This window comes from Tachysurus fulvidraco, chromosome 13 (genome assembly GCF_022655615.1).
Source record: "Tachysurus fulvidraco isolate hzauxx_2018 chromosome 13, HZAU_PFXX_2.0, whole genome shotgun sequence".
NCBI classification, from domain to species: domain Eukaryota; kingdom Metazoa; phylum Chordata; class Actinopteri; order Siluriformes; family Bagridae; genus Tachysurus; species Tachysurus fulvidraco.
Window position 1 is genome coordinate 2,456,079 of NC_062530.1, and position 72,089 is coordinate 2,528,167.

Consider the following 72,089-nt stretch of genomic DNA (forward strand, 5'->3'; position numbering starts at 1 on the left):
TGTTTTGTTCATGATAAGTTTGGGTGTGTAAACCTGAGCTATGTTTTAGTCCAGGAGAAAAAAACCCTGAAGATTATAATTTTATTTTATTATTTACGACCTAGGGTTAGGGTTTTGACTCCGCCCACCTGTGTGATGATTGGCCGGAGCTGTTTTGTATACATAAAAAGTGAGTGTTGTAGCTTTTGTCTCACACTATAGCTGTTGGTTCTCAAAGAAACTCCACAGCCACATTAATATAAATTTATGGAATCAAATCAAATGCCTGCAAGATTTTTGGACCGATAGGAACTTTTTTCTCTTCCCCAGACAGAACATATCATGTCCGAGTAGACTTTGGTGCTTCGGCCACTAAACATCATAACTTTTAATGATGTCAGCTAAAAAAAACTCCATTATCTCCCAAACCATATGACTAATTCTACCTTCAAATATCAGCAAAATAAAAAATCATTATCTGTGTGTGTGTGTGTGTGTGTGTGTGTGTCTGTGTGTGTGTGTGTGTGTGTGATTGTATGATCTTACAGCATACAGTGGTAGTATAAGCTCTGGACACACACACACACACACACACACTCATAAATCGATAGCATCACACCTGACGTCTCCCTCTGCACCAGCTGCTCCTTGGGCTCAGATGTAGGTTGCTAGGATACGGGCAGGTGGGAAAAGGAGAAACGAGGCTGCGTTGGATGGGCGTGAAAATCTCACGGCGTGATGAAGATGGACTGCACGGACCTTTGCCGAGCAAGCACTCGAAAAGCGAGAGTGTGGAAAAAAGCAGCCTGACAAAAATAAACACACGCGCACACACACACATACACACACACATACACGCACACGTGCGCGTCGAGATCACAGAGCATATGGTTAGGGTGGTAATGTGTGGAGGAGGTGATAAAGGAAGTGAGCTACGTTACGACACTGTCTCTCCTCAGGCAATCTGCTGCTTACGAGGAACCTGTGTGTGTGTGTGTGTGTGTGTGTGTGTGTGTGTGTGTGTGTGTGTGTGTGTGTGTGTGTATACGTGTTTTTTTACACATCAACTTTAAGTCAGATTTCTTTAGCATGACACAAACTCATATTTTTCTTAGTACGTCCGTGTAAAACGAATCTGGGGCGGAGCTAAGTCTGTTAAATTAGATACCTACGGAGCTGTGAAAAAGTATTTGCCCCTTTCCTGATTTCCCAATCGTTTCAAATCTGTATAATAGAATGTAATACGAGACAATGAAACGATATCCAACACCAACAGGCCCTACGTGCAAAAGTAATCACCCTCTTGGTAACGCAACCAACCAATTAAGCAAATTTAATTGATAATTGGTTCAATTAGACTAGACACACCCTGGCTCGATTACTGCCAGCCGTATCGAATCCAAATATAAATATAATCTTATCAGGAATAAGAGTTATAAGGCTTCCGGAAATTTCCGGAAGCGATTGGACAGAATGTTACTGAAGCGTATCAGTCTGGAAGGAGATCCTGAAACTCCTGAAACTTTCTAGATGTGGCCAGACCACAGAATTACACACGGAACCCGTCGATGATGCGTCCAGGAAGTCAACAACGATCTCAGACAAACATCTAAGGTACTGAAGGTCTTGGTCGTTGTAAGGGGGGCAAATACTTACAGCTGTACCTCTGACTAACGCTAGAGACTCCTTCCATAAATGTTAATGTTAAGTAAGCACCTCCGTAGAAAAAAAAAGTTAGTGATTATGAATATTTTTAATTCATCGATGTGGAGCGTCTACAGTAAGACTGGGCTGTTACCATAGAAACCCAATGTGAAACACTTTTTGACCAATCAGCATTGAGTAATTAAAAGCTCTGCGGTGTGAAATGAGAACATATACTGTTCTTGTGTGTGTGTGTGTGTGTGTGTGTGTGTGTGTGTGTGTGTGTGTGTGTGTGTGTGTGTGTGTGTGTGTGTGTGTGTGTTGAAGGATTGACCAGAAGGGGGCAGTATTTGTCTCATATTGCTTTGTGAAATTTGGAGGCTGCAGTCTACAAACAAAATTACAAGATTTTGGTATTTTAGGCCTGAAATATTGTGTGTGTGTGTGTGTATGTATGTGTGTGTGTGTGTGTGTGTGTGCGCGTGTTTTTGTGTGTGTGTGTGGTTGCCTGTCTGTCTCCAGATTAACAGCCCTCACCTATAGCACACGCCTAACACTGCTTCTATATGAGGAATGAAGCAAGCCTGAGATAAAGTCTTACAACAGACCTGCTATTAAAACACTGTCTTTGTGTGTGTGTGTGTGTGTGTGTGTGTGTGTGTGTGTGTGTGTGTGTGTGTGTGTGTGTGTGTGTGTGTGTGTGTCAGACAGTACAGCTGTGTTTATTCTATCTTTGTTGCGTTTATTGTTGCTCTGGCAAGGAGACGTAGTGAGAGACGCAGACGTAACGGCTGTGTGTCTGTGTGTGTGTGTGTGTGTGTATGTGTGTGTGTGTGTGTGTGTGTGTGTATGTGTGTGTGTGTGTGTGTGTGTGTGTATGTGTGTGTGTGTGTGTGTGTGTGTGTGTGTGTGTGTGTGTGTGTGTGTGTGTGTAAGATGGCTGACAATTAAAACGTCAGTGACAAGGAGTTCAAAATTCCAGCTTGTCCACAGCTGCCAATGACACACACACACACACACACACACACACACACACACACACACACACACACACACACACACACACACACAAACCATCCCTCTTTTTAATTTGATTCGCTTTTCTGTTAGTGTTTACAATATATTTTAGCATTAATTAGCATATTTGTACGATTCTTTTTGCCTAGCTTTCCTGTATTAGTATGTTTACAAACAGTTTTCGCATATGTAATTAGCTGGTATTTATTAACTGGTAATAATATGTATAATATGTAGCAATCTTTTTAGCATAATTATCATTTTAACTTATTAGCATGCGTTCAGGGCTTTTTAGCATAGCGCAATTAGCTTTAATGTACATGTATTTACTTCTTACTGAAAAGAACGTAAGCAAATATTTCTAACTGTTCATTAATGTATATTAGCTTTAAATTCATTAAAAGCCAGATCTCGGGCTCCGATCATAGAACTGTTAACCTGTTTGTTTGAGTGAGATTCACACACACACACACACACACACACACACACACACACACACACACACACACACACACACACACACACACACTGAGGAAACCTGTGTCTTTATTCCTCTTGTTCTCTTTATTTCACTTTCTCAGCAGGATGTTAAGACCTGTGGTGATGAAAGCAGTGCCTGGACAGAGATAAGATTGGTGCTGTAATACATTCCAAACCCCCAGTGAAGAGACCAGACACACACACACACACACACACACACACACACACACGCACACACACTGCAGTAACTCTGTTGTTTCACCGTCAGCAATCAGCAGCATTGTATATTCCTCTGAGGTCAGGTTTAAACATCTTGTGTAGACTTCAAGTAATCTCCACACACACACACACACACACACACACACACACACACACACAGACAGACCATGCAGTCTCTACAAATCTTGGCCTGCCACTGCTCCCTATTGTTTGTCTGTGAGTGTTTTCACACAGCGTGACTCCCAACAGATGGTCAGCAGTGAGCTGTGTGTGTGTGTGTGTGTGTGTGTGTGTGTGTGTGTGTGTGTGTGTGTGTGTGTGTGTGTGGTGGCCTTGCCTGAGGCCCCCACTCACAGGGGACCATTGGGCTCTTATCTCGCTCGAAACATATGCAGCATGTATGGCCATGGTCACCAAGCAGCTTACGGAGGGGGAAGGAGAGGGGGGTGTAGTGTGAAAGAAAAGGTCTGTCTCCTCTCTTTAGTCAAAAGGAAAAATAGCTCCATGCCTCCTTTCTGGAGTTATGTGACACAGAGAATGCTCTGTCAGAGCTATTTCAAGTTACACACACCGTCCGGTTTATTAGGAACACTCGAGCATTAGGAGCATTTTGTCTAGTCAGGACAGTCAGGTGGCAGCGATGCGATACAAATCAATCGTCATGCAGATACACGTCAAGAGCTTCGAGCAAAATGAAGAAAGAGTGTGAGGACATCTAGGACATTGATCGTGGCATGGATGCTGGTACCAGATGGAAATTGCTGACCTCCGGAAACATTTCTTTACACACAGTTTACACAGAATGATTTGAAAGACAAAAACATCCTGTTCCCTCAGTGGGACAACGTCTCGAAGAAGACGTCTCGAAGAAGACCAAAGAACACGTTTTAATGAGTTCTCGGTCCATTAAAGAGGACCTACTCTGGAGCAAGAACTAAAAAAGTTCCTGGATCGATTTCTGAGGAACTAAAAAAAAAAAACAACCACCTGAAACTTTGTTCACAAGTTTCTCTAAGTCTGAAAAAAGTTCTCGGTGGAAATCGAACACCTTGGCCTTCGTGACTGACTTCACATGAGTGGGTGAAGTTCCATCGGTTACTCCGGAGGTCAGTAGACAGGACCGGATTGGACTAAGTTACTCTGCACCGTAAACAGCATCCGGAAGAGGAGTTCAGCATTAAATATTACAGTTTTCATCTTGCCATCCTCCCATCAAGTCGTGGCAACACTCTTCATCTCTCTGCTCAACTCTCTATTGTTTTTTTCTTCTCTCGTTCAATCTCTCTATCCTTCTTTTGCTCTCTTCCTGCGCAGGAAGGATAAAAAGGAAGTGGCTCGGGGGGGGCAGCCGCCACTGTTTCCACATGACCCTCTTCTAAAAAAAAACACAGCGGCTCTTTGTCAAAGTCTCTTCTGTCCTCCGTGTGTGTGTGTAAACCACTTACCGCTACCCCCAGCTTGAGCTCAGACCAACGGTGAGCACTCGACCGAGAACCAGCCGAGGATTAGCGATGGTTGTGAGAGGATTAACACACACACACACACACACACACACACACACACACACACACACACACACACACACACACACACACAGTGGAGACAGTGGAGGCTTTCTTTAATGCATACTTACATACAGATCTCTGCTACTGTAATTTGCATAGACATCCTGAAGTACAGGAATTAATGAGATACAGTACAGCTTACTGGGATGTTTGTTGAGATCACACTTTGTGTGTGTGTGTGTGTGTGTGTTGGTGTATAGGCTGACGTGTAGACATAACTATATCACCACCTGTCATACCCCTCATCCCCCCCCAGTCCCCTCTTTGCCTCCCTCCTCTCTTTTTTTCACCATCTAACTAGTTCAATCAATAACTCTGTGAGCATGCAAAGGCCTCTCCTGGTCTGTATCCTCTATAGAACCGTGCTGTTGCTGAGAGCGAGAGGAAAAAAAAGAAGGGGAAGTTGAAGCAAAGGAAAATGAGCAGACAGACAGTCTCTATTGACTGCACCCAGTGCAAGGCTCTTTACAGGATCCGTTTATCAGCCAAGACAAGCACAACAGTGGAGCGCAGTGTGAATACATCAGCCCCGAGCAAGGTTCATACAACACGCTATCACATGAGACAAAATGTTTTTCTGTGTCTCTTTGTTATGCACACATACGCAGTCTCCTGTGAGGGAGCAAGGCATCCATTACTTAGTTAACCCCTGGCTTGCAGAGCTGTAACCCCTGTTGAGTGTGTTACATGCCTGGGACTAATTACATGCTTTTTTTCCTCACATTCTTCTGCGTCTGGCAATGCTCCACACATTCTGTGCCATAACCCAGGCTCTGAGTTACACTTCACCCTGCACGTGATATAACCAAACCCCTGTCCCCAGCAGCGCACTCACTACACGTCATATCCAAGCTTCTGAAACATACTGCAGCAAATGCTAATCAATTCCCAGGAACTAGACTACCAGATCTCAGCTTCTGTGTAAAAGACTTTCCAATGCCATCTAAATATAGATTCTGTATCTAATACCAGACTCACTAGTCTCTATATATTCATTATCTACTGTACCGCTTATCCGAACGTCTCGGGTCACGGGGAGCCTGTGCCTATCTCAGGCGTCATCGAGGCAGGATACACCCTGAACGGAGTGCCAACCCATCACACGGCACACACACACACACTACAGACAATTTTCCAGAGATGCCAATCGACCTACCATGCATGTCTTTGGACCGGGGGAGGAAACCGGAGTACCCAGAGGAAACCCCCGAGGCACGGGGAGAACATGCAAACTCCATACACACAAGGCGGAGGTGGGAATCGAACCCCCGACCCTGGAGGTGTGAGGCGAACGTACTAACCACTAGGCCACCGTGCCCCGCCTCTATTTATATCAGTTTCTCTATCTCATACCCCATCAAGATATAGTCTCTATAAACGATACTACCCTAACAACCCTCCAAAATCCAAGAGTTTTATCCAGTCCAGATTTATTTCCTATCGTAGTCTCATTACTCATTTTAAATGCCAGCTTTGGTAAACCAGTTCTACACCACCCACCGTCTTTGTACCCGGGATTTATACAAGATTCCACACCCAAACACTGATAACTATTACCATACCTACTATCTTTCAAAATCTCACCAAAATCCAGTCATTGAACCATACTGCCCCAAATCCCATATAAGTTAACCAATAATGTACTCAACTTCCATTTAGAAATCAAGACCCATCCCAGTTTCCGTGACCATCAGTATACCCACTAGACATCAACTTCTAGGCTTTGAATTCAGTGCTCCTTTAAGACGGCATGTCAAAAATACAGTCACTTATAGCATCATGCATTGTGATGGGACAAATCCAGTCTTTCTGCCTGATTCCCAGCCGTTATGTTAACCCCCCCTCAACACACACACACACACACACACACACGCACACACACCATTTCCCAACACACGATCTCTAGACCCGAAACCCTCCAACAATTCTAACACACTGTAGACTTACATTTCTTTTCCTTCCACGTCTCATTACCCAGCCTCTATACCACCACCCCGACCGCTGCCCATTAAAATTCGAGCGTATCTTCACAACACTCATCAATACAACAGGTCCTGTACTCCATCATTTCTGCCATCCTGCACTCTATACACCCTTTTCCCATTGGCCAGACCACAATGTGCTGTAACACATTACCACTACATTAAACATTTTCATTCTCTTCTCCGCACCCTGACCTGCCTCACCCTTCACTGAAGGACTGAATGCATTATTACATCTCTTTCCCTTGTACTGAAATATCAGTGTATATTTCAGTCAGTCTGTCTCTGCCCTCTGGTCTCTGCTGGCTTATTACATATGTCAGAGTATAGAGAGAGAGAGAGAGGAAGAGAGGAAGAGAGTGGCCTGCAGGTTTGATTATTAGAGGCCAGCTTGTCTATGTGAGGCTAGTCAGGCTGAAGCCATTGTAAGCCAGTGTCTCGCCGCACGCTGAGAGGCTTTCTGCATTACATTTACTTTTATGAATAACTAATGGCCGAAGCTCTCTTATGATCTCTGTAAATTAATGCAGCTGGGGAATTAATGCTCGAACGAGAACGAATATATTATTGGTCTAAGGTGCTAGGGTGTTGGTCAAATTATAAACAGGACATAGAGAGAGAGAGAGAGAGAGAGAGAGAGAGAGAGAGAGAGAGAGAGAGAGCTAAGAGGGATAGATCACCTAGAGCAGTATCTAGCTATCACGTTCCCCTCCTCTTCTCTCATCCCTCTCTCTCTCTCTGTCACTTCTCTCTCCATCTCCTTTCCTCTCTCTTCTATCATCCCCCATCTTCTGGCTCTTCTTTCTCTCCCCTCTCTCTCTATAACTCTTCTCCACTACCCTCATCTCTCACCCCCAATATAGTTATCTCTCATCCATAACCCAAATCCCAAAACGCCGACGTATATCTCAACTGTCATTATCATTTATGAACGTACACTATATACATAACTACCATGATATATTAATACCAATATATATATAAATCCATATGCCAACACATAATACATATATATTATCTATATAAACATCCTAGATCACATTTAAAATATATTATATATATAATATTATATATCAATAACCTCTATTAATTTATATATTGTCTCTCTCACATATATATTATCTCTATATACATATAGATATATACATATAGCATTTATATTATATACATAATATACATATATATATAATAATAGTAACATACCCGTATCTCCTCACTCTCACTTCTCTCTCTCTCTCTCTCTCTCTCTTTCTATCTCTCTCCCTCTCCCCGCCCCCGCTCGCCCTCTCATGTTTCTCGCCCTCGCTACCCCCTCTATTCAACATCCTGCATACATCACGAGCTGAACGCCCTGACACCCCGACGCCCCTCTAGGAGAGAGCGAGAGCACCGCCGCATAGCACGTTAATCTCTGCTATATATGGTCTCTCTCACTCCATCGATGCCTCGTCTCTATCACATAGATCGGATCTATCCCTCGCTATGTCTCTCTATATATCATATATATATATATATATTAATAAATGATATACATACATATATGTATAAACATATATATATAAATATAACATTGACCATAACAAAAAGCATAGTATATATAAAAATACCGATATAAACTATATATATATAAATACACATACCGTATACCTATATTAATACAATATATTATGTATCTCTACACTACCCCTTCTCCAATCATACACAACCTCTCTCTAACGTAGAGAGAGTTAAAAAAAAAAGAATCTGCCTTCCTAAGACAGCATTTCTTTTATGCGAAAGGTTACAACACAGATGGAATAAAAAGTCTATCTAGTCGTGTGTGAGTGCGTGAAGAAGATGCTGCAGAGGTCTCCGATTTCTAGCCTTTGTGTGCATCCTGTTGTAATGTTTCTCTCTCTCACTCTCTCTCTCTCTCTCTCTCTCTCTCTCTGTCTCTCTCTCTCTGTCTGTCTCTCTCTCTCTCTCGGCTCTTGATTGCGCTGTGACTTGCTGGTGTGTGACGGCGCACTGCTGGGTCAGGGGTATCGATCAGGCAGGCTGGGTGCTGAAGGTACACCGATTTTGCATTTTATATGCTTAGATCTGCCTGCGTGGCTCTCGCTGACCTCACACAGGCTCGGCTGGGCTGATTTACTGCCCCAACACAAAGTCAACCGCTCCAACAGTTTCACTCGAGCGCTTTCACCCACACTGTTAGCGTTTTCACAAGAAATAACCCCAGGACATTATCGCCGGGCTTCAGCCAGAAATCTTGGTTTTTCATTTGGATTTTAAAGCAGTTAAATATGTCTTATCTTTACTTCCATCACATTTAGTAACAATCTGATCTGGAACATTATCCTCTTTCCTAATATGTATTAGCTCCTGTTCACACACAAGCCGTCCTGGGAATTTCCCAGGACGGCTTGTGTGTGAACAGGAGCCGTCCTGTGAATTTCCCAGAACTGTCCTAGGTATCAGTACTATGTACGGTTTCCTAACAAGGTGGCTTAGTGGTTAGCACGTTCACCTCACACCTCCAGGGTCAGGGGTTCGATTCCCGCCTCCACCTTGTGTGTGTGGAGTGTGTGCATGTTCTCCCCGTGCCTCGGGGGTTTCCTCCGGGTACTCCGGCTTCCTCCCTCGGTCTAAAGACATGCGTGGTAGGTTGATTGGCATCTCTGGAAAATTGTCCGTAGTGTGTGAGTGTGTGAGTGAATGAGAGTGTGTGTGTGCCCTGTGATGGGTTAGCACTCCGTCCAGGGTGTATCCTGCCTCGATGCCCGATGACACCTGAGATAGGCACAGGCTCCCCGTGACCCGAGAAGTTCGGATAAGCGGTAGAGAATGAATGAATGAATAAAAAATATGTTAAAAAAAGTTACAGTTTAAAAATATTAATAGAAAAATGATCATTTAATCTGGTGTGTTGTTACAGTTGATCACAGCCTCACTTGTTATTTAGAGTCAGGTGCTAACAATGAGGCACAAACACACCGTAGCTTTTTTCTGAATGATATAAAATGTTTATACTATCAGTTCCATATCATGCTTTGTCACTCGTTCTGGGATTGAGTTGGGATTTTGGCTTGCAATGTGTGTGTGTGTGTGTGTGTGTGTGTGTGTGTGTGTGTGTGTGTGTGTGTGTGTGTCAACCTGTCAAACCTTTGTCCTTGCTTCTACACTAGTATATTTGCCCTGACTACAGTATTTAACTTCCTGTTAGGAGCCTGTTACACTGATAACACACATTGCACTCTCACTCGCACTCTCTCCGAGTGTGAGAGCAAGTGAGATGTGATACGCAGTGTGAAAATGTGTGTGTGTGTGTGTGTGTGTGCACTTGTTTTTAAGTGCTGGTCATTTCTGGGAAAGTGTGAACTGCTCTTTTTGTACCGTTTTTTTTTTTTTTTAACCAGCATTTAATCAAAGCGAGCTCTCTGTGTTTTTCCTGAAATGACACAATTGAACAGCTCTTTAAATTGAGTAATTGCTCTGTTTTTGCACGGCGAACGTGTCTGTTTCCCACCTTGAAAAGATCCTTTTATGTCTGTTGAATTGGCGATGAAATGAAGGGGGTGGTAGAGGAGCTGTATACTTAGCCACCCGTTTGTTCTCCGTCTCCTCCGAGCGTCTGTGATCCTGCGGCGGAACGCGAACGTGATTGCTGAGCTGAGAAGGCTTTTCCATCCTCCCCCATCCTAAACCCTCTGTTTCCTGGGAAGCTTTATTATTGTTGAAACTTGTTATTGTTACTGCTGTAATTTTAAATGCCAGTGTAGACGTATTCACAAGTCTAATGTGCAGATGCCCCTGGCAGAATGTCACTAAGATACAGATAACAAAACAGGAACCTTCACGTGTATGAAGTACGACCAGAAAATGTCACAATTAGGAAAAGGGAAAGAGTGTTTTGACTTCAGATCCTGCCTCCAGTTAGCTCGTATCGTTCGAGTCCCGATGGTCTTTCTACCTTACAGCTTTCTCTATGAACAGAACATCATACTATAACGATTCGTGGATGATAAAGCACATTCTGTCCCGGCTAATGTGATCCTTTGCTGTGCACGCTAAAAGATGTGCTCTTATTTTAGGCCTCCGGATAAGTGTCTGGTTTGTTTTGTTTGTTTTCTCCACGCAGTTCTGCTACCGGCCAGCAGAGGGCGCGTGGAGTCTGTATAAGAATGAGAAACAAACAAGGCATGAAAAGCAGCGAGGATAAAGGAAATGTTATGGTTTTCAGCTGCCTGTCTGCTTGTCACTCCTGTAGGACAGGAAACATGTTTTGACCCAGTGTTTTATTGATTCATCTACAGTAACCTCTTTATCCGGCTTGCGGTCATGGTGGATCCAGAGCCTGCCTCAGGAAAAAACGGGGTGTGAGGCCAGAATACACCATACCACACTCACACACTCATTCAGACTTAAGGGTAATTTGAAGTTTCCTCCTACCTCATAAACACACAGGTGGATCGGTCGATCCACCTGTGTGTTTTATGAGGTAGGAGGAACCTGGAGAACACAAAGGACACCCACACAGACACAAGAAGATACTGTACGGACGATAACACGAGGATCCATCTCCAGCCCTCAGAGCTGTGAGATGCTCCTCGCTACGTACATTATAGTCTTTATACTGTATACATCTACAATTTATTACATTTGAACATACTCTCTCTGTGGAGCTTCACATGTTCTCACCAAGTCTGCATGGGCTTCCTCCATGTTCTCCAGTTTCCTCCCACTGCCCCAGGGTGCGAATGAGTGCTAACGTCTGTGTGCAGGGTTTACCCCCAGCTTGCACTGTGAGTTCTTGGCAATGGTTCCTATGGATGATTATTTGATGACGGTTCTAAGTTGGTTCCTGCTTTGACTTTGACAGCTTTACAAAAAAATCTGTTTCATAATAACAAATCTGTTCATTCAGGATTTTTTTTTTATTCAGGAAAAATAGCCAAATTTAGCATCTTGGATTTATGCTAAGGGGGCACGGTGGCTTAGCGGTTAGCACGTTCGCCTCACACCTCCAGGGTCGGAGTTCGATTCCTGCCTCTGCCTTGTGTGTGTGTGGAGTTTGTATGTTATCCCCGTGCCTCGGGGGTTTCCTCCGGGTACTCCGGTTTCCTCCCCCGGTACAAAGACATGCATGGTAGGTTGATTGGCATCTCTGGAAAATTGTCCGTAGTGTGTGAGTATGTGAGTGAATGAGAGTGTGTGTGCCCTGTGATGGGTTGGCACTCCGTCCAGGGTGTATCCTGCCTCGATGCCGCCTGAGATAGGCACAGACTCCCCGTGACTCGAGAAGTTCGGATAAGTGGTAGTGAATGAGTGAGTGGATTTATGCTAGTCGTTGTGCATACATCAATTTAAGCTAGCTAACCTGGTCTAGCCTCAGTGGACAGACAGGTTCTAATTCTCAGGAAACATTAGAATCATTTCAAAATGCTAAAGCTAAACGTATACAAATTGCGGACGTGCTCACATTTGAAGTGGTCCGGTTTCTCTAGTAGTTCTGCTGAAACACGGCTGATTAAGCAGTGACTTTACGGGAATTAGTACTGATACGATACTATCGAGCGATAGGTCACAGTTTCTCTTCACAGAAGAACATTATGAAAGCCATTACAGTAATAGTTTAGTGCACAGGTTCTCTAAACACCATCCTGGATTTGAAAACACTTTCCCTGCTTTAACACACCTCATTCAACTAATCACCTAATAACCAGCTCTTCCTGAGTCGAATGAGGTCGTGCAGGAAAAACTACCCAGTGTGTAATGTTCTGGAAACCTGTGGTTTAACGGTTAGTCATGGTGTTTTGTGTTTGAGTAGATTTCACAGCACCAAAGCTCCCAGTGTGAAGTAGAAGCGATGATAGATTTTTTTTTTGTTCATTTCTATATTTATTGGTGTTCTCTGATCGTGATCATGTGGTTCGAGTAATGACGAACCTAATAGACTTTCATCTGCTACGATGCAGTATGAGAACGAGAAATTGCTCATAGACGGCACCCTGAGCTCATATCCAGGTTCGGATTAATCCTTTTTAGCAGCACGCTGGTATTCCATTGTATCAGAGGAATGGAAACGGATTCACGGGACGTTTTTATTCAGTGTAAACAATCGTCTGAGTCTGATCTAAAATGAATCAGGACTCTGTCGTTCTTCCGGTGTGTTTTAGACGTGTGTTTTTCCCTCTGTTGATGATCTTACACTGGATTTTAGTGTTGAAGAGAAATCTGAGCTGCTTTTTAGATGAACAAACACTCGGAGCTTCTCGGAGAGCAGAAATGGGTTCCATATCAACGTTTACTCTGAAGATACAAACATCGTTTCTATGAATCTATCACCTCTAGTAAAAACACAAATAGTGATAAAACATGACAAATTCTTAACATCTGTAGAAAGTGTCTACTTTCATATAAGCTTCATATAAGAGGTCTTCGACCCGAGGTCCGACCCGAGACACGAGCGGGTTCGGGTCTAAAAGTTTCACGTGTACCTCGGACACGGGTCGGGTATAATAATAATAATTGCGACGTCGGGTCTCGGGTAATTTAAAACGAATGTGTTTTTCCCGAACGGACCCGAGAAGACCCGAACTACTGAATCTCGTGTGTGTGTGCCTCGACTCGAGTCCTTTATCCGACCTCTCCTCTGTTTGCCAAGACCGCTTGCGACTTGTGGCTGGTGACGTGAGGCTGGCGGTAAACTAATTTTCCTTGAAACAGACCTGTCAATCAATCAATTTTGAATCCACGCTGTAGCGGTTACTTTAGTGTAGAGCTACGGGTCCAGTCGGGTTAAAAAAAAATTGCCGTCGGGTCGGGTCGGACTCGGGTCTAATTTTTTCGGGTTTGTCTCGGGGCGGGTCTTTCTTAAAAAAAAAATAAATAAAATATGCACATCGGGTTCGGGTAAAAAGTGATTCGGGTCACTTCGGGCCGGGTAGATCTCTTTAGACCCGAGAAGACCTCTACTTCATATTAACAGCACTGTGGAGTAAGACACTGATCAACATGGACACGACATAAACAATAAGTTATAAGGGAGTTATTTCGGTATCGACGCATCGATATCAATGTGTTACTAGGGCGTTGTGTCAGTTCTTGACAATATACATCCTCTACGTCTATATGTCCGCATATTACATGTTCTTGTCCTTCACATCTTCTGTTCAGCTTCATTAATCGAAGTGGCCTGTTGTGATGGTTTTGCATAATACCTCAATTACCCTAGCGCCCTGTCTAGCAGAATAGTGGTGTGTGTGTGTGTGTGTGTGTGTGGGTGGTATGTAGTGCCTCGCCTTCGCCTCGCAGGGCTTTTATTAGAAACGACATGACCATTACAGTGAGCCCCTGTGCACAGGTTCCTAACGAGACCCCGAATGGAGCGGCCATTAGATTGTGTACTGAGAGAATCGATGCAGAGCAGTGCAGAGGAGGGTTTAGTCGCTGAGGGTTTGCTGGATTTATTGCTGTATTAGTGAAAAGGAAGCTCATGTGTGGGATGTACGCTACAGGATTTGTAGCCCAATTTTATTTCTGACTTGCCCTTTGGAAAGGGCAAGCGTAGAGTGTGAGAGAGGGTAAACGATTCGTCTCAGGGCTTTCCCGGTCTGGCTCATTTGATTTTGATCTCACACATTTGATTTGTTTGACTGAAAACTTGTAAACGACGGTGAAATGGAGGACGAGCTTTTACAACCGTGTGACCGTCCACACTTTCAGTTTTATTTTACTCTTCTGTAAACAGAAAAAATACAAGTTCAGAAATATGTCCACCTACATCTTTTTTTGTGTGTCAGGATTTGATGATTTTTCCCGTTTAGCAGTTTGTTTGGCTGCCAAACTACATTGTACAGTCTGATGATCGAAGCTTTAAATTTGGTTTAAAATCTATCTTTAATATGCCGGAATAATCAGTGAATTTATGTGGAGCTTACTGAATTGACAGCACAGTGAGAGGCGGGGCTTACTGGATTGACAGGACAGTGAGAGGCGGGGATTTTTGGATTGACAGGATAGAGAGAGGCGGGGCTTGCTGGATTGAAAGGATAGTGAGAGGTGGGGCTTGCTGGATTGACAGGATAGTGAGAGGTGGGGCTTGTTGGATTGACAGGATAGTGAGAGGTGGGGCTTGTTGGATTGACAGGATAGTGAGAGGTGGGGCTTGTTGACAGGACAGTGAGAGGGAGATTTTTGGATTGAAAGGATAGTGGGAGGTGGGGCTTGCTGTATTGACAGGATAGTGGGAGGCGGGGCTTGTTGGATTGACAGGATAGTGAGAGGCGGGGTTTGCTGCATTGACAGGATAGTGAGAGGCAGGGAGTTCTGGATTGACAGTACAGTGAGAGGCGGGGCTTACTGGATTGACAGGACAGTGATAGACGGGGCTTACTGGATTGACAGGATAGTGAGACGCGGGGCTTACTGGATTGACAGGATAGTGAGACGCGGGGCTTACCGGATTGACAGGATTGTGAGAGGTGGGGATTTCTGTATTGGCAGGAAAGTGAGAGGCGGGGCTTACAGGATTGACCTTACAGTGAGAGGCGGGGCTTACTGGATTGACATTACAGTGAGAGGCGGGGCTTACTGGACTGACAGGACTGTGAGAGGCGGGGCTTACTGGACTGACAGGACTGTGAGAGGCGGGGCTTACTGGACTGACAGGACTGTGAGAGGCGGGGCTTACTGATCTTATTCTGCTACAGCTTTTTTATCTTTTTATTTTTTTCTCTTTTTTAATTGCTCAGGATGTTATTTGTCATGACGTGTTTGCCAAGTTTAGTTCTGTGGTTTTGAAGATTGGGGCGTTGGTTGTGAACTTGCCAACAGTCGGTATGCTTCACCAGTTAAACACACCCTTTTATGCAAACGCAAAACTTTTTATTTTTTTCAGAACAAACATTCATGGTTTGTGTCACATAACAGACACCTGAGCGCATGTCAGCGTGTGGGTTTATGATAAGATCTTAACGGCTGTAGAGGCAAACAATGCCTTTACTTCCCTTTATAACATTGACATGGCTCCTCTATGCTTCCTACTTGGCTCTGGTCTGACACACACACACACACACACACACACACACACACACACACACACACACACACACACAGTGGTCAGCTGAGGTCAGGGCCGTGCTGGGAGGCAGACAGTTAAGCAGTCAGCTTCACCCCACTGTGAATGCCCAGCCAGGCAGGAAGTGCAAATCGATTGCACTTACCCTTTTCCTGTTCCTACATCCCCGTGGTCAAAGGCTGCAAAGCATCGCAGGCCACAACAGGGGAATAAAATAAAAGAACAGGAACAGAAATCAGCATCCCAGATCTCTTAACAGCTTGTTCTTACAAACGTGTTAAGAGACTCGTCAATCCCTTACTTTATCTTAAGATTTATCTGGTCTTTAAATAAAAGCATACAGCGCTCATGGCTCACAGGCGTGCTACTAGTGTGAAGACTCTCACACGCTCGTGCAGATGCTTTTGGAGATAAGGCTTCTGAGGTCAACGCTGAAGGAAGTGCAACCAGAGTTTTTTTTTTTTTCAAAGTGCGACTGGCGTCAAACATCGTTCAGATGTGTGAAACATCGCATGCTTTAATATTAGAAAGACAGAAAGAAGGCAAAGATGTCACACACACACACACACACACACACTACACTTGTCATTATGGTAATATCCGCATTCCGTGTCCGATATCGTTCCTTTTATGTATAAATAAAAACGTTACTGATTAAAATTCATATCACGTCACGTTACATTCAAATTATTTAGTTTCTCATTCCCTTTCAGCACCAGCGTTCATTAAAAAAGGTTTAGGATCCGATCTAACGTATCAGACACCCTGATATTAAACAATAATCAGAAATGAACCACCCCCCACCCCACCCCACCCCCCCTCCGCATGGTATAAATCTACTTCATTTAAATATTTTTTTTCAGATCCAATCGCAACAAAACTCCAGCATTATCACGTCCTCGTGCTAAAGGTCGCTTCCTCGGGTTCCCAGTCACGTCCTGCGACTCATCTCTGTCTCTATCTGCAGTGAAACCTGAAGTCAGCAGTCTCTCGTTAAACAACGCTGCAGAAACGGTGACCCTAGCGAAACGATCCCGATCTCCATGCGCTCTGTGCTCAGGTGGTTCTTCGTCTACTGCACGCGCTCGCACCAGAAACTCCGTGCTAGAACCCGACTCGTTCAGTTAGGGTCAAAATGTTCAAGCTAAAGATAGAGAAAAAAAATTTTTCCTGCAGGAAATTGTTGCAAAAGTATTTGCTTAAAGTCGCTGTATTCTAATTAATTAATTAATTCTCTCTCTCACTCTCACTCATTTTCTACCGCTTTTTATCCGAACTACCTCGGGTCACGGGGAGCCTGTGCCTATAATTAATTAATTAATTAATTAATAAATTAACCGATTAATCAATTAATTAATCGACTAGTCGATTAATTAGCCGATCAATCAATCAAATAATCAATTAGTTAATAAATTAATTAATTATAAACTGCGATGCAGAGCTGCTATTTATTCTGGTCTTAGACTGAAATATCAAAGAAACAATATTTTTAATATCAGTCCCTGTCACATGACCATAAGCTTAATTACTTTTCTCACTCTGAAGATGATTCTTTTCCTATAACAACACACCCTGAAGTGTTTTATTCCTCTTAGCTTGCACGTCATGAACAAAACGGCTCATGCATAAGTTTATATCAGATATAAATACAAAAACTACATAGCATTTCATGTTCCAGAGAAACCAGAAACCGTTGCTGCGCTACGCCCTTAAAACTGAACTTCCAGGGAAACGATCCTGCAAGGTTCCTGAAAATGGTGTCAGATCATCATTTGTGCTGTAGGTTTCCGTTTAAAATCAGACTGTGCAAATATTAAACAGGGGTAATTTAATATTTTTAATGATTGTCCACTCAATTGTGAACGGCTCGTCAAATCCTCGTGATTCATGCACTTGTGAGTCAAATAAGTTCTTCAGTTTTACTGTTCAGTGTTCAAATGAGTCAAGTGACTGAGTCAAGTTAAACGATTGTCTGCGAGTCAAATGACATTAATGCTTATGGAATGTCAAATGAGTTGTTTTTATTTCACGGATTGCTGATGGGTTTTATTGTGTAATGTTTACCGAGGTTGTGATCACACACATCTCAAGCCACGTTCCACTAAATCCACCTCGTGCACGTCTCATCCAAGCGACTCGCCACTGGAGATGTCATGCTCTTTGGCCTGCTGACACTCGCGCTGTTCTCCTGCGGTGTTCGGCTGTCAGAAAATTGATTCCTGCAGCTTTCTCCTGAATCATCACTTTTATCCTGCGACGTCACATTTTATAATCGCTGTCGTTCTGAGGAGAGAATAGAGCACTGAGCTCTGTAAATGGAAAACGTCAACGAGACGTATCCATTTTAGTTAAAAAACTGACTTTGGTAAATTAAGGGGGCAGTCGTGGCCTAATGGTTAGCGAGTCTGTCTCTTAACCCTAAGGTTGTGGGTTCTCGGGCCGGCCACGACTGAGGTGTCCTTGAGCAAGGCACCGAACCCCCCAACTGCTCCCCGGGCGCCACAGAATAAATGGCTGCCCACTGCTCCGGGTGTGTGTTCACGGTGTGTGTGTTCACTGCTGTGTGTGCGCAGTTTGGATGGGTCAAATGCAGAGAACAAATTCTGAGTATGGGTCACCGTACTTAGCCATATGTCACGTCACTATTGACTTAACGGCATTTGGCAGACGCCATTTTCCAGAGCGACTTGCCCTGATTTTATTTAAACAACTGAGTGCTTGAGGGTTTAGGGTCGTAGGATCAGGCTTTCATTCCAACCAAGCAGAAGCCACACATCAGCCAAGATTAAACTGCTGGAATCAGATGTGGCTCCTGCTTAGTTGGTATCTTCTGGGATTTGAACTCATTTAGAATAGATTAGATGCCTTTATTTTGTCACATATACATTACAGCACAGTAAAATTCTTTCTTCACATATCGGTTAAAGTCAGAATACAGGGTCAGCCATGACACGGCACCACTGGAGCGGAGAAGGTTTAGGGGCCTTGATCAAGGGCCCAACAGTGGCAGATTGGCAGTGCTGGGGCTTCAACCACGATCCTCTGATCAACAACCCAGAGCCTTAACCGCTTGAGCCTTTCTGCATCGGTTTCTTTAAATGCTGTCAGGGATCTGTTTTAACAGGCTGCATAAAAATAGTCAGATAAATTCACTCGCATGACTCAAATGAGTCAAATGTCTGAGTCAAGTTAGACTATTGTCTCGGAGTTAGTTTTTTTTTGTTTTGTTTTGTTTTGTTTTTTATAGATTGCTAAAGTTTTATTCAATTATTGTAGTTAATAATTGAAAATATTTTAAATTGGCTGCGTAAAAATGAGCGCAAACAATCCAAGAGCAAATGTACTTCTAATTTGAGTCAAATATCTGAGTCAAATGAGCCACATTTGATGTCAGATATGAGTTACAATGACTAGCTTGTGTTGTGCAGCGACAGCCGTCATTTTAGATCCGGATTTTACGAAGGAAAAAAAAAATCAGGACTGGACACTTTAGAGACGAGACAAAAAAATAAAAATTGAAGACAGCTAATTAATTTGGCTGCTAAAGTGTGTGATTGTTAAAGGATGCTAATGCAAGATATTTTGATGCAATCCTGCAGTGTGTGTGTGTGTGTGTGCGCACACGTGTGTGTGTGTGTGTGTGTGTGTGTGTACGTACCCTCCGCTCCTTTCAGGTACTTTATGGCTCTATTTGAAAGTCAAAAGCTACTTTGAACACTTTACTGCCTGCTAAATACACACAAGGCTGCTTTGTCGCTGGAATTGAGAGTGTGCAAATTTGCTCACACTGGAGGTGAGGCTTAGTTTCCCTTCATGAATTACAGAATTACCGCCAAAGACTCGGGCCGGGAGGGTAGGATGAGGGGAACTTACAATGCAGAAAAAGAAATGAGAAGAAACATAACTCTGTGGAGGGGAATTTCTCTCTCTTTTTTTTTTTTCTCACCTCTTTTACTTTTTTTTTTTTTTTTAACTATGTGGTTGTTGTAAATTTCTTCTCAATGTGCTTATACACAGGCAGAGCTTTCCTTCTCCCAGGAAGGTATTTGGTTACTTGGTATTCCCATATTCCTAATGAACCTCATCTATCCTTATTGCTTACTATCTTTAATTATTCTTGTTCTATGGCATTTTATTCATTATAGGTCAGATTAGATTAGATTAGATTAAATGACTGGATATTCAGTATATCCCGTTGTTTAACATCTTAGTGCATTTTTGTTTTTCATATGCACACTAACCTTCTGTTTCAACATAAAGATTGAGAATCAATAATGAGAATCACGTAGCTGCATAAAATGCTGATAAAAATATATTTACTAATTTAAAGATGATTTAAAAAAAAGGTTGAGTTAAAAAACACTAACATGGGTTGGTTGTTTGAATGGTTAAATTGTTGAATGGTTAAATTGTTGATTGGTTGTTTGAAAGGTTAAATGGTTGGTTGGTTGATTTATTTATTTATTTATTTTTTTGGACTCTTTTTTTCCTTTCATGGCACAATCCCAAATGACTCCTTCAAAGAAGAGCCTCACATTCAAATGTGTGTTCTGCCTGAGAATGAGAACCGTGACTCGACACTGAACTTGGATCCAAGGAATTCTCACGTAATGTTTTTTTTCCCTTCACCAACTGCCAGCATCAGTTTTGCATGGCAGTGCACAGTTGTCCAAAAAACACTCCCAAGGTGGCCACTCCTTAAACAACAATGCACTTGGCCACCCTATGTTACCACCCAGTGTAGGGTTGGGCTGTACAGAGTTACAGCTCGGGATTCAGTTATTCGGTTTGTTGTTTTTTGCATTTGTTTGTTGGTTTTGTTTTCTTGGTTTTGTGAGGGGGTCTTGGTGTTTTTTGTGGTTGTTTGTGTATTGGGTTGTACAGAACCAACTAAACCCCACCACCCCACCCCATCACCCAACCAACTCCCCCACACAGCCGCCAAACCCGCTAACTCCCCCCCTCCTACCCCCCCCCCCTCAGCCCCCCCGACCCACCCTCCATCCGCCCCACCCCGCACAATACCGCCCCCCACCCCCCCCCCCCACCAACCCCGCCCCCAGCCAGCAACCCCACCACCCGCCCTCCCCCCCCCCCCCCCCCCCACCCCCCCCAGCCCTCCCCCCCCCACCCACCCCCCCCCCCCCCCCCACCCCACAACCCCTGCCCACCCCCCACCCCCCCACCCCCCCCCACACACCCCCCCACCACCCCCCCCACCCCCCCCCCCCCCCCCACCACCCCCCACCCCCCCCCCACCCCCCACCACACCCCCCCGACCCCCGCCCGCACCCCCGCCACACCCCCCCCCCCCCCCCCCCCCCTACCCCCCCCCCCGCCCGGCCCACCCAACCCCCACCCCACCCCACCCCCCCCCCCCCAACCGCCCCGACCCGCCCACCGCCCCAACCCCCCGCCCCCCCCCCCGCCACACCCACCCCACCCCACCCCGCACACGCCCCACCCACACGACCACCCCCCCTCCCCCGCCTCACACCCCCCCCCACACGCCCAACGGCCCCCGCCCGCCCCACCTCCCCCCCCCCCCCCACGCCCCCCCCACCCCACAACCGCCCCCACACCCACCCTCCCCCCCCCCCCCACCCCCCCCGGAACCACCCCACCCCCGCTCCCGCCGCCGCCCAAACCCGCCCCCGCAGCACCCACACGCCCCCCCCCCCCCCCCGCCCCCCCCCCCCCCACCCACCTACCCCCACCCTCCCCCCCCGCACCCCCCACCCCCCCTTTCCCCCCCCCGCCACAACCCCCCACCCCCCCCCCCCCCCACCACTCCTCCCGCCACCCCCACCCCCCCCACAGACCCGCCAACCGCACCGACCCCCCCGCTGAAGGCTCATCAGCTTTGGCAGCACAGGCCTGACAGTTTAATTGCCGTTTTGGCAATGTCACGGGATATAGCCGGCTATTTACAGCAGCGAGGCCGCCTCAGACAATTCACATAAATTCACTTGAGCGATCGTTGGGTGTTTGGCGGACGCCATGTCACCGGCGTGCTCTCCTCTTCCCTGCACGTTCTCTCGGTCACATTAAACGCTGCTGAGCTTTTATTTATAACCCGCTGCCATTGCATTTACGACAGACACTCGCTCTCCTGTCCCCTCCCTCCTTCTTCCCCTTCAACTCTCATTTAGCTTTACGACTCGCTCTAAAACCGAGGGCCGCATCGTTCACGCCGCCGTTTTACATCCTGGATATCGATACCGGCTGTAAGTCACGCCTGACCGGGCGGGATCTGAGAGACGGGCCTGTCGGAGCGGATGATGATGGCTGCTGATGTGATGTGAGGATAGAGGTAGATGTTGGGAGGTGAGATGCGAGAGGGAAGAAGAGTTCTTTAAGGGTTCTTTAAAAACAGGATCCCGGATCGGGATCGACCGTGTGTGAAGTGTGAAGGGGGAAAGAAAGCGAGGCGATGGGTCTAATCTCTCTCAAAACGAGCCAATCACAAGGATCTGTGAGCTCATGTACAGTATGTAGAACAGCAAAGATCTCAAAGTGTGAGTGTGTTGTTGGTTGCTGTTTGTTTCTATTCTGGAAATACAACTAATTAAACAGGGGGGCCACGGTGGCTTAGTGGTTAGCACGTTCGCCTTACACCTCCAGGGTCGGGGTTCGATTCCCGTCTCCACCTTGTGTGTGTGGAGTTTGCATGTTCTCCCCGTGCCTCGGGGGTTTCCTCCGGGTACTCCGATTTCCTCCCCCGGTCCAAAGACATGCATGGTAGGTTGATTGGCATCTCTGGAAAATTGTCCGTAGTGTGTGAGTGAATGAGAGTGTGTGTGTGCAATGTGATGGGTTGGCACTCCGTCCAGGGTGTATCCTGCCTCGATGACGCCTCAGATAGGCACAGGCTCCCCGTGACCCGAGAAGTTCAGATAAGCGGTAGAAAATGAATGAATGAACTAATTAAACTCACTAGAACATGTTTACATTAAAGGCATTAGGCAGATGCTTTTATCCAGAGCAACTTACATTTATCTCACTAAAGTTCCTAGCAGCTTTTGGAGGTCCTGGAATTCAAACTCACAACCCACAAATCATTTAAAATGTAAAAGCAACATATGAAACAAGATCTCAGCTCCTCGGGGTCCGAGGACTCGCTTCAGACTTTGTGCTTTTCACATCAAACTTCAGATGTAGACTGTAAAAATGTCCCGAGCTTCTTTACATAAACTTTAAATCGATCCAATTGAATCTTGAAGAACTCTTTAAAAAAGGGTTATTACAGTAATGTGTGTGTGTGTGTGTGTGTGTGTGTGTGTGTGTGTGTGTGTGTGTGTGTGTGTGTGTGTGTGCGTGCGTGTGTGTTTTAAATCAGAAGCAAGCTGTGAATTCATTTATAGATTGTCTGGATTTTATATGAACAGTTTTACTGCAGCTGATTTTATTCACATGATCAACAGCAGTACGAACATCAGCTCTATCGAAAAATAAATAAATAAATAAATAAATAAGTGAATGAATATTTAGCGAGTAGACTCGATATTAAAGGATAGAGTACAGATATTTTTTTCATATAATTTTTTTTTAGATATGCATTATTTTTATCTAAAATTCCATTGAATGTTTAGTGATTTTTAAAATTTAGTTAATTCAATTATTATTATAATTCATATTATTATTCATTCATTCATTCATTTTCTACCGCTTTATCCGAATTTCTCGGGTTAATATTATTATAATAATAATAACTATTATTATTGATACAAATAATAATAATAATAATAATAATAATAATAATAATAATAATAATAATTTTAGATTGTTGTTAATAATATAAAAATATGGATTTATTTATGTATGTATTTATTCATGTGTGTGTTTCTTTGTTTACAAATAATAATAATAATAATAATAATAATAATAATAATAATAATAATAATAATAATGCTGGAAAAAAGATAAAAAATTGTAAAAACTTTTTTTCATCTTATTTATTTCTACATGTATAATATATTTTTTTAGTTTTATTTTCTGTTTTTTTTTTTCTTTCCTTTTTTTATTCCTTTTTTTTATTGTAGGACCTATGAGCAGGTCCAGATATCCTTTTCCTTTCTCCTTTAATTTGACATTTTTCTGATTCATTTCCAGTCAGTCAGTCAGTCAGTCAGTCAGTCAGTCAGTCAGTCAGTCAGTCAGTCAGTCAGTCAGTCAGTCAGTCAGTCAGTCTGAGATGAATAAGAGGATAAAGCTCTGTGTGCTTAAACACTTAATTGCTTTTCTAATTGGATTATTTTCTATTCACAAGAGATAGATATTCATTCTATAGTGTTCTGTAATGCAGTATGTAATTTACTGTGTGTGTATGTGTGTGTGTGTGTGTGTGTGTGTGTGTGTGTGTGTGTGTGTGTGTGTGTGTGTGTGTGTGTGTGTGTGTGTGTGTGTGTGTGTGGGCGTGCCTGATAGCACTAATCTATCACAGTCATTATGAACCATCTGCCACAGGCGCGATGACAGAGGGTGGCAGTGCCATAGCAGAGGAGGATAACAACACCTGTAACTCGTTAGGGCATGTTGATGCACTGCTGTGGGGTGTGAACACGGCATGCAGAGTGACACGCACACACACACACACACACACACATACACACAAAACCCTCACACCTGCTCATTTCAGTAGTCTATCTCCTTTCAGCCCCATTGTATATCTCTCTCTCTCTCTCTCTCTCTTTCTCTCTCTCTCTTTCTGTGTGTGTGTGTGTGTGTGTGTGTGTGTGTGTGTGTGTGTGTGTGTGTGTGTGTGTGTGTGTGTGAGAGAGAGAGAGAGAGAGAGAGAGAGAGAGAGAGAGAGAGAGAGAGAGAGATATCATGATATGACCTGTACACAAGGTAGTGCTCTGTATCACCATGGAGATCTGAGCATTATTTCAGGACTGATCTGATTACACACACACACACACACACACACACACACACACACACACACAAGCAACCCCGATGTTACACAAAAAGAAATTCACTGTGAAGCCGACATACAGTCTGGACCAGCCTGAAAACAGAAGCCCGGAAGCGTAGTATGAAAACGTTCAGGTTGAAATTAAAGTGCTGTTATTACATTACAATGGCTTCAGCAGAATTAGCCCAAGTGAAATCTCTGGCACTTTTAGACACTGCAGCAGTGACTGACGCGAGAGCGCCGATCGTACACAAAGCTACAGGAAAAAATGGAAGGAAAAGGAGAGCAAAAACGTCGGCGGGGACGGATTCCTGAAAAGCACCGTGTATTTAAAATGCTAAAATGGTAGCGCGAGCGTCACGTTAACGTCTCGGTCTCAGGAGGTTTATTAGGAAACAACACAACTGATACTGAAGTGTGTGTTCAGACAGGACACAAAGGACAGGAAGAGAACATTAAAAACATGAATAATCCAGAAAATACTACACACCAGAGAGAGCATCGAAATAACCTGGAAAAATCTGATATTCAGGAAAAAAAAATGGAGAAAATTGAATCCTGTTCCAGATGGTGCATTTGTTCATAAATTGGAAAAGCTTCCACATGCAGAGACTCTTTTCTTTTCTTGAGATTGATCTTAATATATTTTTATCGTATGTGTTTTTGTTAATCGATTTCTGTTGATGCGGGGGAGCAGGGTGGCTTAGTGGTTAGTACGTTCGCCTCACACCTCCAGGGTCGGGGTTCGATTCCCACCTCCGCCTTGTGTGTGTGGAGTTTGCATGTTCTCCCCGTGCCTCGGGGGTTTCCTCCGGGTACTCCGGTTTCCTCCCCCGGTCCAAAGACATGCATGGTAGGTTGATTGGCATCTCTGGGAAAATTGTCCGTAGTGTGTGTGTGAGTGAGAGTGTGTGTGCCCTGTGATGGGTTGGCACTCCGTCCAGGGTGTATCCTGCCTCGATGCCCGATGACGCCTGAGATAGGTACAGGCTCCCCGTGACCCGAGAAGTTCGGATAAGCGGTAGAAAATGAATGAATGAATGAATGAATGAATTTTTGTTGATCCTCAGGTACCAGAAAAGAAACCGTACTAAATCCAGAGGAAAAAACATTATTTTCCACCTGTTTTATCCTGAACGTCTTCCTCACGTCTCGCTCCACGGTGGTGTTAATATGAAGCTCGTATGTAAGTAGACACGCAGGACTTTAAGAACGTGTAGAGTTTCATCACTATTTCTGTTTTTCTCTACAATACTAGAAGTGATAGATTCATAGAAAACATTAATTTTCTCCACACAGACGTTTGTATCTTCAGAGTAAACGTTGATATCGAACCCATTTCTGCTCTCTGAGAAGCTCCGAGCGTTCGTTCGTCTAAAAAGCAGCTCAGATTTCTCTTTGACACTAAAATCCAGTGTAAGATCATCAACAGAGGGAAAAACACACGTCTAAAACACGCCGATTGATTAAAAACCTCCCATGAGTTTATTTACATCATGCTATACTGTTGTTATTGTCTGTCGTAATCACACACTTTTTACGGATTCTCTGTATAAAAGTCGTGAAACACGGTGGCATCCCTTTGACTTGTGTCAGAGCGCATTATTAAATGATTTCTGCCCCTTTTTGATGATCTCTCACCAGTGGTTGGTGTAACTGGGTCACTCCTCGTGCCCCCTCGTGCCCCAGACCACGTGTCACCCTGACGACCGACATCGTTAGCGATCACTCCTGTCTATTATTTCCATCTGAAAAAGTAAAAGTGCCACATTCACTCCTCTTCCCTCTCATGCTCTCATCATCATCATCATCATCATCATCTTGCCCTCGGTGTATTAAATGCTCTTACAGCGCTGAAGTAAATAATTTATCTGAGGACTCAGACATTTTCCCTTTAAAGGGTTAAGTGCTTGGTTTTTGTAGAGCAACAATTTACTTCCTGCTCATGAATAAAAGATGGAGGTTTGCAACTGGGGACGAAGCTGTCCAGAGCTTATTATACCTACTTGAGTGTGTGTGTGTGTGTGTGTGTGTGTGTGTGTGTGTGTGTGTGTGTGTGTGTGTGTGTGTGTGTGTGTGTTTGTTTAACTTACATCACAGTTACACTTTCCCTTGTAGACAGTCCATGATGAAGCAGTGTTCTGAGCCTCCTTCATCATCTCCTGCCAAAACATGGACACATATCACAGCTTTTTGTCCTCCATCTCTCATGAAAACACCATCTTAAGCCCTATTCGGACGGGATTAGTTTTACGTGGGGACGTGGAGTAATGCAATTTTACCTCAGGACGTCTGTAGTATTAATTGGCCAATTCGTACGGGACAAGACATCTCAGTAAAGCCAGCAGAAGTGGGAGGGGTAACTCGCTTTACGCACCACAGTAACCTCCTCGTCGTCACGTGCGTATGACGTTGCTTCCTGTTATCACGTGCGCAAACAGACAGCTTTGCACCTCCATGCTTGAAAAACGTGCCAAAAACTACTTTTAAACAGGAAATGACGGAATTTTACCGTACATATTTACAGCGGGTCGATTCGGACGGGATCAGTATTACCTGAGGTAATTTTTCCGGTCCTTTTTACAGAAGGTAAAAGTCGCCGTAATCTTTACTGACATTGTCCATAATGATTACCGAGATGGCACATTCGGACGGGACTAAAATCACAGAGAAGCTCTGGTAATAATTACTTTACCCCCACGTCCCCACGTAGAACTGATCCCGTCCGAATAGGGCTTTAGCCTTTCCTTTAAAGAAAGACTAGAGCGTAAACATAGAGCTGTGAGCTACAGTATGACGCCATGCTGGACGATGCCACTCTACCTTATTTACCTCATAAAGTTTTAGCATAAATTAAAAGAAAACTCTCTTGAACAGCGCTGCCACTGGAGACTCCTTCCCTAATTGGTAAATAAATGTAACCTCACAAAAAAAAAACAAAAAAAAACAATATACATAGCCACACAATCAAATATTATGATACTCTATAATAAGAGACTGTAGCAGTGAGGAAAAGACATGAGGCAGAGATGGAGGTAGTAGAGATGAGGATGTTGTGGTTATATTTAGGAGTGACGAGGATGGACAGGATTAGGGACGAGCACATCAGACGGACAGCTCAGGTTGTCTGTGTTGGGGACAAGGACAGAGAGACTAGATTGAGATGGTTGGGACATGTACAGAGGAGGGAGATGGTTATATTAGTAGAAGGATGTTGGAGATGGAGCTGCAGGTAAGAGGTCAAGGACAGAAGGACAGAGAGGAGATATGCAGTATGGACGTGTTAAATGAGGACATGAAGGTAATTGGTGTGAGAGTCGAGGATGACGAGGATAGAGTTAGGTGGAAAGGTAAATTTGCTTAGCGACAATGTCCATTGTTTTAAAAAACACACTTCGATGCAAGCTTAAGGACAAAGTGCACAGTCGTGGCTGTGAAATGCTGAAGCAGGGCTGTCGGGTGTCACGCATTGAGAGTGACTGTCTCGCGTTTCGGTCTTTTCTAACGTTCTCCCGCCACACGTCGTATTTCTCACGCAGAAAAACTTTTTGACTATTTATCATATATTTGATAAGCCGCAGCACCCAGAACGTATCAGTCCGCACCGCTGTCTCTATGGAACCGGGCAGGAATCGAGCGCGTCTCAGTTCTTAGTCGAGCCTGACACTTATCAGCCAATCAAAACAAAGAGGCTACACAACAGCCAATCAGAAAATAGCACTATTGTATATGGGTAAGATTTAACGCAACAACCAATGAAAAAAAAACATATTTATCAGAGAGGGTGTTTTCGATGGTCGGTTTGAACAAAAACTCAACACGACACAGCTTGTCTCTGGACGGGACATTGTCCTCAATCATGTCCCTAAAAATGTCTGGGCTTGTGCTGAACTGTTTTATATGGGAGCAACATTACACATGATAAAGGGGTCCAAAAAGGTAACAAACACTTACAATAAACACCACCAGTCATAATCTCTCTCTCTCTCTCTCTCTCTCTCTCTCTCTCTCTCTCTCTCTCTCTCTCTCTCTCTCTCTCTCTCTCTCTCCCTCCCTCTCTCCCTCCCTCTCTCTCTCTCACACACACACACACACACACACACATTAATAAATTGAAATTAAATAAATACTAAGTCAATGATCCTTACCAAACACAACAACTCCCCCATTCTTATTTTTTTTGTTTTTTTGTTTATTTATTTGTTTGTTTGTTTGTTTGTTTTATTGGGGGGGGGGGGGTCGGAGATGTCACGCTTGCCTGTCTTCAAAACTTGTGTGTGCTTGTGTGTTAGCATGAGGTGGCTATGCTAACAGAGAGCTGCACAGTTATTGCGCGTAAATATTTGATAGGCGAGTGACTGAGTGAAAGTCAAAACGTGAAAGATTGACAAGGCAGGACAGAGAGACAGACAGAGAGACAGACAGACAGAGAGACAGACAGAGAGACAGACAGACAGACTGCATGGCCTTTTTCTCCCCTCATTCCTCCGTTCCTTAGCTATTTATGAGTGCTGTGCCTTTTCACTCTGTTTCCATATTCACTCCATCTCTATCTATGCTCTTTCTATCCTCCATCCTCTCTCTCCTTTTTCTTCAGCAAGAAGCAGCGAGTCCTGGATGTCACGAGGTTGCAATAATAAGTTCGGGAGTCGCTTTCCGAAGGGTGGAGGAACGAAGGAACTTAGAATGGGGAATTGTCTGTCACAGCTCAGTCTTCTACCGCTGGGCTTTATTTTCTATTAAAGTGTCCCAGAACATGTCGTTTTAAACGCTGTATGTAGAAGAAACAATGCCACGATGCTGTATAATGAAAACTGTTAGCCAGCTGGTGAAACTATTTTAAATTGTTATATTTTTTAATTTTCTACCATTTTCTACAAATTTTCTGCTAATGTTATTTGTGCGTTGTGTACGTTGCTAGTTAGCAAACTAACTATCTGCTAGTTACGCTAGTCAATTTTCTGTGGCTTAATCAGAATTTCAGTAAACAATCTCTTTTTACAGAGAAACTGCACACAAATAAGGGTTTTAGTTACTAACTCATCACACACACACACACACACACACACACACACACACACACACACACACACACACACACACACACACACTTTTAAGAGGCTGTTAATGTTGCTCTCTGTGGTTTCTGGTTGCTCTTTTGCTTTGCTGTGTGTCCTGAGGCCATTTTTGAGCAGGCAGGGATGAGCACCGCGGGGGCGGCCATCTTTAATATTTCATTCCGAGGCTTATATATACACACGCTGATTAGATCGGTCTCTGCGCTTTATGTTACTGCATCCCTGTCTCTCTCTCTCTTTCCCTCTCTCTCTCTCTCTCTCTCTCTCTCTCTCTCTCTCACTCTCTCTGTGTGTATCTCTCTTTCTGTGTGTGTGTGTGTGTGTATGTGTGTGTGTGTGTGTGTGTGTGTGTGTGTGTGTGTGTGTGTGTGTGTGTGTGTTAATATAAGTCAGTATACATATTGTTCACTGAGACCTTTTTACCCGTGCAGGTGATGTGTAGAGTTTAGAGACTTTGAACAGAGCTGAATTAAATAAACAAGTTTTTAGTTTTAACCACAGAACAGAAAACATTAGACCTCAGATATGTAGTGATGATTAAATGGCTGAGAATAATAACCAAAGTTATGCTTGAGTGCACATGAGAGGAAGGAAGGAAGGAAGGAAGGAAGGAAGGAAGGAAGGAAGGAAGGAAGGAAGGAAGGAAGGAAGGAAGGAAGGAAGGAAGGAAGGAAGGAAGGAAGGAAGGGAAAAGAAGGAATTGATAAATAAAGGAAGGAAGGAAGGAAGGAAGGAAGGGGAAAAGAATGCATTGATGAGGAAGGAAGGAAGGAAGGCCGGCCGGCCGGCCGGCCGTGTCAGGCCGTCCGGCCGGCCGCACGGGGACACGCCTGCTTGCGCGGCCGGCCGGCCGTGCCGGGGGCCTGTGCAGGCCGGCCTGTGCCGGCCGGCCGGCCGTGGCCGGGGCCCCCGCCTGCCTTGCTGCGGCCTGCCGGCCGGCAGTGCCGGCCGGCGGCCGGCCGGCCGGCCGGAGGGCCGGATGAAGGGCACCCTCCTGCCTTGCTCCCGGCCGGCCGTCCCGGCCTGCCGTCGGCCGGAAGCCCGTCCCAGTCCTTCCTTCCTTGGGCCCCTGCCTTCCTGCCTTCGGTCCTTCCTTCCTTCCGTCCTATCCGTCCGTCATGCCTGCCGGCCCGGTAATAAGGTACTGGTCCCCTCCCTTCCTTGCTTCGTCCTTCCGGTCCTTCCGACTGCCGGAAGGAATCATTACTGCCTGAAGAATGTACCACTCCTGCTTGCCTGCGGCACTCCGGCCGGCCGCCGAGCCGCCGGCCGCGGCCGGCACGCCGGCCTGGGGCCCCGCCTGCTTGCTGCGTCCGGCCGGCGGCAGCCGTCCGCCGGCCGGACGGACGGCCGGCCGGACGGCCGTCCTTCCTGCCTTCCGGGCCCGCCTTCCTTGCTGCTGCCGGCCGGCTCAGGGGCCCCCCTCCACTCCTAGCCCGCCCTCCCGCCCTCCAGCCCGCCCGCCCGCCAGCCCGAAAGACCGACCGACGAACGCACCGCCACGCCGCCAGAAAGCCCGCCCGCCGCCATGCTGTGACCCCATTCCCACGCGAAACCTGGTCCCTACTTGTCCGGTTCTGCTTTTTTTCCTTTAAATTCTCTTTCTTTATTGTAATACTTTATTGCAAGGGCCAGGTTTAATAATCGAATACCTATCACACAGATCAGCATCTGAGTTGACTTATTTGTTTACAGTCCTCGTCCTCCGCTCTTCCTCAGACCGATCTGCCGTTTCTGTCCTAAACCTGTCTCTGTTTCATTCATTAGCCTTCATTGTGTCTTAATGCAGCAGGATTTGACGAATTCTTTTGGGGGTTTTGGTGATAGGGGTCGTGCCCGTCCTCGCACCCTTTTACCCCTCGCACCCATCAGCGCCTGCTGACAGCTTCATCAACACACTCTCCCCCTCCTCCGCCTCCTCCTCCTCCTCCTCCTACTCCTCCTCCACCCATCCCACCTCCCTGTGTTCCCTCCTCCCTGTTTTGAGCGTTTGTTCCTAGCATCTGTTTCGCCTGGTGATTAATTGCAATTAGCGAGAGGGTTGAAAGCCCGTGGAAGAATGCAGCGGTGAGCAGACACATCAAGATTAATGAGGGAAGGCAGTTGTCAGAAGGACGCATGCCTGCAATGGCAGGGCACCTGGGGGGAGGAGGAGGAGGAAGAAAGCAGGGTGCATTTATACAAGGAAGAAGAGTGTGTGTGCGTGCGTGTGTGCATGTGTGTGTGTGTGTGTGCGTGTGTGTGTGTGTGTGTTATACCCTCTGCATGTTTACAGCTTATCATATCTAGAGTCTTTTTTTCCTCCCAGCAAGAGGCAGTGTGTCCCTGCAGGAGGAAGAACAGAGGATAGAGAGAAGGAGACAAGAAGAGGGAGAGGGGAGGGAAGAAGAGCAGAAAAAGGGAGGAGAGAAGAAGAGGAGGGCAAACGCAACCCCGGGGGGCTGATTAAATATGGAAATTTTAATTGCTAATTGACCTTTATTAATCAGAGCACAGAAGTGTATCTTTTGTACTTACTGTGGAAGAGGCGGGAGTTTATCAGAGAGAGAGAGAGAGAGAGAGAGAGAGAGAGAGAGAGAGATGTGTGTGTGTACATAGGCGTGAGTGTGTGCATGTGTGCTTGTGTGTGTGTATATTTGTGTACAAATGTGTGTGACTGTGTGTGTATATGAACATGTGTGTGTGTACATGTGTGTGTACAGGTATGGATGTGTGTGTATGCATGTATGTATGTGCATGCATGTGACTTTGTGTGTACATAAGCGTGAGTGTGTGTCTAAATGTGAGTACGTGCATCTGCGTGTGTATACATATGCATGTGTCTATGTGGGTGTGTGTGTGTGTGTGTGTGTGTGTGTGTGTGTGTGTGTGTGTGTGTGTGTGTGTGTGTGTGTGTGTGTGTGTATTATACTGTACTGTAAGTGTGTGGTATTTTGAGCAGGAAAACACAACATTGTGTAGTATAGTGTAGTATAGTGTAGTATTGTGTAGTATAGTACTATAGTATAGTGTACAACACTGCATGATACTACACAACACTGCACTATACTACAGTACACCACACTATACAACACAATACGACACCATACTACACTATACTACAGAATAATACACTATAATACACAATTACACACAATACTACACAACACCACACTGTACTACACAATACGACACAACACTACACTATACTTCACAACACTACACAACACTACACTATATTACATTACAATACACAATACGACACAACATTACACTATCTTGCCTCTGTACTACACAACACTACACTATACTACACTGTACTACACAACACTACATGTACTACACAATACGACACAACACTACACTATACTTCACAACACTACACAACACTACACTATATTACATTACAATACACAATACGACACAACACTACACTATCTTGCCTCTGTACTACACAACACTACACTGTACTACACAACACTACACAACACTACACTGCACTACACTGTACTACACAACACTACACAACACTAAACTGTACTACACAACACTACACTGTACTACACAACACTACACAACACTACACTGTACTACACAACACTACACTGTTCTACACAACACTACACAACACTACACTGTAATACACAACACTACACAACACTACACTGTACTACACAACACTACACAACACTACACTGTACTACACAACACTACACAACACTACACTGTACTACACAACACTACACTGTACTACACAACACTACACAACACTACACTGTACTACACAACACTACACTGTACACAACACTACACTGTACTACACTGTACTACACAAAACTGTACTACACAACACTACACAACACTACACAACACTACACAACACTACACTGTACTACACAACACTACACAACACTACACAACACTACACAACACTACACAACACTACACAACACTACACTGTTCTACACAACACTACACAACACTACACTGTACTACACAACACTACACAACACTACACTGTACTACACAACACTACACAACACTACACTGTACTACACAACACTACACTGTACTACACAACACTACACTATACTACACTGTACTACACAACACTACACTGTACTACACAACACTACACAACACTACACTGTACTACACTGTACTACACTGTACTACACAACACTACACAACACTACACTGTACTACACAACACTACACTGTACTACACAACACTACACAACACTACACTATACTACACTATACTACATTACAATACACAATACTACACATCATACAGTACACCTGATGATTATGTACTAAACTAGATACTAAATCGTAAACTAAACATAACTCAGCTGTATATATTATAATAAGCTAAAACCCTACATACTGTAGTGTACAGTATAAACTGTATTCTGTGGATGTCTAGTGATCTTGAATAAGCCTCTCTTGCATTCCTCCGTTTTATTCCACCTCCGCCGCTTCACGTCTGTAAGCCACGCATCATTAGACAGTGTGTGTAAGTGTGTAAGACACGGCTGTATCCGGCTGCACTGTGGCCAGCGCCGGTGTGCGTTACACAGCCCGCTAACCACTGCTGACTAAATCAAATTCAACTTAATCGACTTAGGGCTTTAGTAATTGGATGTTCTGTGATCTGACGTCCCTGACCAGAGCCAACATGAGGCTAACGAGGAGAAATCAGCACTACACAGTGTGGCCCACACACACAACACACACACACACACACACACACACACAACACACACACACTGAACCTATGAACGGTTTTAAATCTCAGTCCAAGGAAAAGTTAGTGATTTCTTTCCAGGAGTCAAATATATGCAAACCTAACGAGCTCTATCTGGACCCAAAGGTTCCACTTGGCTGCATTTTTGTTTCCTTTCTGACATTAGCACCAACATAGGAACTAATGAGAAGCAGGAAGTAACAAAGTACAATTACTTTGCTACTATAATCAGGTTTAAGCATCTGCAATTTTTCTTTCACTTAACACTTAATTTTTTTCCGTGCTACATTTTCCACACTTTCTGTTATGTAGATGATATCATTTGAACAGAATAGTTCATCATCTCCAGGTGTTATTATTTCTACATTTTATTACATGAAAGAAACGGTGTCTTACATGAAAAAGGACGTGAGGCAACAACACGACTCGAGGACGTGATATTACGTATGTGGTAGTCTTTCGGGAATTCTCTTACATTAAAAAAAAAAAATTGGAAAGACATTAGTTACATTCATTCATTCATTTATGTTCTACCGCTTATCCGAACTTCTTGGCGTCATCGGGCAGCGAGGCAGGATACACCCTGGACGGAGTGCCAACCCATCGCAGGGCACACACACACTCTCATTCACTCACACACACTCACACACTACGGACAATTTTCCAGAGATGCCAATCAACCTACCGTGCATGTCTTTGGACCGGGGGAGGAAACCGGAGTACCCGGAGGAAACCCCCGAGGCACGGGGAGAACATGCAAACTCCACACACACAAGGCGGAAGCGGGAATCGAACCCCAACCCTGTAGGTGTGAGGCGAACGTGCTAACCACTAACTCCCCGACATTAGTTAGACATTAGTACATTTTATTGTAATCTAGCGAGTTTGTGTTATGCTAGTTTATTACAACGCAAGCTAGTTTGTATTGTCAGAGTTATTAGCTATCATTAGTAAGCTCAGCTTCAGTGATGTCCTGGTGAAAGCTTATAGAATTAGCATTTTTCCATCAACCATGAATATAGCGAATTCACAGAAGGTGAAAGGACAAAGGACACGATAAAAGCCGATCCGATGAATCCGAGCTTTTTAATTTTATCTGTAAATTCTTGATCCTCGATCTTATGAGCTGATCGTTAAGGTGCGACCGACTTTGGCTTTGTGTCTTTGGCTTGTAAAAGAAATACAGTAGAAGAACTGCTTAATATTTATTTAATTCACTCGTTTTCTTGCTGTTGCTCGACACGATTTAACCGTCTAGTATTTCTGTGCTGAAATTCTTTTTCTCTCTCTGCCAGTTTTTTCCGGTTTAAGCCACAGGCATTTTTTTCCTTTATTAGTGGGTTATTTTTGTATTATTATTATTTAATAAAAGTTCGCACTTTTGTACTCGAGTAAAGAATCCGCCGTGCTTGTGTTTACTTCGCTAAGGAGTTTCTACTTCTTTTTTTTTTTTTTGGTACTCTTATGAAAGTTTGCAGAAAAGTAGTTCAGGGTTCCTAATGGACTTCTATATGTTCACACCTGTAAAAAGAAAAAAAAACAACAACAACAAAAAAAACTGGGAAACAGTGATGTATAAGCTTCAAACTCATATTTAAAGATTAATTTCTGCATTTATTATCTAATTAATTAACACAGGATTTATCTTGGTTATGAAACCATTAAGCCTAATCTATCTATCTATCTATCTATTTATTTATTTATTTATTTATTTATTTATTTATTTATTTATTTTTGGTTGCCGATCATTTAGGGTGCCTGAAATGTTCATGTGTGTTCATGTGGTAGAAATAAACCTAAAAAATTCTGGGAATGTTGTGTCTTCAAGTCATTATAAAGTCCAAGACTGGGATTAGCTGAGAATGAGTAAATCACACCCAAGCATTCGAGCAGGCCAAGACAAGATGGAGTCCAAGTAAAAGCTCAACCAAAACTAAAATATTGTACATAAATTCCAAGCAATTACTACAACATGTGCATCATGTCAATAATTAAACTACATTTCCTGGAAGAAGGAGTGGTCAAACTTCCTGTGTGATAAAAGGAAAAACAACACAAACATTATTTTTACATTCTGCCAATTGAAACTGAGACAAGTCTCACAATAAAATGTCTTGAGACTGGACTTGAGTCCTGAAGCCTTAGCAAGATGCAACACACATCAATAACATTTACACAAAATGAATACAAAAGACAGTAACTACACAGGACGGTGTTAATTAAAGAACTTTACACGTTATCCAGTGAAACTGAGTGAGAGCCTTGTCCAGAATCCTCGCCTGCGGTCACTGTTGAAGGCAGCAAGCCTCTTTCTGTCTTTTTATCTCTCTGTTTCTCTCGTCCCCTCCTCCTGTCTGTCTCTCTCTCTCTCCCTCTCTGGAGGATCAGACTAAAAGCGTTTCAGCTCGGTTAATCCTGTTAGCCGAGCTCCCGTGTACAGACAGAACGGCTGGAGGCTCCGCTGAGGCCTCTTCTCTTTTTATCCTTCTCTGTCTATCTTTCATAGCTTTACGAAACATCGACCAGGACCCTCAGCCTCGGAGACACGGCCTGACGCTAAGGGGGGCCGTGCGCTCGAAATAAAGAAGGCTGAGGCTTTGAGACACGAGAGAGATGAAGTGAGCTAGTCTAGTGGAGCTGGATTTAGCATAACACTACACATAGACACACACACACACACACACACACACACACACCATCTGTGCATATAAACATTCAAACATCCTCTAACGCCATCTAAAGGAGTGAGAGACTTTTTTTTTTATGAATCAGCACTTGCTCAAGACTTTTAAAACAAACACACTGGTTCTCCCTGGCTCCTGCTAAACTCTGGCCCTAACCAGGATGTACAGTAGTAAAGTGTTTGTTATGCTAGAAAGAATGTTTCACACACAAACACACACACACACACACACACACACACACACACACACACACACACACACACACACACACACACACACACAGGTGGGTGAACATGATGATCGGAGGACATACTACTAAGTAATTAGTCAGAGTAATCTTTATTGTGTAACATGTTTCACAATGCATGCGATCTGGAAATATATCAAATGTAAACTCACAGTGCTTTTTTTTTTCCCCAGTAGGGGGCACTTTAATTTATGCACTTCTTGCGTCCCTGTCTAAAGACAGCTGATTTAGAGTACAACTGATTTAATTACTAAGTGCAGGACAGTCAGTGCATGATGTTTTAGGGTTGTGTATCAGTCTTTCACTCATCATATGGTGTGTGTGTGTGTGTGTGTGTGTGTTCCTGAGGGACGTCTGTGATTGAGTTCTGTGCTATAAAGCTGTCCATATGCCAGACGCCACGTCTGAGAGGCGAAATGCTGAGACGCAGGAAACGAATGATTATCTGTCACAAGGCAACGAGCTGCTTTTATCATGCGCTATATCATCTTCAGTTAGCATGCTGGGTGAAATATAGCGTAGCTTTTTTTTTACAGCTCTGCGCCTCATCCAAGGCCTTTCGGACAGTTCAGCGCTCACCAAATTGTCGTAGTTTGTCCCGATCGTCCCGTCCGTCCGTGCTCGTGGAATTAAGCTGTTACTTTGAGGCGTTTGGTTCTAAATTAATCACAGCATGTGGCATTAGCAAAACATGAGCTGCTAAATATCAGAACTTACTGTAGGGCATTTTTTTTAAACCACTTACGCAAACAAGAACAACCGCAAACAGGAACCCGAGGGTCGATTATTGAACCGTACGATTCTGAGTAGCAGTAATTATAATGGCAGGGAAAATGGTACCTATTTAGGAACCTACAGTATTCAAGCAGCATTTTACAGTTCACAAAACTTTCAGGCAGATTTCTACAGTAATAGGTTCAGAAATCCACACAATTCAGGCACCTTTTTAGGAACTCAGTAAGGTTTTAAAGATCCTGCTACTTTAGGAACCTTATGAGAAAGCCAGGAGAATTTCCACCAAGAGTCCAGACGTCTTTTTATGACAGGGACCTTTGGAAGAAAACATTTTTCCCTGTAGATTCTACATGTCTACACTGATGATTAAATACAAGCTTAGAAAGTTCTGGTACTTTGTGTCCTGAGGTAAAAGACCTGAAATTTGCATTTGTCCTCTCACGGAATGTGCAAGGACGATGAGGTGGACTCTGATTGGCCAGACTCTGATTGGCCAGACTCTGATTGGCCTGCCAGTGACGCCGTAGTGCTGATTTATGTTTCAAGGCCAGGGGTTGTAAGGTCGGGTCAGAGGTCATGCAGGGTCATGATGGGAGGGCAAGTTTTATGGCATTGACTGGACAGGACTGTGTTTAGGATGGCATGTGTGCGTTTGTGAGGAGCCGAGAGAGGTCACTGTGTGTCAGAGGTCCTGCTGAGATGGACCTCCTTTGACCTGTATTGTGTGTGTGTGTGTGTTTGGATTTGTCTGTTTGTGTGTGTGTGTGTGTGTGTGTGTGTGTGTGTGTGTGTGTGTGTGTGTGTGTGTGTGTGTGCGCGCCTTGGTTTAGGTGTCTCCAATACCAACAATTTCCTTTGTTAGAGCTGAGCTGATTATTTTTCTTCTAAGGTCAACAGTTTGCATGACTTTGAGCACTTTTCTAGAACCTTTCGAGAACCTACGATTTTTCAGTGGAACCCAGGAACCTTTTTACAATCCATCGCTTTAACTGAAAGTGATTTTAGAAAACCTCTCTAATTTTTAAGAAGCCCAGAAGATGGGACCCAAGAAATTTAGGCATATTTTCACCAACCCTTCATGTTTTAGTGGAACCAGTAAGTCCATGAAATAACCACTGAAAAATACACAGAAGAAAACCAGGAGGACACAATTTCAGGAACCCAGGAACATTTTCAGAGATGTTAGGCACATTTCTATGGCATTAAATTAAAGTATAGAAGCTTTGTAGAAGAACTGACAGAAAACTTTAATGGAATACAGGAATATTCATTCATATTTTTTACCCTAGGAACATTTTTAAAATAGCAGAAGCTAAAGGAACATTTAGGGGGGCACGGTGGCTTAGTGGTTAGCACGTTCGCCTCACACCTCCAGGGTTGGGGGTTCGATTCCCGTCTCCGCCTTGTGTGTGTGGAGTTTGCATGTTCTCCCCGTGCCTTGGGGGTTTCCTCCGGGTACTCCGGTTTCCTCCCCCGGTCCAAAGACATGCATGGTAGGTTGATTGGCATCTCTGGAAAATTGTCCGTAGTGTGTGAGTGAATGAGAGTGTGTGTGTGCCCTGTGATGGGTTGGCACTCCATCCTGCCTCGATGCCCGATGACGCCTGAGATAGGCACAGGCTCCCCGTGACCCGAGAAGTTCGGATAAGCGGTAGAAAATGAATGAAGGAATGAATGTATTGGTGTTTAATCTCCAATTTTTGAGGAACCTTAGCGGAAAATAGGGAAAGTATGAAAGAGACCCCACGAGGGGGCAGCAGGTGGAACAAGAGGGTCTGCTGAACTCCAGCCAGGATGGAAGCCTGGCGTAGACTCAGGCAACATGGTGAACCAGACAGAGTGTGTAATCAGACAGGAGGAGCTGTGTGTGTGTGTGTGTGTGTGTGTGTGTGTGTGTGTGTGTGTGTGTGTGTGTGTGTTTGTGGCTTGCTAAAGCACTGAAGACGGACACAGCCGTCCTGTGAGACAGACACTCTGCTGCACACACACCTGGGCCCTCAAATCTGTGTGTTTGTCATCCAAAATGTGCGAATGTCACACTTCCACCCACACAAGCACGCACAAACACAATCTCGTGTCGCTTATCAATCCAAACGTTGCTCTCAATGTTTCCTCAGTCGCGTTCCCATTTACATTTCCTTCCAAACGTTAGCAAACAGATGGCAGCCAAAAGTTTAAAAATATAATTAGTCGCGAATAAATGTGCTACTTCGCTGGGGAAAAGTCACATGTGCACATTCCAATGGAGGATTTCTCGCCAGTTTTGGTTTGAAACTAAACGGTGGAATCGGTTTGGAAAATCACATCCGTGAACAAAAGACCGGAGAGTAAAAGACAGTGAAATGGAGAGGAGCTCGGATGGATGCTTCAAAATCATCATGTTTATTCAAGAGTTCCTACACAAGACTACCCACAATGCCATGTGCCTACCTGCTGATAGTGATACCATGGGAATTCCCTTGTCTCCATTGGCTCTAAACACAGCGATGCAGCAGTGCTTTAGTGCTTTATACTCCACTGCATCTATGCTGGATTTTGTTGGGAATTATTCATTCATTCATCCATCTCCTACCGCTTATCCGAACTTCTCGGGTCACGGGGAGCCTGTGCCTATCTCAGGCGTCATCGGGTATCGAGGCAGGATACACCCTGGACGGAGTGCCAACCCATCACAGGGCACACACACACTCTCATTCACTCACACACTCACACACTATAGACAATTTTCCAGAGATGCCGATCAACCTACCATGCATGTCTTTGGACCGGGGGAGGAAACCGGGGTATCCGGAGGAAACCCTCGAGGCACGGGGAGAACATACAAACTCCACACACATAATTGTTGGGAATTAAATCAAATTAAAATAGAGCTGGACTTAAATTTATCCAGAGACCCACACTAGCAAAACGATTATATGTTAGCATAAGCAGAGCTACTGTAGTGTAAATTCTTTCTACATTCTTTGTAATTCCTGGAAGTTTGTGAATGAAGCTACACAATAAAGGATGCAAGTAATATCTGCTGGAGCTGATTTGTTTAGCTAGTTATCTGGTAATGATTAACTATTAAACCTGCTAGTTTATGCTAATCAGCGTGTCAGGTTTGTGATTGAATTTAAACAAAACCTTATAGGCCCCGGGATCAACCAGGAGGTGTGTGTGTGTGTGTGTGTGCGTGTGTGTGTGTGTGTGTGTGTGTGTGTGAGTGTGTGTGATAGGCTTTTGGTATAACATCACAAATCGAAACCTTGAGAGAGCTTTCAGTACATGTGTGTCTCCTGTATTCCTTTTTATCTCCTCCTACGCTCTTAATTCATTCCTCCAGCGCTTTCATTTCTTGTTTTCCATCCCGTCTCCTCTTCATCCCATTCTTCTAGGATGCTGTTAGATTTGCATAACCTCTTAGCTGGTCCCTGCGTGCTGATGGACCGGAGCTCATGTTTATTAAATGTTTTGCTGATGATAGCAGACACGTCTCTCTCTCTCTGTCTCTCTCTCTTTCTCTCTCTCTCTCAAACACTCACAATCTCTTCGCTTCCATTACTTTCTCTAGCGTGATATTAGAGGCTGTGTCTCTGTGCCATCAGTCTTTCACGCTGCTGTGTTGTGCTGAATGCAGCTCCTCGGCCCTGCTCCTCTGAGGCTCTCGCTCTGAATGGAAATGAGGGGACTCCATAATGAGTTCCACTCATCCTGGGTTCCTGACCCTGCTGGCAACTGCGCATTAAGAGGGGATAGAAAGGAATAAGAAAAGGACAGGAGAAGGCTAAAGGCTACAAGGCCAGGGTAAAAAAAAAGAAAGATGACGAACCCTCTTGAAGAAGTACTACTTCCTGTTTTGTATTTCCTGGATGGATGGATGGATGGATGGATGGATGTTGTGATAGATAGATAGATAGATAGATAGATAGATAGATAGATAGATAGATAGATAGATAGATAGATAGATAGATAGATAGATAGATAGATAGATAGATAGAGAGATGGATAGATGGATGGATGGATAGAAATCCCAAATATGAGCTGGTTACAGTGAAGCATAATGGGGCAAGTCGTGGCCTAATGGTTAGAACCCACAACCTAAGGTTGTGGGTTCGAGTCTCGGGCCGGCCACGAGGTGCTTTGAGCAAGGCAACGAACCCCCAACTGCTCCCCGGGTGCCGCAGCATAAATGGCTGCCCACTGCTCTGGGTGTGTGTTCATGGTGTGTGTGTGTTCACTGCTGTGTGTGTGTTCACAGTGTGTGTGTGTTCACTGCTGTGTGTGTGTTCACTGCTGTGTGTGTGTGTTCACTGCTGTGTGTGTGTGTTCACTGCTGTGTGTGTGTTCACTGCTGTGTGTGTGTTCACTGCTGTGTGTGTGTATTCACTGCTGTGTGTGTGTGTGTGTGTGTTCACTGCTGTGTGTGTGTTCACAGTGTGTGTGTGTTCACTGCTGTGTGTGTGTTCACTGCTGTGTGTGTGTGTTCACTGCTGTGTGTGTGTGTTCACTGCTGTGTGTGTGTTCACTGCTGTGTGTGTGTGTGTGTGTTCACTGCTGTGTGTGTGTGTTCACTGCTGTGTGTGTGTGTTCACTGCTGTGTGTGTGTGTTCACTGCTGTGTGTGTGTTCACTGCTGTGTGTGTGTGTGTGTGTTCACTGCTGTGTGTGTGTTCACTGCTGTGTGTGTGTGTTCACTGCTGTGTGTGTGTGTTCACTGCTGTGTGTGTGTGTTCACTGCTGTGTGTGTGTGTGTGTGTTCACTGCTGTGTGTGTGTGTTCACTGCTGTGTGTGTGCACTTTCGATGGGTCAAATGCAGAGAACGAATCCTGAGTATGGCTCACCGTACTTAGCCGTATGTCACGTCACTTTCATAACGTTGCTAAGACCCGCTTTCTTTCAACCAATCAGAAATGTTAAGAACGGAAAGCCCCGCCCCTAAAGTTCCTGGTCTGTAGAAAAGTCCTGACTTGAAAACACAAGAGAAAATTAAAAATGGCCTTGGATCTATAACCCAGGAAGTTCTTACCCAGGAACAGGAAATAGTAATGTTTGGAATTGGAATTATAGCACAGGAAGTACTGAAGTAGAACTGTTCCTGGAACTGTGACTCAAGAAGTACTGACCCAGGAGCAGGAAGTAGAACTGTTCCTGGAACTATGACTCAAGAAGTACTGACCCAGGAGCAGGAAGTAGAACTGTTCCTGGAACTATGACTCAAGAAGTACTGACCCAGGAGCAGGAAGTAGAACTGTTCCTGGAACTGTGACTCAAGAAGTACTGACCCAGGAGCAGGAAGTGTTTCCATTTAAAAGTCTTGTCTTATTAGTTCTCACATTTTTAAATAATTGTATTTCCTCTTAGTTTTAAACAGTGTATTTCTGGTTCCGCTAGAGAAGGAGGGATTTGTGTCGGATTCTGTGTTGGTATCAGCCATGATGAGTCAGAGCAGGTGATATTTACTCAGCAAAATCTCAGCACTCACTCGTTACACACACACACACACACACACACACACACACACACACACACACACACACACACACACACACACACACACACACACACACCTGGACCTGAACCAGTTTCTATTCCATTTCCCCCACATTCCCACCTTTCCTACACAACAGAGGTGCCAGGTTTGTGTGTGTGTGTGTGTGTGTGTGTGTGTGTGTGTGTGTGTGTGTGTGTGTGTGTGTGTGTGTGTGTGTGCGCACATCCATAAAATGCCTCTCAGGGCATAAAGCCAAGGAATGTGACCGATGGAGCGGATAATGGCTGACTCACCATGACCTCTGACCCCTAACTGCTAAAGAAGTCCTCCTCTGTTTCTGCTCACACTGAATACAGGGTCAAGCTGCACTGTGGCAGCTTTATAACACACACACACACACACACACACACACACACACACACACACACACACACACACACACACACACACACACACAGTGTAAAAGGATAGATCTTTAATCCTAAAAGATAAGATAGATCTGAGTAGAGAAAGCTAGATGAGTACACGATAAAGTTAAGATGGAAGGTGAGGGTTGGATAGCAGTCAGTGGGGAACGAGGGGAGAAATGGGTAGATAACAAAAAAGACTACCCTGAAACAACTTGCCCCACATTGTATCACCCTGCACTTCCCTGCACCACACTGTATAACCCAACACTAATTTTTATCCATTATGCTCCACTCTACACCACCCTGTATCTCACTGTACTACCCTGTTCCACCCTGCCCCACATTGTTCCACCCTGCACCACCCTGTACTATCCTGCCCCACATTGTTCCACCCTGCACCACCCTGTATCTCACTGTACTACCCTGTTCCACCCTGCCCCACATTGTTCCACCCTGCACCACCCTGTACCATCCTGCCCCACATTGTTCCACCCTGCACCACCCTGTACCAACCTGCCCCACATTGTTCCTCCCTGCACCACCCTGTATCTCACTGTACTACCCTGTTCCACCCTGCCCCACATTGTTCCACCCTGCACCACCCTGTACCATCCTGCCCCACATTGTTCCACCCTGCACCACCCTGTATCTCACTGTACTACCCTGTTCCACCCTGCCCCACATTGTTCAACCCTGCACCACCCTGTACCATCCTGCCCCACATTGTTCCACCCTGCACCACCCTGTATCTCACTGCACTACCCTGTACCACCCTGCCCCACATTGTTCCACCCTGCACCACCCTGTACCATCCTGCCCCACATTGTTCCACCCTGCACCACCCTGTACCAACCTGCCCCACATTGTTCCTCCCTGCACCACCCTGTATCTCACTGTACTACCCTGTTCCACCCTGTACCACACTGCCCCACATTGTTCCACCCTGCACCACTCTGTACCAACCTGCCCCACATTGTTCCTCCCTGCACCACACTGTACCACCCTGCCCTACTCTATTCCACCCTGCACCACCCGGTACCACCCTGCCCCACATTGTTCCACCTTGCACCACCCTGTACCTTCCTGCCCCACATTGTTCCACCCTGCACCACTCTGTACCAACCTGCCCCACATTGTTCCTCCCTGCACCACCCTGCCCTACTCTATTCCACCCTGCACCACCCTGTACCAACCTGCCCCACATTGTTCCTCCCTGCACCACCCTGTACCACCCTGCCCCACATTGTTCAACACTGCACCACCCTGTACCAACCTGCCCCACGCTCTTCCACCCTGCACCACCCTGTACCATGATTTTCTACCCTGCACTTGCTCCACTGTACTACCCTGATGCATCCTGATACCCTGTTCCATCCTTTACCACCCTGTACCACCCTGTACTACCCTGTACTACCCTGTACCACTCTTTAGATCCGCCTTTGGGAAACATGTCCAATAAATAATGCATAAACATTACAACACAGAATGGCGGGGATTAACAGTGGAAAAAGCAAATTTATTTTTAATCCCTTCTGTCTCAGTTTTTCATGCTTAATCCTTCGCTTCTATTCTCATTATCTTTAAATACGATAAAGAAAAGGTTGAGGCGACGGTGGTGAATGTAGGAAAAGGAGGTGGAAAGGGAGTGATGGAAGAACAGGGAGTATTCCTCATCCAGCATAGGGGATGGTATGTGACTAAACCCCCCACCCCTGAAAAAGTGCCAGTGGTAGAGATATCCCTGACCTGTGTAAAGAGACGGTGCGTGAGACATGCATAATGGATGGATGCTCCTCCATGATGGGAAGAGAAAGAGAGGGAAAGCGAGAGAGGAATAAAAGGATAGAGTTGAGTTAAAGAAGATAGAGAACGAGAGAGAGAGAGATGAATAAAAAATACATCGTTGATGTGTTGTCAGTGATTTCACAAACATACTGTATATACGAGGCAGAGAGCAGTCTGTGATCCACGTCCCAGGCCACCATATTAAATATTTAAAAAAAACAAACAAAAAAAAAAAAAAACACAACACGTGAATGTGACCAAAAGCAGTCTGTGTTAAAAACTAACCAGATTAATATGACGTAAACAAAGCAAAGCTTTTCATACTTTAATATTATGCATACTTAGTGACATTGCTAATGTGCTCCGTGTTCTCTGGTACTGTATTAGAACAAACGCATTAATCATAGCATTAAAACCCAATTGTCCAAGATGGCCGCTCGCGGGATTGTTATTGGGTTTGTATAGCGGAATTTTTATTGAGTTTTTTTTTTTTTTACCACTAATAAAAGACAACGGTATAAAAGTGATTTATGATTCAGACAAGGAATTAACGAACAACCTGGCAACCCCGAACTTTCATCTTAATTAGAGCTGTCAATATAGACATTTGGCTCGGGAATGTACCGATGGAATTACAGACACATTTTATAAGTAGCATCATTTCTTCTGGGGAAAAAATAAATAAATAAATTTTTATAAAAATTTTTAAAAATAGAATAAAAAGAATCTTATGAATTTGTCACTGAAGAGTAAAATTAAAGTGACGTGACGTACGGCTGAGTACGGTGCATTTGGGGGGTGGGGGTGGGGGGGGTTCGGTGCCTTGCTCAAGGGCACCTCGGTCGTGGTATTGCCGCCCCGAGACTTGAACCCACAACCTTAGGGTTAGGAATCAGACTCTCTAACCATTAAGCCACGACTATTATTAAATAAGCTAATATACCCAAGCTATCAGTTAGAGTAACTAAAATGGTGTGTGTGTGTGTGTGTGTGTGTGTGTGTGTGTGTGTGTGTGTGTGTGTGTGTGTGTGTGTGTAGGTTGTCCACCTGTCCATCCAATAATTTTGTCATTTCTTATGCAGCAGCTGCTCGGACGCTCGGCCGTAATGAGACGTTTGTGTGTTTTCGTTGTCGGTTCAAAGCAGGTTGACTTTTCCAGACTTCCATCGGTGTGGCCAAGGTGGAGTCAAGATCATCTCACTCATGACCTTTTGATCTTCCCGTCCCATGCGTCCACCACCTGCTCGCTTTGGTACAGGTGGAGCTCAGGGCAAGGTCAGAAGTCACAGGTCAGCCTCTGAATGTGGCAACACGGCAGACGAGCCGTCTGAAAGCATGAAGGGTCAAAAGTGCCGACCTCTCTCTCTCTCTCTAGCATCCTGTACTGTCTTCTTTTCTCCCTTTGACTGCTTGTGAATATTCCGGAAAGCATCGTTTAAAATAAAGATCAGCGATTGCGCTTTCTTTTTAAAAAAAGTACATGCTTACCATAGCGTAGTGAAACGTGTGTGTACATGTAGAGGTCATAGGGTCGGATGTGCGAGACACGGGGGTGGGCACAGACTCTGATGTGTTATTTAAAGCTTGACCTCTGACCTCACTGAGCCAGGGGAGGGAAGTGATGGTCCCTTTGGGGCTGAGTGTGAGGGGTGTGTGTATGTTATGTACTGCAGGAGGTCTGGACCGCGACGACAAGGAAGGCGAAGCGTCTGGGATCGGAATGCGGCTCCGTGGTCGTTCTGCCTTTACATAAACACACAGACGAGTTAGAAAGAAAACAATAAATAGTACGATATACGGAAGCAAAAATAAAGAATGAGTTAGAAAGTAAGAATATTAAAAAAAAAAAATAAAAAATCGATAAATAAAATTGTAAAGAGTCTTAAAATTGAGCCCTGAGGATCCTCACTTCCTTTTTTTTGTCTCACAAACAATGAAGATCTGTTTCTAAGCTAATCCTAGCTGGCAAAGTAAAAGCTTTTTTTTTTTAAGATATCTGTGTTGGCTACGTCTTAAAAAGACAAAAAAAAACAAGAGAATTTTGCAACCAAACGAGTAAGACGACATAAATTTGACCTATTTTTTAAAATCATATTTCGATCGTAAACATGATTTCAGTGTGTAGCGGCTCTGAGGAACATCGGCATCTGCCGTGTGGTTACTATTTCGTTTGTTGTATATTTTTATAGACAAGTTCCAAACAATAAAAGTTTTTTTTTCCACACAGATGTTTGTATCTTCAGAGTAAATGTTGATATCAAACCGATTTCTTCTCTTTGAGATGCTCCGAGTGTTTGTTCATTTAAAAAGCAGCTCAAACACGTCTCACACTGAATGTCCTGACTCATTTTAAATCAGACTGAATAAAAACATCCCTTAACTGGAATATCAATGTACTGGTGAAAAGAACATGGTGGGCACGGTGGCTTAGCGGTTAGCACGTTCGCCTCACATCTACAGGGTCAGGGTTCGATTCCCGTCTCCGCCTTGTGTGTGTGGAGTTTGCATGTTCTCCCCGTGCCTCGGGGGTTTCCTCTGGGTACTCCGGTTTCCTCCCCCGGTCCAAAGACATGCATGGTAGGTTGATTGGCATCTCTGGAAAATTGTCCGTAGTATGTGAGTGTGTGAGTGAATGAGAGTGTGTGTGTGCCCTGTGATGGGTTGGCACTCCGTCCAGGGTGTATCCTGCCTCGATGCCCGATGACGCCTGAGATAGGTACAGGCTCCCCGTGACCAGAGAAGTTCGGATAAGCGGTAGAAAATGAATGAATAAAAGAAAAAAGAAATTGTAAACATCTTATCAAACATTTCTGGTATGTGTGTCTCTCCTTATTTAAGTTTATTAAGACTAAACCTTGTCTAACTTGTATGACTGTAAATAATAACTGCACAGGAGCGATGTCAAGATGGCCGCAGAGCGGGTAACAGACCCATATAAGCAGCCCACTCTTGTACTCTTCACCAACATCTCTGAAAGCTTCATGTTCACATGTTGTGGTGTGATGTGGTGTTTCTTAGTATGGAGATCTGGCTGAAATGGTTGAAGCTTAGCGTGATAACTGTAGACATATGATGCCTTTTCTTAATAACTTAGCAAAACGTAATCTATCAGATCGTTTTGTCCCATGTCCGTTGTTCATGTGTCGTTTGTATAAACGACTTAACTACACGCTAGCTAGCTTCTGTTATTATCCGCTCAAGGGTCTGGAGTCAAATGTCTATTGGTTGCCTAGCAACAGCATTTTTTATAAGTCGAACAGCAAGCGTATTGTGTCTTCGAGAGCACAAATTCATGACTGGGGTCCGAACCCATGGCAGAGAGGTTTAGGTTTAGAGGAGCAGCACCTTGTGAATGAATGAGGAAGCGTAGTTAGGAAAAGAGCGCGAGTAGACGAGGGGGTTCTCTCCATTGTCAGGACTCAGTCAGTGGAATCTGGGCCAGTGGAGGGTGAAAGAGCTTCCAATTAGATGATGTGCTTGAGCAAGCCGGAGGCGAGGCACTCGAACTGTCACCACCCCGCTGTAATTAGTGACTGCGGATCAAAGGTCAAACACAACTCTGCCGTCTGCCACAGTGGGGAGGAGAGGGGTTTGGGGAGACCGGTGGCTCCGTTAAACGTCTTTAAAAACAGAGAGGAGACAGCAAGGGGAGAACATGGTGTCCACGACGAGGCTGAATGCACATGCAGACTCTCTGTCTGCCCGGAGGAAACCCGAGAACACATAAAACCCGGGACAGCGTGTTGATTTTGTAGCGGTTATCTGTTTAGCCTTGTGTATGCATTTGCAGATTGATGGAGGTGTGTGTGTGTTTGTGTGTGTGTGTGTGTGTGTGTGTGTGTGTGTGTGTGTGTGTGTGTGTGTGTGTGTGTGTGTGTGTGGAGAATGACAAATGTGAAGCATCGCTCACTCACTGATAGGTTAAGCGCCTTCTAAACACAGCAAGTGGACACAGGGAAAGGACAAGGAAAGGAAGAAAGGGGTGAAACAAAAGGGAGGAGCTGCAGAAAAACATAAGGAGAAAGGAGGATTGATTGCAGGAAGGAGAGAAACACAAGAAAGAGAAAAGGATGTTGACAAAAAAGAAGAAGTTTTAACACCACAGAATTGAAATTTTGCTTATTACGCGTCAATTGCCCACGATTCTAGTCGGATAGATTTTGGTAGCAGTAACGTGTGGAGTTAAAAGGAAGGGATAGCTGACGTGACATACAGGAGGTTACAGTAAAATATTCGTAAACAAAACTAATACTCTCAGCCGTGTTACTTGTACAATAAAAAAGCATCAATTGAGCATCAGAAATAAAACGAAACCATCGGACCTGCGTACGTGCAGCGCTCGTGATGCACGTGTTATTGTCTAGACCAGGGGTGTCAAACCAGGGGTGTGTAATTATATTTGGCCCGCGAGATCATATCAAATGTGCATTACAGCTGGCTAGCCGCATGCTCCGCTAATACTACAAATCCCAGAATGCCTTGCCACGGTATTGATGCGTACTCACGAACAGCAAGCGCCCCTCAATCTCTGTTAACAGTCGTTAACAACCATGTTACGGTCACATCAGGTACAGTAAGTTAATTCCACCCTCCACAAAAATGGCCAAACGAAAGATGGACGAATGTAATGTACGAATATAAAGGACAGACCTGTTTGTCTCGTGTGCTAACGAAGCTAACGTGTCTGTAACGAAAGAATATAACATAAGAAGACACTAAGACACGAAACATCATGAGAAGTATAAGGACGTGGACGTAAAGCAGAAGCCCCAGAAGTCTAAATAAATAATTAAATAAATAAATAAAATAAAAATAAAAAAGGTTTTCGCCGGCGAAAACTTTTTTTTTTGCGCCGGCGAAAACGTGACACAAACATGACTGGTAACGTGTGTGTGTTAAACAAAAAAGTCTTCGCCCGGCGCATAATTGTGACGCATGTCGATGTAGATTGACGTAAATGTCGCATCAAATCCGCCTCGGCTGTTCACACTGCGGCCACATTGGAAAAAATCAGATTTGGGTCTGATTCAAGACCACATATGGAAGTGGCCCAGATCTGATTTGAGTGTTCACATTACTCCTGAAGAAGTCTGACCTGGTCACTTGACCCCAAAAAAATTTTGGGCCACCAATGGCGAAAGTTTGATTTTGACATTGGTGGGGGCAACATTCCCCGTATTTTGTGCATAAAACTGTTGTATAAGAATACTTTCTTACTCACATACCGGTAGCCTACATAATCACGTTACGTATTGCTTCATACGACGGAATATAGCCGCAGCCGACCTCAACACATTAGCGAGAAAGACAAAGCCAATCAAACAGTGACGTGGGTTAGAGAGGCGGGACTCAAAAAAGGCAAGGGCCAATCATTTTAGAGAGTTGAGTTAAAGAGGCGGGATTCATTGCAGGGGGTAAATCTGTTAACCGTTTGTGTTCCATTGTTGCTCTATTATTTACAGAACGCAGTTGTAAAATATTTTCATCTTATTTAATGATTCCTGGATAAATGTTAAATGAAATAAGTAAAAAAGCACAAGACACAGACGGACATCAGTGGTTATGTATAAATATATACTGGCTTGGTCGAATTATTGCTAGGGACAATTGAGTGTTCCATGGATTTTGGTAGGGACATGTCCTTACCGTCCCTACCCAAATCGACGCCCTTGTGGGCCACTTTTACCTGCAGTGTGAACAGGGCCTATAACAATGTTTAAAAAAATGTGTGTATTTTCTATACAGTCAGAGTATTTGGTTTGAGATGGAATTGTTTAATAATCGTGTTTTTGTAGCCAGTGTGATGTACTCATGTGAATGGGTTCCTTAATGTTCTGAGAATGTTTTCACCCTAACATTTTAGATTATATGCTCCTACAGTATGCACACAGGCATGTTTACAGCACAGCTGAGTTATACATCAAGCCACGCCCACTGCCGTAACGCCACAAAAGGCGAAGTTAATGATGAAACTGATAAAATGGCAGCTAAACAGTGAAGGAGCGAAAACGTGTATATAAAATCACAGCATATGTAGATAAACCACTAATCATACGCACAAAGCTGAACACCGCAGATTATGTTTGTGCTTGTTTTTTTGTTCACTATAGAAAGATAGAAGATATTTAATGTTTACCCTTCGCACGTGGTTACAGAGCTGAGGTAAAGGACGAGTGTGTGGCACAGAGGACAACAGCAGTGTGTGGTGTATGTGCTTTCAAAGCAGTACTGTAGGTGTGTGTGTGTGTGTGTGTGTGTGTGTGTGTGTGTGTGTGTGTGTGTGTGTGTGTGTGTGTGTGTGTGTGTGTGTTAGACTCCCTCAGGGGAGAGCTCCAGTCACACGACTGTGTTCAGCTCATTAATCATCCATGTACCCATGATCCTCTGGGCTGTGCGCTCTGCTCCTGGCCAGCCGCTGTGGTGTGGCCACCATTAGACCCTGTTTCTATCAATTTGTCAACTCAAAGCGAGCGGGATTAAAGGAACACCTCGACGTTTTCCAAGCTAATCTCCACCCAGTGCATCTGAAGTGGATGTATGATCATTATGAATAAAAAAACTTTCCTTACACTGAGGGAAAAAAAAAATTCTAAATCTTTTTATACCCATTATTTAGGTTCCTTCAGTGAATTGTTAAGTACTACAGGACGCGAAAACTACAGCTGTTACTCTTTTAGTAAAGATGTGATGACGAGAAAAGACGTGAAAACGTATTAAACCTATTAAAGGACGTTAAGCTAGGTGATGTAGGTCGGGTCGAGCTTCCTCGTTTTATTTAATGTGTTTTAGGCGATAACGAATATTGCTAGAATGAGAGCCTTTCTGTGTCATGCTAATCAGTTAGCTGTATTTTATACCTTGTTTTCTATAAGTATTAGCAAGCTAGATATTAGATTTATCCTGCTAGCTATTATTTATGTCGTATTTTACGTAGTTCCATGTTTTACATTATTTTAAATGTGGTTTTCACACATACCCTGCAGATCTGGTGGATTGAGCTGAGGTGAAAAATGCTGGAGATCATTTTAATAAGGATTAAATGGACAGGTGAGGCGGAGACTACGGTCACCCGCCTGGAGATTTCCCCAGAGGAGCATACACACAAACACACACACACACACACACACACACACACACACACACACACACACACACACACACACACACATGTGCCCATATTGCCATTCTAACAACCATGCTGACAAGCACTGTCATTATTACTGAGTTTGTGTGTGTGTGTGTGTGTGTGTGTGTGTGTGTGTGTGTGTGTGTGTGTGTGTGTGTGTGTGTGTGAGAAAGAGACCCCTGCCGTATCTATCTAATCACCTCCATGTCCTTTCCCACTAAAGCAGAATGAACTGCTGCCAGCCAAACCATGAAGCCTTGCCTTTTCAGCGACATATGGTAATCTCACTGTGCACATTCTTCAAAGATGGCATCTGATGACACACTCTGTGCGTGTTAGCACGTGCGCTTGAGCTTGTGCCGCATTTCTAAGTAAACTGTACATCTTTGAGCGCAAGCGTAACAGGCCTGTCGCCGTGTGTTGGCGGGTGTGTGTCTGTGTGTACGTGTGAGTGCACATATGTGCCAGAGCATCCTGCCGATCAGAAAGTCAGCTGCGTCGGCGCCAGCTGGCACGGCGCCCCCGCTGGCAGCACGGCTCGTTTCAGCATGCCCGTCTCTCCGATCGGGCCACCTGTCTCTCTGCTGAGACTCAGGAGACAGGACACAGAGACACGGAGAGGGAGAAGGAGAGGGGGGATACCCTCACTCAGGGAAAGACAAAGGAGGAGAGAGAAGAATGGATTCTCTTTCATATCCACAGGAAGCTGCGATGCTTGATCCCGCTCGCTCTGTGGGAGTTCAGGAATCTGAAAAGAAGAGGCTTGGACCATTTTAACGTGCGAGACAGACCAGATCACGTCCAACATTGAGCTTGACCTCATTCTGAATTCACGCTGCATTAACTCAGCCTTCAGCTCAGGACATCCTCGCTGGAAAGACAATTCAGAGCATTATTTATTTTATTTCTAATTAAAAAAAAAAAACACCAGTTATACACCGAGGATCCTCCCTGATCATGGCCTAATTCATAAAAGCCACATTTCTTTTATTTTTATTTTTCTTATATTTTTCTTTTATATATATATATATATATATATTTTTTTTATTTAGAAATTTATTTGGACTCGGAAATAATTTAGGATTGTTGTCACATTAGAAAATACACAATATAAATCACCTCCAAATCAAGTAAATAAATATATAATAAAAAAAACATAAATTCATAAATTTATTCCAAGAAAAAATTCCACAAAACACACAAAAATTAAATATTAAATAAATTAAATATAAAATTAAATTAATTGTACTAGTTTTTTTATTTTAAATTTTTTGCAAAGTTTAGATTTCTTTTTCGTCAGAAATCAGAATGATTATTGTATTTTTGTACAAAATATTAACATCAAAACTTTAAAATATTTTACACTGGACAATTTGTTTTACTCGTAATATCCCCAAACATAAACAATAATTTTTTAGGTAATTATAAATATCTGTTCCATTCATTCACTTAATACAGCCAGTGGATTATGTGTATATATTATTAGCCTTAAATTATACACACATAATAAACCTGCCGTATCAAGTGAACGAGCTGTAACTATAGCAACGGTATCATGTAATCGTTCGCTTAAACTCCTCGGAGATGCCGTTATAGGAAAAGAATCAACACCATGTGGTAGAAATGACATTAGATCGTCGTCAGCGTTCCTGATTCACTGAACACATGCACGAGCTGCACCGATTGTTCAGTAAGCAGGGGGATGGGAGCTGGATATAAGGCTGTCAGTGGTGACGTTTTAAAAAAATGAAAGAAAGAAAGAAAGAAAGAAAGAAAGAAAGAAAGAAAGAAAGAAAGAAAGAAAGAAAGAAAGAAAGAAAGAGAGAGCGCTTCTTGGAGTTCTTGAAAGCGAGGCATCATGTTAACAAGCACCTGCTCAGTGATTCACTGCGACGGCGTGCGGCTCCCAGGAGTGGACCTGATTAAATAATAGAGGGTCTGCGGGCCTGCATTTTATTCCCAGCCCCAACACTTGTAATGATGCGAAAGACAATTACATTGTAATGAGATTAGTTTTGAGTTCATGCACATCGTCTCCTAGGATGATGATGATGATGATGATGATGATGATGATGATGACAGGTAAAAATCGACAGGGTAAAAATACGTTTAAATTTAAATTGATGTTCAAAGGCAAGTTTTAATAGATAGATAGATAGATAGATAGATAGATAGATAGATAGATAGATAGATAGATAGATAGATAGATAGATAGATAGATGGATGGATGGATGGATGGATGGATGGATGGATGGATGGATGGATGGATGGATGGGTGTTGTGATAGATAGATAGATAGATAGATAGATAGATAGATAGATAGATAGATAGATAGATAGATAGATAGATAGATAGATAGAAGGAAAGAAAGAAAGAAATCCCAAATATGAGCTGGTTATAATGAAGCATAATGGGGCAAGTAATGATAGATAGACAGTAATGAGAATATTCTGTTTGTTTTTTCATTTACTTCTGACGTCTCAGAATTCTGCTTCTCACCAAAAGCACTTTCTTTAAGAGAGAGAGAGAGAGCAAGAGAGGGAGAAAGAGAGAGAGCAAGAGAGAGAAAGAGAGAGAGAGAGAGAGAGAGAGAGAGAGAGAGAGAGAGAGAGAGAGAGAGAGAGAGAGAGAGAGAGAGAGAGAGAGAGAGAATGAAATGAAGAAGCGAAGGCACCTGGAACAGATAAAGGCGGTCAGAGAGAAATATGTGCTGTTTATTCACAACCAGCAGCTGTGTTATTTATAGCGCCCCTTTTCGCTCGATCATTTCTCTCCCAGTTGTTTTTTTCCCGACGTCCATACAGCGAGCACATTCTGTCAGGTTGTCATGGCGCCGGAGGTCAGAGGTTATGCACTATCAAAGCTTCTCGCTGTCTGATCATTATGGATGTGACTCGGGATGTTTATAGGCCAGCATGTGACCTCTCGACCTTTATCTGACCCTGGAGTCCAGTCAGACGTCTAAGTCCCTTGACCTGGAGCGGTCAGTGACCCCAAAGGTCAGAGCGGGTCGGACTCGTCGAGAGCTCTGTGTAGTTTTCCTGGGGTTTTTTCCACAACTGAAAAACTAATAAAAAGGACGATTTTGATGATTAGGGAAAAGCGGAATCGCATATCGAGCCTAAAATATTGATTGTCTTTGTATTTGTTGTCTTATGCTCACTGACCAGTTCCTTTTTTTAGGCTCGGGGTGATGGATATCGATAAGATTAGTTTATTATCTTCTTTAAAAACATACAATCACATCTAAGGAGCCATTTAACAACACAGTCTCATTTATATGCATATTTATATGGGAGGAGAAAGAACCCTGGAGAACCGAGAGGAAATCCAACAGTCTGGAGCAAAAACCAGAGAAATAAGTCTTCGATATCTTTCACTGAACTCGCCAAGATTTCTACCTCTTTATCTCAACGTAAGCAAACGTACAGTGCCTTGCGAAAGTATTCGGCCCCCTGGAACTTTGCGACCTTTTGCCATATTTCAGGCTTCAAACATAATGATATGTAACTGTAATTAAAAGAATCCACAACAAGTGGGACACAATCATGAAGTGGAACGAAATTTATTGGATATTTCAAACTTTTTTAGCAAATCAAAAACTGAAAAATTGGGCCTGCAAAATTATTCGTCCCCCTTAAGTTAATACTTTGTAGCGCCACCTTTTGCTGCGATTACAGCTGTAAGTCCCTTGGGGTAGGTCTCTATCAGTTTTGCATATCGAGAGACTGCCCATTCGTTCTTGCAGAACAGCTCGAGCTCAGTGAGGTTGGATGGAGAGCGTTTGTAAACAGTTTTCAGTTCTTTCCACAGATTCTCGATTGGGTTTAGGTCTGGACTTTGACTCGGCCATTCTAACACCTGGATACGTTTATTTTTGAACCATTCCATTGTAGATTTTGCTTTATGTTTTAAATCATTGTCTTGTTGGGAGAAAAATCTCCGTCCCAGTCTCAGGTCTTTTGCAGACTCCATCAGGTTTTCTTCCAGAATGGTCCTGTATTTGGCTCCATCCATCTTCCCATCAATTTTAACCATCTTCCCTGTCCCTGCTGAAGAAAAGCAGGCCCAAACCATGATGCTGCCACCACCATGTTTGACAGTGGGGGTTGTGTGTTCAGGGTGATGAGCTGTGTTGCGTTTACGCCAAACATAACGTTTTGCATTGTTGCCAAAAAGTTAAATTTTGGTTTCATCTGACCAGAGCACCTTCTTCCACATGTTTGGTGTGTCTCCCAGGTGGCTTGTGGCAAACTTTAAACGACACTTTTTATGGATATCTTTAAGAAATGGCTTTCTTCTTGCCACTCTTCCATAAAGGCCAGATTTGTGAAGTATACGACTGATTGTTGTCCTATGGACAGAGTCTCCCACCTCAGCTGTAGATCTCTGCAGTTTATCCAGGGTGGTCATATCGACCACGTTAACTCAGACGTTCCTCACGTCTAATCTGTCCTGCTGAAGCGTGCGATCGGACGACACGCTGACAGACCGGAGTACAGTATGTTCGAATTTGAGTCAAATTAAAAAAATCATAAAGGTGCGACATAATTTAGAGGACGTTTGGCGGTCACGTAGAAGACGCTTTAGATTTAATGACACTCACATGTTAAGAAATAAAGGTGGTCCGGATATTTTGTAAACATTTACGGCGGGAAATGACTTTTAATTTGGTAACGGTTAAAGAAACGTCCGTCAGAACGTTCATCAGGGAGCTAATGATGTTTTTTCTTTGACATTTAAAGGGGATTTTGTGTTGAAGACAGGAAGAGGAGAGGAAACGTGGAAGCGTCTGCTGTTTGGGTGGGAGGTTAATACTGAGCTTTTGTTTAAATGGCACCGGGTTTATTGTTGAGAGAAACGCTCTCTGACCGTCTCGGGTCCTCGGTATGACACCTGAGTCCTGTTCCAATGGCTTCCTCGGTGGCTTGAGGCTTTTTTTGGGATTTAATTCCTCGAAGAGATCTGAGCGCCTCTGCGTTCTTGCTTTTGGTTTATTTTCCCATTCCGTTCCCTCACAGCTCTCGTCTCTGTCCGGCTCTTCTGTTCAGCCAGGCATGAGCAGCTCCAGGAGAGAGAATTAGAGTGAAGAAGGGAGGGATGAAAGCAGGAAGAGGAGGAGGAGGAGGCAGAGGAGGAGGAGGGAGGGAGCGCGTCTTTTAATCCAGTTTTTTTTTCCCTCTCAGCTTATCTTTTGTGTAGTAATTGATGAGAGTGCTGCTGGTCACCAGATTCATGGCCTAGACCTTGGCTTTCAGAGGCTGAGCATCAATAATACGTCTCCTCTGTTCCTGCATCCCAGATGTCTAATATTTATCTGACCTGGACCTCTATTCACACACACACACACACACACACACACACACACACACACACACACACACACACACACACACACACACAAATATACACACACACCAGGAAGTGCTACACTAATGCATCCTGAACCACTTGAAATATAACAGGGAGGTTTTTTTCATGATCTTTGATCTCCATGCTCTCTCCTCTCATCAGAATTACTACAACACATATAGTCATCGGGTCACGTGTATCCGAGATGCGGAATACACTGATATCATTTCAGCATCATGAGGTTTATAAATACATTGTACTGTGTAATAAGAGGTTTCTTAATTCCGGTTCCACTGCTTCTTTCGTCTTTAGTCTATCTGAGTATATTGCGTATGCTAGCTCACCATAAACCGTATTCAAATTTACTTAGCACATCTCTTTTCTCTCGATTTATCGTGATGGGATGCGACGTGACGTGACGTGGCGACGCTTTCTGATAGCAGAAGAGTATCTGAAGGCTTTCGGATGGAATCTATTAATTATTTTTGACGTTTCCACAAAACCGCTATAGTGATCGGTTAATAAAGGGTCAAAATCTGATCAAATACATATGACATAACCAGAATTTGTGTGTGTGTGTGTGTGTGTGTGTGTGTGTGTGTGTGTGTGTGTGTGTGTGTGTGTGTGTGTGTGTGTATATGTCTATGTATGTGTACTACAGAACAGAGCCAGCTCTGTGGATCAGAGAGCCTGTACGTGAGGATGACAGACAGCTCGTTTTGTATTTCTCAGCATGGAGGAAAGCTGTGTGACAGCAGTATACACACTCACACACACTCACACACCCACACACTCTGCTTTGAGGCTGGGCGGCTTGCAGTTCCAGGGCTGCGTGAAGCTCCACTAGCTGCTGAACGCGACTCTCAACTTCAGCATGCGATGAAAGAGAGCTTCATTTTGTTCTGCTTATAAAATCCAATTAGGGCTGCCGTCTCCTCACCTGCCATAGAAACATACACTTCACTTTCACTCTCGTTCCAGCCCGAAGCAAAGGCGAGAGCGCTCGGGAACGTGCGACAGAGAGTTAGACGCGTTCTCACTCGGAAGACTCGCTAAGCTTTAACGCAGCCGGAGCAGGAAGCAAGAGTTTCGACTTCAAAAGACCTGTTGCATAAGTTTTATAGCCGAATCTCCAAACCGAGGACCGGGTTCTTCCTTTCAAGTCCACTTAGCACCCTGCTAGGCAATGCTAAATGTGCTTTGATATAGTTGCGCATTTTTTGCGTTGCTGTGTTTTTTAAAGCAAAATAAAGAGTCTGAGTTGGACATGCAACAGCCTGTTGTGATGTGAGATGAGAAAAAGGCCATGCACATGTCATGCTAACCTTGTTATATAAGACAGGAGCTTTCATCTCTGCTGTATTGTACAGGGAAAGATAGCAGGTAAATGTTGACTATTATATGGGTGGGGGAGGGGGGGGGTTAAGGTTATGCAATGTTTGTAAACATGCTAATTAAAAGTTTTTTCTTCCATATAGATGATAAAGACAAAAGTTTTCAGGTTTAAGGGTCAAAAATTTTAGACTTGAGGAAAAGGTTTATTTCTATACACTAAAATATGTTTCGGGGGGGGCACGGTGGCTTAGTGGTTAGCACGTTCTCATCACACCTCCAGGGTCGGGGGTTCGATTCCCGCCTCCGCCTTGTGTGTGCGGAGTTTGCATGTTCTCCCCGTGCCTCGGGGGTTTCCTCCGGGTACTCCGGTTTCCTCCCCCGGTCCAAAGACATGCATGGTAGGTTGATTGGCATCTCTGGAAAATTGTCCTTAGTGTGTGAGTGTGTGAGTGAATGAGAGTGTGTGTGTGTGCCCTATGATGGGTTGGCACTCCGTCCAGGGTGTATCCTGCCTCGATGCCCGATGACGCCTGAGATAGGCACAGGCTCCCCGTGACCCGAGAACTTCGGATAAGCGGTAGTGAATGAGTGAGTGAGTGAATGAGTGAAATATGTTTCTTAGACATTTTAACACCCCTATTATGGGACATACCATTACTTCACAGTCGGAACTGCCTCAAGCTTGACTCTTACTACATCAGCAAACTTAAGCTAGCTAATTTTTTTTTCAAGTTTTAAATATAATTTAATTGTTGTTAATTTAATTGCTGATTTATGAACTTTTATCAATTTACCACACAAGTAAGCTTAAAGTATCAGTAGGTGGATAACTTATCATGCAGCTAGCCAGCCATTAGCTTGTTAGCTAGATACCGACACGTGGTTGGTTGACATAATAAACACACTGACAAGCATCACATACATTACACAATCCTTACACACTATACGATCCTCACACACAATACACAATCATCATACACTACACAATCCTCACACACTACACAATCCTCACACACAATACACAATCATCATACACACTACACAATCATACACACTACACAATCCTCACACACACTACACAATAATCATACAAACTACACAATCATACACACTACACAATCATACACACTACACAATCATACACACTACACAATCCTCACACACACTACACAATTATCATACACACTTCACAAGCATCACACACTACACAAACATCACACACTACTCAATAATCACACACACTTCACGAACATCACACACATTACACAATCCTTACACACTACGCAATAATCATACACACATCACAAACATCACACACACTACAAAATAATCACACACTACACAATCATCACACATGCTACACAATCCTCACACACACACTACACAGTAATCACACACACTTCACAATAATCACACACACTACACAAACATGACACACATTACACAGTCCATACACAATACACAATCCTCACACACTACACATTACTCATCTACACTTCACAAACATAACACACACTACCCATTCCTCACACACACTTCACAATCATCACGCACTACACAACAAGAATACACACTACACAATCATCACACACACTACACATTCCTCACACACTACACAACAATCACACACTACACACACAGGATAAGGGTTAAGGCGAAGGAGCTCATGGCTACCTAAATGATATTCAGGTGACACTTAACTCCAACGATTAATCAGATTCTCAGTTTTTTAGAATATACAGTAGGATGATGGACAGACATGAAGATAAAGAGTGTGCTTGAGGGAGGGTGTGTAAATCATGCTGGAGGAGGGGGATGTGTGACAGAGAGAGATTTAGTTGTTGAGGAGTCTTAGGGCAGGTTAGTAGTGTGTGGTGTGTGTGTGGTGTGTGTGTGTGTGTGTGTGTGTGTGTGTGTGTGTGTGTGTGTGTGTGTGTGTGTGTGTGTGTGTGTGTGTGTGTGTGTGTGTGTGTGTGTGTTTATGCCATGACCTCCACCCTGCCTCGCTGTGTACATTCCCATGTGGGTTTTGTCCTCTAGGCCTGCTCAGCTCTCACTCTATTTAAACGCCACACATCCATCAACAGCATATTCTCTACAGGAAAAGATCACCGTGGTAATCCCTCCATGGCAAGGCCACTTTGAATCTGGGCGATGCTTTCTGCCACCATGGCAACACCCACTTCCTGGAGAAAACACTAGATTTATAATGATGCCTTTTTTGAAGCACAATGCACGTTTCCTGTGCGGTTTATCACTGGTATCAATCGAGACGTCAACGCCGATTGGGTGCGTCGTGTCAGAGGTGAATCAAGCTTTCTGATTGGCTACGGAAATTAATATAACAAGCTTTTGTGTACTAATGTTCTGTTCTAGGTAGGGTTTTACTCTAGTTCTGTAGTGCGAATAGAGTGAAAACAGCAGCTGTTCTAATTTGATTGGCTGGTAAGTCATCATTATTTTGCTTGTTTAATTTTTGATGATTAATTCTGCCTCCTTCTGGGGTTCTTCGTTGTTCATTTGACGTCTCACAGCGCTAAAACGACTCTTAAAAAAAAAGAGGATGAAAGAAAATAAACATACTGGTCATTCTTTCTTGTTGTCATGTGAGTCCCTTGTGTTTTTTCAGTGCCAGCATGGCACCAGATTAACAACTGCCTTTCTTCCCTCTGCTCTATAATTAACCATGTTCCTCGAGGGAGCTTCTGACCCTTGAAGTTATCCTCAGTCATCACACACTCCACATGACACAGGCCTAGGCTGCCCCAGAGAACACCCTGCTAATTAGTTGCCATCTCTCCCTGCTTCACATTCACCCTGCAACTCACAAAGCTCTTGCTTTCAGCCGTAAACAGCGACAGTTGGATTTTAGAATTCAGCTTGTGTAGCCTGTGATTCATTCATGTACTATATTTGTGGTGTGGCTTCCGTAGTGTACAGAGTGATACGGTACTCTGCCCTCCTGCCAGCGTTCCAGGTACAGTGTTAACAAGCACAAAGTCCCCCCCCCTACAAAGAGCTCAAATTAGCGGATCTGGCAACCTGTTCTGTCCCAACCAGCAGGCTGCGGAGAAGCCTTGTGTAACTGGTGCGCTGTGGGAGAGCATGAGCCTCCACAGCAGGGTTCCTCAGCAGTCCAGATGAAGGGCATGCTTGTCTCTGCTTGTTGCTTGTGTGTCTAAAAAAGAAACCTTTTCTGTATTGAAGAACTCCGTCTAGCATCCTAAAGGGTACATTGTTTGTAGGTTTCTCCATCTCAGAAAACAACTTGTTAATATGGTTTCATTTTGTTCCTGTCATGTACAATCACTCATTAGACCTGTATTGAGACCTTACAAAGAAAACTACTGCTTAGAAGCGAGTCTCAGAGATTGTTTACTTGCCTTGCTAATCTAATCCAGCGAAGCTAGTACGAAGCTAGCATGTACCGTCCTTCAAACAACCATTTTTCTTATTTCAGAAAAATGTGTCTTATTTAGTTTGTGCTTAACCAGTTTGCTTTAGAAGTCACCATTTCACCGGTCACAATTTCACTGCCATTTTACAAAAACTAGCAACAGGATGTTTTGTCTTGTTAATCTAGCTTTGTTAATCTAGCTGCCATCTTGAGATAGCATTGCTAGCTACATCAAGGCCAATTTTAATGTTGCTAATTTGCCTTTTGCCTAATGTTTAATAAATTTCCAGAAAAAGATAATACAAATAATTACTGAAATGCTAATGGTATCTACCCTGCGAGCTAATTAACTAGCTGTGTAGCTATTCGAAACAGCAGGAGGACATGGATGTGTTTCCAAACTGCACACTTGTGCATATTTGTAGCTCCTTGTAATGGGTTCCTATGTTATTTCAATGGTTTCTTAGCCATTAAGAAAAATAATCGTACCCTGTCCTGTCCTCATCTGCTGGCAGTTATGCGGAGAGATCTAGCTAGTGAAAAGAAAATCGAAAGAGCTAAATTAGGATCAAATGAGGGGAAAACTCCCTAAAATAGTGTATAAAGAAATCTCTTCGCCAAGAGCCTGTTAAAAATAGTATTGGAAATTAAGCCTGATCTAACTGCACTGATCAGCATTTCATTACTTTCTTCTTTTACGCTAATGAGTCGTAGTCTATGAAGCAGTAAGTCTATATGGCACCTGAGAAGCAGTCGTTAGCACAGTTCTACAGATGCTATAGTGCTAATTCATCAGCGGTAGTAGCCATTACAAGGATATGCTCAATAGATTAGGGATTATGAGCTCTGCACTCATGTATCAGGTAGTTAAGAGCATTTTTTTTAATCATTAGCCTGTCTAAAGGTCTCGGCTCTCACACTCTCCAAGGTCTGAGTGAAAGCTAAACCTGCTATCACGTCTCCTCGGTGCTCCTCCACTGCGCTAACTGCGCCCCGTTAATTAGCCTTGTGAATTACAGCATTATAGCATTACAGCTCCTGTGCTTCTGAAGAGGGGAGAGAGAGAGAGAGAGAGAGAGAGAGAGAGAGAGAGAGAGAGAGAGAGGCAGACTCGATGGGATTCAGAGAAAGAGCAAAGCTTAGGATAACAAATAAAAACCTGCTATTATATACTGAGATGATCAGATGGCTCGATGAGTCACACCAGTCTTCTTAAACAAAATATTTAATTTGTTTGGTCCTGCCGCCTGTTATCGCCTTCGAGGCTCGATAACGCTGACTGTATGTAATTAGATTAGCTATGTGCATTCTGTCATCGTCTGGTAAATTAGGAGGCATCTGGAGCTGACTGTATTTTGGATATGTAAAATGAATATCCATCCATCAGATACGGCGGTATACATTCAACTATCTGTGTTTTTACAAGCAAATCGTTTTGGGACGTTTGTGATATATACAGCCTGCTGTAGCTTGAAAGGAAAAGTGCAAAATATTGACGAGACTTCTTTTTTCGTTTCGCCTTTTGTTTCCGGCATCGATGCCTAATAATGACCTTTTAAGCAAATAGGGCTGAGCTCGAGGTAAAGCTGGAATAGAAAAAATAAACACAAAGCCAAAATAAAAAATTAGGTAAAACCGTTGAGCAACATTGCATCAGTGTTTCAAAGGTGTCCTTGGACTTATATGATTATTACATCTAAAACCACCATGGAAAATGTATGCAAATCTATGCTAAGATCTTGTGTGCCTGGTAATACAGGTTTCTATTTTTCTGTCTTCTCCCTCTCCTTTCCTTCTCTTCCCTCCCTCCATCCTCCTCACTTTGTGTGTATGCATGACTGCCTACCTCCTCCTACAAGGCAAAGTGTGATTTGTCAAGTGATCCAGGTTCTTGCAGCCAATTAAAGGCTGTACAAACGAGTATTAATCTTCAGGAGTGAGGCTGATCTAAGACGACCTCCCACATCCGGACGTATGGATTTCCATTCCGCAGCAAGGGGAAGGTGTGAGCTTCAGGCACAGAGCTTGCTGGCCTCGTCTCTGCCAGCTAATTTGTTTTCAATAGCTTAGGATCAATGGGTCGGGTTGTTCCTGGAAGAGCATGGACACTGCTCTGGTAATTGTCCAGAATAAATCGTAGTGCTTGTAAACGGCTAAATGGCTCGTGTCGGGTTGTGACTAACCCTGTGTACGACTCATAGAAAATAGTGTGCATGTATATCAGGACTGTATGGGTGCACACCCTAGTGTGCTTGTTTATTATCTAATTTCCGCAGATTGAGTGATGCTGCGAGACTTGCTTTATTGCCACAATTGGAAAAGGTCAATTCCCGGAGTGCTTAAACAGATCTTTTTTATGGGAGACTACCATCTGAGACATGTGCTGTGATCTTTAACTGAGACCGAGACATCGGCTCTTGTCGTTCAGAGGCCGTTTCTTTCCTCTTGTAGCCATGACAACTCTACCAAGGGATAGAAGGATAGGCACTTCTGTGTTGCGACTCTGGTCTCTGTGTGCTCTGTCTCCATCATCCGTGAATAAGGCTCTCTTAATGACAGTGCCTCTACCACCTCTTGCTCTCCTTATTCACCTGAACAGAGCCATCAGGCAAGATCCCCGGGGAGTCTTGGGTTAGATTACCACTTCTGACCTCCATCACTCAGCCCTGGCAGACCTTTACAAGGATATCCTGCTGAGGAGCAAATCCAAAGCTTCACACCTGACAGACCGAGACCTGAGTCATGACTCAGTAATAATTCCCCCTTTACTCCAGGTGCTTGAACATCCTATTATTATCCCAGCATAAAGAAGTCTCTGGTGTATTCCTCTCAGCTTGTCCCAATCACGTTGCCTGGGCCTTTGGTCACCAAGTTGTCAGCAATTAGGCAGGATTACTTTCGATTGCGTCGTGAGCGCTAACAGGAACTGCGTGACTTGAGAGGTAATGACTTCATATAAAAAGGCCTCGCCTCTACGAATCACGTATCGGCGCTCTCAGAGCCGTTAAATCAAGCCGAAATGAGATATTTATATATTTGATTGATCTCATAGATGTCAAGTCCATGGAATAAAAACAAAGTAAATTGTTTTCATTGTAAATTGACTGTTACTGTAAAGGATACTTGTTTATATGTGTGTAAAAAATTATCCAGTAGATTTCACTGCTTGAATGGTGACTAATAATCATATTTTTTCCTGGGCGAGGGTCCATGAACAATTCACTTCAAGTGCAAGGTTAGCGTTCAGACGAGAGGAGCCTGTCGATCTATCAAACATTAGGAGGCGCTTTTTATTTTGTACGCTTTGAAAAGAGCGCTCGACAAGCGAGACCTGCCGTCTTCTGAGTCCTTCGCGTTACCTCGAGAACAAACACAGAACCCTGTTGCGTAGTTGTAAGGCGCCGTCGGCGACAGAGACAGGCCACATTTGAAGCCACTCCGCATACACTTGCTTTACAACCTTCTTTATTTATGTGAAGATGAAGTTTTGATGAGGAGGCTGATGGATGCATGGTACAACATCTCTCTCTCTTCGCTTCAACCGACTTGTCGGAAGGCAGGTGATCATTTGTCATGTGTCGAGTGTGCCTGTGGACTTTGTTTGGCTCTTATCTTTGGGAGATGAATCCTCCCTATCATTACCATGTCAGAAATGATGGCTGGAATTTACAGCCTGCGGAGTGTTAGGCAGCCGCCGGGTGTAAATTCAGTGACATCACCGGCAGGTTAGAAATCAATGCGACACCTGGTTTACTCACACAGTTTTATGGTAGTAAACACTGTAGCATCAAATTATTTTGAGCATGCATATCCCTGATGGCTTATCTGTTCGGTAGGAGCAGCAAAACAGTGCATCAATCAAACCTCGTCACCTCACAGCTGCACAGGGCAGCGTGATGCCAAGATCTCTCTGTGGAATTTTATTTCCTGTCAAAATTAATGATACGTAAATGCAACGACAAAATAGCGACTTTATGACTCGTCATTTTTTTTCAAACCTGAATTGTAACTTGTAATAAATTTGTACTTTATATCTCACCTGTTACATTATGGCCACAGTTTTGCCGTTTTGTAGCCATAACTCATATTCTGTTACAGCCCATTTGCCTTAGCTTTCTGAAGCCATTAACCTGAACACACTTTGTTCAGAATCAGGAGCAACTAACTTTCACCCTGCCCTTTCCCTGCTCTGCTTCTCATGTCTTTCTAGTCACCCTCTTGGTACTCTGCTTAGCATTCCCTGATACCATCCTATTGTCCCCAATCAAATTGGATCCACCTTGTTTATTATCCAGATTTATGAATCTGGCCTGTCCATGCTTTGGAGCTACCTACCTTGCCCCACCATTTCTATTATCTGGTCTACTTGTTTGGCTGCATCCTTACCATTCTTCGGAGCCACCCACCTTACCTTGCCACCTCTGTTCTCTGGTTCCACCCTCCTAACCCTATCACCTCTTCTCTCTAGAGCCACCCACCTGACCCTTCTACAGTACCTCTGTTCTCTGGAGCATCCTTACCATTCTTCGGAGCCACCCACCTTACCTTGCCACCTCTGTTCTCTGGTTCCACCCTCCTAACCCTATCACCTCTTCTCTCTAGAGCCACCCACCTGACCCTTCTACAGTACCTCTGTTCTCTGGAGCATCCTTACCGTTCTTCGGAGCCACCCACCTTACCTTGCCACCTCTGTTCTCTGGTTCCACCCTCCTAACCCTATCACCTCTTCTCTCTAGAGCCACCCACCTGACCCTTCTACAGTACCTCTGTTCTCTGGAGCATCCTTACCATTCTTCGGAGCCACCCACCTTACCTTGCCACCTCTGTTCTCTGGTTCCACCCTCCTAACCCTATCACCTCTTCTCTCTAGAGCCACCCACCTGACCCTTCTACAGTACCTCTGTTCTCTGGAGCATCCTTACCATTCTTCGGAGCCACCCACCTTACCTTGCCACCTCTGTTCTCTGGTTCCACCCTCCTAACCCTATCACCTCTTCTCTCTAGAGCCACCCACCTGACCCTTCTACAGTACCTCTGTTCTCTGGAGCATCCTTACCATTCTTCGGAGCCACCCACCTTACCTTGCCACCTCTGTTCTCTGGTTCCACCCTCCTAACCCTATCACCTCTTCTCTCTAGATCCATCCACCTGACCCTTCTACCTCTGTTCTCTGGAGCATCCAAACTGACCATTTCCCCTCTTTTCCTACCAGCTCATTAAGTCCTGCCCTTTTACATGCTTTGGATCCATCCACTTTTCTTCACCATTTCTCTGGAGTCATATACATGCCCCGTCCTCCCAATGTTTTGGATCGACGCGATTGGAAAGCTTTGTTAAGCTGCAAACCTGTATCTGTTATATACAAACCTTTCCAATCACAATCACATATTCATGGGTCAGGTTACCTTTCTACTGTACATAAATTTGCATCCTCTACATTGCCTTTACATGTCAGCTAATGAACACTGTGGAGAACACCCTCATAAAATGAGAGCACTTTAGGGCAACATCTCTCTCTCTTGTCAGTAGAGAGATCTCTTGCCAAGTTTAGACATAATCGATAGCTTCTCTTCTCACACACTTCTCTATTCCCTCTATCCACTTGGTGCTACAGCTGGGTTTTATAAAGGGTTTTATCTGTGTGTGTGTGTGTGTGTGTGTGTGTGTGTCTGTGTGTGTGTGTCTGTGTGTGCCAAATGAGCTGAAGGACCAACCAGTGAGAACATAACCTCACACTCACTAGGGAAGCAAAGACATAGAGAGATGTTATAACATTTTATGGGTCGAGAGCCGTGCTTTGAGCTCCCTTAATTGCCCTCTAAATGTTTGGGCAAAGCTGATTACTGCACTCAGTGCGATGAACCACACCGACGTCCTCTACCAATATAAAACACACACGATAATACAGCACAAAATGCTGAAAACACATTTTCATACCAGTCATTTTTTCCCTCTTTCATGCATTACAAGACAACTGGAGCAGGAACATGTTCCTCGTGTTCTCTTTAAGTGGTTGTGAAGGAAAAATAGATTTATGTGAAAGCTGGTACGTCAGGCCTTTGTTTATGTAGGTCAGCAAATCCTTCAGCATCATGTAAGTTCAGGCTTTACATAGGTGAAGTCAGTCAAAGCGGCAGCGGAAAAGGGAAAGGAATTCAGGAGCCATAGGAACCTTTTCAGGGACGTTTCAGAAACTTTTCCAGGAACCACCAGAAACCTGTAGGTAGATACAACAGAACCTTATGCACTCTTTTTAGCTCCTGCTCAAGTGTTGGTGTTTTTCTATGAACTAGGAACTACTGCGCTTGGTGTACTGAGATAAGTTTTAGGAACTTCCACCCTAATTGGGTCAGGCATCTTATTTATGTTCCTAAGTAATGATGAACCGAACCATTCAAGAAATACACACTTCATCTTTATGAGAGCTGTGGTATTGCATTTATATCGAGGTATTGTCAGGATAGTCGAGTCATTTTGTCTAGACTCCTGTTTGTCTCTGTTTACTTGGAATTGTCTGGATTGCAAACCTTTTTTCAGTAAAATGGCAGTGCGATTACCTTTCATTCTGTTTGTAGTATTAATGATGATCAGCTCTTCTCTAAATATCAGTTATGACAGAGCAATAAATCAGGGGCAGACACACATACACACACACGCACACACACACATACACACACACGACTCCAGATTTTTCAGGTTTGTGATATTTTTGCCTCCAAATTTAGGTGGTTGGTCTGTTAATTTAAAGGTGTGTGTGTGTGTGTGTGTGTGTGTGTGTGTGTGTGTGTGTGTGTGTGTGTGTGTGTGTGTGTGTGTGTGTGTATGAATAACAGAAAAACTTAGGCAGTGAAAGGGAGACAAAGGGCATCTGGTGTTGGCAGTAGATGAGAAACTTGGTAATTCCGTCATTCTGGCTGAGTGAGAATGAATCACAGAGATCTGGGGGAGAGGGAGGGCTTTATTTGGCACTGACCACTGTGACCTGTGTGCTGATTGGTTAGAATTCAGGCCTTTCACCCTCCTCCCGGGACGCCTGGGAAGCCGGGGACACTCTGTAAAAAATGAAAGGAAACAAAACAGAAAAACGAGTGCACTTGAAAGTCAACCTTTCTCTCAGGTAAACTTTGTTCAGAGATGATTTGAGGAACTATAGAGTAATTAATACCTTTCTTTCTTTCTTTCTTTCTTTCTTTCTTTCTTTCTTTCTTTCTTTCTTTCTTTCTGTATTTATTATGTATATTTTTGACGTATTTTATTTATATTTCATTACTGTATAATATTCTTTAATACTAATAATTTATTAAATATAGTATTAAATACATAATAATTAAAAGTATTTGATTTAAAATAGATATTAATTTAATTTATTTATTTATAATTTAATTAATTCGCTTGTATTTATTTTTATGATACTATTTAATATTGGTAATAATTTGTAATCATTAAAATATTAAGAATAATTAATTATTACTTATCAATTAATAATACTCATATATTAGTACATGGTGTAATATTATACGTAATATTCCATGAGAGCAGGACATGAAGGAGGTAGTGCGGTAGTGAAGAGGAGTAGGAAGTGATGATAAGGAGGAAGGAATTAGAAAGTGAAGGAATGATTCAGAATGACTGAGGAGGAGGGGATTCATATTGTATTAATTGATGGATCATACGTTAGATATTTATATAGTGAGTTATCTTTAGGTAAGTATCTTTATTACTCATTAAGGTAGGTGATGCTAGGGATAATTACTTAAGTAAGTAATGAATTAATCAGGAAGGAAGGAAGGACTAAGTGCTAGTATATTGAGTCGTATAGTGATGAAATGTCTTATCATGAATAATTAGTAGTTTAGTGATCAGTATGTTATTATTCAGTGTTCACTTATAGTACTATTAATTATCTTACGTCATGACTTCATTCATAATAATTCCATCGTTCTTTATTAAGCACTTGTTATAATTTACTTATAAGCTTCGACTTACTTCATCTACATTAATTAAGTAATCGATTGATATTTATTAATCTTTTATTAATACTATTCACTTATATCTAATAGTCTATTCTTCTTTATTACTGTCTGTATTAATTATTATTTATTTCTGTCTTCTTCTCTTCTTCCTTCTTCTTCGATCTTTTCTTATTGTCTATTATAATTCTTCCTTCTTCTTTATTTCTTCACTATCTCATTATTATCCTTTATTCCTTCATTCATCGCTACTCACATCCTTCCTTCCTTCTTCTTTCTTTCTTCATCTTTTCTTCATTTCTTATCCTTCTTTCTATCTTTCTATCTTTCTTTCTTTCTGTCTGTCTTTCTTTCTTCCTTCCTTTCTTTCTGTCTTTCTTTCTTCCTTCCTTCCTTCCTTCCTTCCTTCCTTCCTTCCTTCCTTCCTTCCTTCCTTCCTTCCTTCACCTTTTCTTCATTTCTTCATTCTATTTTTGCTTTTTTTAACATTCCCCTGCTTCCTGCCTTCCTCATTTCCTTTTTATACTTCATTTCTTATCTTTTTGATTTTCTTCCTGTCTTCCTTTTTTTCCTCTTGTCCTCTCCTCAGACACACTATTTTCTGCACTCTATGAACAAAACGAGTTCCCTGAGGGTTCTTTAGTAGCTGATTGGATAATTAAGCTTCTCAGTCTAATAAACAGAAAGATGGCGGTGAGGAATCGGACATGGAGCTTCTTTAAGAATCAACCAGAAGAACAAAGCAGACAACTGAAGAACGGAGAGGTTATGAGGGTATGAAGCATCTGTCTAGAGAAATGTTTGTGAACACACACACACACTTACACACACACACACACACACACTTACACACACACACACACACACACACACACACACACACACACACACAGGGGCGAATAAT

General features: G+C 43.7%; 1 long non-coding RNA gene across 1 annotated transcript; it reads right to left on the minus strand.

Annotated features, from left to right (window-relative positions):
- Positions 1-25,832: 25,832 nt before the first annotated feature.
- On the minus strand, positions 25,833-30,612 carry LOC125146233. The gene is made up of 3 exons (XR_007144742.1): positions 29,976-30,612; positions 26,958-27,026; positions 25,833-26,612 (listed from the first exon to the last, which is right to left on the minus strand). It is a non-coding gene; the product is annotated as an uncharacterized LOC125146233 (long non-coding RNA).
- Between the last annotated feature and the right edge of the window lie 41,477 nt (positions 30,613-72,089).